The sequence below is a fragment of the Prionailurus viverrinus genome, chromosome B4, assembly GCF_022837055.1.
Source record: "Prionailurus viverrinus isolate Anna chromosome B4, UM_Priviv_1.0, whole genome shotgun sequence".
Classification (NCBI taxonomy): domain Eukaryota; kingdom Metazoa; phylum Chordata; class Mammalia; order Carnivora; family Felidae; genus Prionailurus; species Prionailurus viverrinus.
In genome coordinates, this window is record NC_062567.1 from 75,550,909 (window position 1) to 75,619,981 (window position 69,073).

At 50.2% G+C, this 69,073-nt stretch overlaps 2 protein-coding genes and 2 long non-coding RNA genes across 10 annotated transcripts; 2 read left to right on the forward strand and 2 right to left on the reverse strand.

Annotated features, from left to right (window-relative positions):
• Nucleotides 1–2,648: 2,648 nt before the first annotated feature.
• Nucleotides 2,649–37,553, forward strand: ACVR1B (activin A receptor type 1B). Of its 4 annotated transcripts, XM_047866241.1 has the most exons (11): nt 2,693–2,782; nt 3,648–3,721; nt 4,019–4,167; nt 19,274–19,513; nt 20,311–20,559; nt 23,760–23,990; nt 26,759–26,926; nt 27,979–28,135; nt 29,368–29,492; nt 32,703–32,833; nt 34,327–37,553. In XM_047866241.1, the coding sequence occupies exons 4-11, from the start codon at nt 19,339–19,341 to the stop codon at nt 34,450–34,452; spliced, it is 1,362 nt and encodes a 453-aa protein (XP_047722197.1). In that variant the 5' UTR covers nt 2,693–2,782; nt 3,648–3,721; nt 4,019–4,167; nt 19,274–19,338; the 3' UTR covers nt 34,453–37,553. The 4 variants fall into 4 exon arrangements, with proteins under 4 accessions (XP_047722198.1, XP_047722195.1, XP_047722197.1 ...); XM_047866242.1 differs by lacking the exons at nt 3,648–3,721; nt 4,019–4,167 and adding an exon at nt 25,216–25,335 and having other exon boundaries at nt 2,649–2,782; XM_047866240.1 differs by lacking the exon at nt 4,019–4,167.
• LOC125170082 (uncharacterized) lies at nt 37,547–46,395 on the reverse strand. Its single transcript, XR_007153890.1, has 4 exons — nt 43,241–46,395; nt 40,073–40,193; nt 39,376–39,877; nt 37,547–38,104 (listed from the first exon to the last, which is right to left on the reverse strand). It is a non-coding gene; the product is annotated as an uncharacterized LOC125170082 (long non-coding RNA).
• A 95-nt stretch (nt 46,396–46,490) lies between these two features.
• On the forward strand, nt 46,491–53,576 carry TAMALIN (trafficking regulator and scaffold protein tamalin). Of its 3 annotated transcripts, XM_047866244.1 has the most exons (9): nt 46,494–46,847; nt 48,982–49,031; nt 50,656–50,710; nt 50,815–50,917; nt 52,067–52,160; nt 52,264–52,330; nt 52,546–52,612; nt 53,052–53,238; nt 53,398–53,575. In XM_047866244.1, exons 1-9 carry the CDS (start codon nt 46,596–46,598, stop codon nt 53,552–53,554), a joined length of 1,032 nt encoding a protein of 343 aa, XP_047722200.1. In that variant the 5' UTR covers nt 46,494–46,595; the 3' UTR covers nt 53,555–53,575. The 3 variants fall into 3 exon arrangements, with proteins under 3 accessions (XP_047722199.1, XP_047722200.1, XP_047722201.1); XM_047866243.1 differs by having other exon boundaries at nt 46,491–46,847; nt 53,052–53,575; XM_047866245.1 differs by lacking the exons at nt 46,494–46,847; nt 48,982–49,031 and adding an exon at nt 50,340–50,532 and having other exon boundaries at nt 53,052–53,576.
• Nucleotides 53,577–58,023: 4,447 nt separating this feature from the next.
• Nucleotides 58,024–67,199, reverse strand: LOC125169540 (uncharacterized). Of its 2 annotated transcripts, none has more exons than XR_007153722.1 (4): nt 67,126–67,199; nt 66,716–66,833; nt 59,048–59,132; nt 58,024–58,063 (listed from the first exon to the last, which is right to left on the reverse strand). It is a non-coding gene; the product is annotated as an uncharacterized LOC125169540 (long non-coding RNA). The 2 variants fall into 2 exon arrangements; XR_007153721.1 differs by having other exon boundaries at nt 66,988–67,169.
• Nucleotides 67,200–69,073: the final 1,874 nt, after the last annotated feature.

Below are 69,073 nucleotides of genomic sequence, written 5' to 3' on the forward strand. Positions count from 1 at the left end.
TGGAGCTGGCTTTTGGGCTGTTGCCCCAGGGTTCTGGTTCTCCAGGCTGTATATTCAGGTATCTAGCCGACCATGCTGTCTGGGAGAAAAGCAGCTACTGGTTCCTCCCGGGTCTTGCAGCCACAGTGGCAGCACTCAGCAAGGTTTAGGGGAAGCACAGTTCCTTCTCCTTGGCCTCAGCAATGTGCTCCTGGGGGGTTATTTTTCTCTCCTCAACTGCAGGGTTTGGTGAAGGTAACTGTATTGAATAATGCCCCCCCACACACACACAATTCATGTCCACCCAGAACCTGTGATCGTATTTGGAAACAGGATCTTCGCAGATGTAATCAAGTTAAAATTAGTTGAACTCATACTGGATTCGGGTTGGCCCTGATCCAACGACTGGTGTCTTTATAGGAAGAGAGAAATTTGGACACAGACATACAGACACAGAGAGAAGATGGCCATGTGAAGGTGGAGGCAGAGAATGAAATAATGCTTCCACAAGCCAAGGAACACCAAGGATTCTGGGAACCACCAGAAGCCAGAAGAGACAAGGAAGGATTCTTCCCTAGAGGCTTCAGAGAGAGAGTATGGGCCTGCTGACACCCTGGTTTCAGATTTCTAGCCTCCAGAACTGTGAGAGAATAAATTTCTGTTATTTTAAGCCACCCAATTTGTGATACTTTGTTAAGGGAGCCTTAGGAAACTAACACAGTAACCCAGTGCTGTGCACATCACAGCTGGGTCCCCTAAGTATGGGTGGAGCAGGGTTTGAGAGACCAGTTAGATGGACTGGGGTGTGTGTGCCCATTTTAGGGTGGTGAGGGAGAGCAATATAAAAATAAGGTGTTTACTCATCCAGCCACTGATCCACTTGTAGACAGTGTCTCTGCGTAACTTTGCACGTGTGTGTTTGCATGTCAGTTGTGTCTGGGGGGTGTGGCTGCAGTCTTTTTTTTTTTTTTTTTTTTTTTTTGGAGGTGAGGAGGGGCATTCTCAGATTGGTGACAACTTAAAAGGTAAGGATTCCATTTGGGAAACTCTGCCCCCTACCTCCAGTCACCCTGTCCACCCCTAGATCTCACATGATGACATACTGTACTTAGATTAAGAAACTTGCCCGAGTGTTCATGCCAGTTAGTTAGAAAAGGAAAATTCAGATCCAGAAGTCTGGTTCCAAAGACCCTGCCTTCTTCATGAGTTCAAACTCTCAAGCTAAAGAAAGTAAACTCTTTTCAAAAAGATATGGGCGATTCAGTTTGCTTTCTATAAGCACTTCTTTCTAAATTTGTAAGTAACACTTGTTTTTTAATTTTTTTGTTTATTTTTAAGAGAGAGACAGAGCATGAGTGGGGGAGGGGCAGAGAGAGAGAGAGAGAGAGAGAGAGAGAGAGAGAGAATACCAAGCAGGTTCCAGGCTCTGAGCTGTCAGCACAGAGCCCAGCGAGGGCTCGAACTCACAAACCATGAGATCACGGCTTGAGCCGAAGTCAGACTCACAAACCGTGAGATCATGATGGCCTGAGCTGAAGTCGGATGCTCAATCAATTAAGTCACCCAGGTGCCCCAACACTTGTATATTTGTAAAATATTTAGAAAATATTGAAATGTTTCAAGAAAAAGTAAAAAAAAAAATATTCTGGCAATACTTACTGATAATATCGGGTAATTCCTTTCCAGTCTTTTTTCTGTACAGTTATACATTACCAACAAAACTAGAATAATGCTGTAAATAGTTTGGTATTTTGCTTGCTGATTTAACATTATCTCACAAATATCTCACCTTACTCGTTTCTGTAATTTTTTAGTTACTAAATAATGCTCCATCATATTGATGGGCCAGCATTTATTTGTCTTCTATTATTGCCTACTTAAGTTTCCAGCTTTTTACAATGATAAACATGCAACTGTTAACATTTTTCATACATATTTGTCCTCATCTCTATCATTTCTTGAAGCCAGATAAGGAATAATAGTCCACAGGTATAGATATTTTAAGGCGTTTGATATATAATGTCAAACCCAAAAGGGTTCTATCAAGTGAGGGTTCTACCTCCGGGCAGAATGGGAGTGCGTCCCGAAGTACCCTCACCAAAACTGAGCGGTAGCGTTAAAAACCTGGCTCTGTCCTGCAAAGGGGCCCCCCAGACTGCGATCACACAGGTTGCCTGCGTCCGGCGGATGGCAGGCGGCCGCGCGGGACAGGGAGCCCAGCCAGAGGCCGGTTGCGAGGACCCGGGCAGGACGCGGGACGCGATGGGGGCTTAAGGCTAGGCAGTGGGGATGGAGGGAACGGGAACACGCACGCGACTCGCCGACCATTCGATGCGGGGGAGGGGGTCGGTGCTGATAACTGCACGCTGGGCGGGGCGCAGGCCAGGGTGGAGGCCGCGTGTCAGGCGCGGGAGCGCTCCGCACCCACCCGTGAGGTGGCCGAGGCGCGGGCCCCTCCCACCCCTTTAACAGGGACACTCCCCTTTAAGGCGGGCGCCCGCGCGCACCCGGCCCCGCCCTTCGGGGGCGCGCGCGGCGGCCGCGGCGCCGGCTCGGCCGGGAGCGCACGTGCCGGCGCCGGGCGGAGGAGAGGGAGGCGGGAGCGGGGCTGAGGGAGGAGGGGAGGCGCCGGGGGCGCGCGCGCGCGCTGGGCGCTGCTGGGCTGCGGCGGCGGCGGCGGCGGCGGCGGCGGCGGCGGCGGCGGCGGTTACTATGGCGGAGTCGGCCGGAGCCTCCTCCTTTTTCCCCGTTGTCCTCCTCCTGCTCGCCGGCAGCGGCGGGTCCGGGCCCCGGGGGATCCAGGGTGAGTCCCGGGCCGGGGGGCGGGGGCCGGGATGGAGAAGGCCGGGCGAGGGCGAGGCCTCGCGCCGTGGCCCCTAGCTACAGCGCGCCCCCTCCCCACGCGCACAATATGGCCGGGTGGGGGGCGCGGAGGAGTCGGGGTGACCCTCGGTCGGCGTCCCCAGACCCCCGAGGCGTGGCTGCCCTGCCAGGACCGAGCTCACGCGGGGCCCCTGGGGACCCGAGCCCCCTTCCAGACGGAACTGGTTTCGGGGAGCTCTCGGGGTCGCGCTCCCAGCACCCCCTTGTTCCATAGAGGGGAGAGCGGGATCCCTTCCCTAAGATTTGGAGATCCGTGCTTCTGCCTCTCAGCGTGCCCAGGGGCGGGGGTCTTCCTTCCTTCCCACCAGATGCTCTTGGGGGGGCGTCTTTTCTCCCGCCAAGATTGAGGGGCTCGGGCGATGGGTCTTTGCTTCTCCGAGGTACCCTGATGGTGCGAGCCCTTGCGCACCTCAGATGACAGGGGAAGGGGTCTCTAACCTTTCCTTCAGGACCTGCACTTGGGGTGTCTCTTCCCCTCCCTCCCCTCCCTCTCCTTCCTCCCTAATGTTCTGGGAAAGGGAGTCACATTTACCCTGCGCACAACCCCTTTGAGTTCAGTGGGGCAAAACCCCCCACATACACATGCCCCGTGGAAGCTGTTGGGAGGAAGCGAGACCAACAGGCCCCTAAACGTTTTTGTAGCTTGGCTGTGGAATCTCTTTAACCCTAGGAAACCTAGTTCCCGAACGGTTAATCTGCATCTAGGTGTATTTGCTTTCCGCCTCGCCTCCCCCACCCCACCCCAGGGGGCCCATTCAGTTAATCACTTTGTGGATGCCTTTCAGGTGAAATCCTAGAACCTACCTCCAACCCCCAAGATTATTTAAAGATCCCACCACTGGACCGACTCCGGCCCTTGGTCAGTACTTATTTACCTTCCCACACAATCCCTTTTCCCAGCCCTGCCCCCCACGCACTCCCCCACCCTCACACGCCCCTTACCTTCCAACCCCCACCCTTCCCACTCTAGAGGTGGGCACCTTTTCTGTGGGACACCCGGCTGGGTGTGTTGTTTATGAGGCTTTGGGGGCAGAAAAGAGCAGATGAAACCCTAAAATATTTAACTTAAGAGACTCGTCTTAAATGTGTTTTGGCATTGGGGTAGCAGATGAAGGTTATATTTGGCAGTTATATTGAAGTGATTATTGACCCGCAGATGGATCTGGGAGAGACGATCAGGATTGTATTCGCTCCCGATGTACAAAGCCTGTGCTTTGACTTCTCAGCAGCCCCTAACCTTCCAGCTATGGGAGATCAAGTGTGTGCACTGTGGCTCTCCTCTCTACTAAAAATAATGATTCTCAGGTGGGTTCAGGCTTCTTTAATAAACCAGACAAACAAGAAAAGACATCATCCTACTTTGGAGTCTCAAAAACAAGTTCATTATCTCCAGCTTTGATATTTGCTCCCAGTGGTGTAGCCTGTGCAGTGGGGTCTTTGTTCACTGGCTAATGCTTCTGTTAAGCACCTCGTGTGTGTTCCTGGGTCTCGCTGCTCTGTGTATGGGTAACATGCTGTGGGATCTGATAAACATGGTGAAGGTGTATGAACACAGGCCGTCGGTTGTGGTAGGATCATGGTTTTCGTGAATAATGTTTGCCGGGCCTTCTTATGGGCCATGTTCTGGGAATGTGTAACATGATGTTATTTCTCTAGTAGGATAGTAAATAAGGAGGCTCAGCCTTCAGGTTTGTCATTTTGTATGTGTCTGAGTAAATCTTTTCAGTTCTGTCCATAGAATTTTTTTTATCCTGGCCCTAATATATGTAAGATTTTTTAACAGCCATTTCCCTGTTGATTTGGTGTAATATCTGTGGGGTTTTTCTTGTGGTGAGCCTAGTTAAGAATGTTTAATTGGTAATCCAACTGGTTCTGAATAGGGCAGAGTTCATTTTTTGTAACCTTCCTAAAATGGATGTTTGTTGGGATGAGGATGGGTGGGCATAATAGGGAGTTAGTTTCTTTTTTTGGTAAATTGGAAATTAGGTTGTGTGTCCAGCAAACATTCTCGAAGGCCTTTAAACTTCTTGGCCAGACACTACAGTTTTTTCCGGGACACATCTAGTTGCCAATAGTGCATGCTACAGAGACCACTGTTGCAAAAGGCTGAAAGTAAAACGTCAGTTCTGGGAAAATAGAGGCTGTGGGATAACAAGAAGTTGATTGCTTTCCTCCCCTGCATTTCCTCCGTGTGCTCCCCTAGGTGGGCTGGAGGAGTGGCAGAGCCAGGGAGCCTTGATGCCTGGTACTTGGACGTGGCATGAGGGCAGAAAGGGATAGGTGTTTCTGTTAGGGCATGAACTGCGACTTTGTAAAAGGCCAGTGACAAGGAGAATGAGTTCCAGGTTGTAAACAGCAACCACTTGATGGGTATAGCAGGTTTTAAGGCCTACTTTTGGAATTTCCACAACAGTCTTTAAAAATGTACAGTTGCATTTGTTAGTGGTGGGAGAACATGACATTCGTTTCTTAAGACCCAAGCAACGAGGGAGACATTTGAGGTTCTGATAGGAATATTTTGAATTTCTGTGAGCAGACTTCATCTAATTTCAGGCCAAGTCTTAGAATTTTGTTGAGGGGACATGGATTTGAAGTACAGTGAGAGCGAACTCTTGTAGAGAAAAAGAGAATCTCTGGTTACTTTTGTTAAAAGAGCTCCTGGAACAGATGTGATTAAAACATAATAAAATGGCTACTCTGGTTAAAGGTTGGAGTCAGATGGAGGGAGGAGGCCAGGTCTCAGCCCTAGAACTTTGCTCCCTTACAGGTTGTCCTTGAACAAGTCACTTGCTTAACCTTTCCGTGACTGCCTCAGTTTTCCCTCTGTAAAGTAAGGAAATGGTGTGTGTAGTTCTTCTTGGGACATTTGTGAGACTAACTTGCTGATAGCCAGTTGGCTGGGAGGTATTTTTAGACACAGTTTCTGACTTCAGTGAAGGAGCAATGTTGGGCTACTTTTTATCTTACGGGGCAGAATAACATACTCTTGGGACTGATAGGGGCACCACATGCCACCGCGTGGTTGATTTCTTCTGATTCGTGCATATTTTTGTGGACCGTTTCAGATTTCCTCAAGTTAATTTCTGTCTTTTGACAGGCTCTTACATCGTATCCCGGGCAGCGTACCTGTGCTAATCAAAGACAGTCTGGAGGGAGCGACCTGCTTTAGGTTTTATTGGTTTGGCAACGTTTTAATTCTTACGCAACTCTGGGTATGTTTATGGCACTATGTAAATGTTACATAAGAACATGGAGGCTGAGAGGTGGCTGGAATGGTGCCTGTGAACACAGGAAGGTTAGACTGAGGACTTCATCCGAAAGGACCTTGGGAATCTGCAGTCAGTACAGGAAGAAGCTGCACTTCATTTTCCTCTAAAAACCTTTTTAGATGATTGTGTCTTTCAGGTGGACTGCTGTGTTATAAATAGGTTTATTCTCCACCGGTGAGCTAATTGTAACCTTGCTACCAAAATATGAATCAGTAAACGAGGAGACGTGCTGCTGCTTTCGGCATGTCCTGTTGAAGCTGCTTGTTGCATTTTGGAACATGAGTTGAATTGTGTTGCAGTCTGTTCTCATAATAACTCAGGAGTACAGGGTGTTGAGGTGGAATGGAATTCTCAGTCCATGGTGCTTTAGATCTTCTTTATTTGTGAAGGTTAAATTAGAATACTGAAGTGGCTCTTTTGTTTTAATTTTGAAATCCTTATTGTTTACTGTTCAGTTTTTGCTCAGAGCAGCGGTGAACATGAATTCTGGAATCCCGCCTCTTGGTCTTGAATTCTTGTGTTACTGGTCTGTTATAGGAGGAGTTGATGTAAGGGGGTCTTATCTCATTTTCCTCTCTGTATTTATAAAAAGCAAATCCTGGAGTCCCCTTTCTCGCCGGTCCCTCCGACGCCGGAAGTGCTGCTGGCATTGGTAGCCCATCAGTTCGGCCCGGCCTGGGAATGCCAAAGCCTTGGTCGGAATCAGCCCCTCAGACCCGCAGTGTGACCCGCACTTCTCCCACTCTGTAGGCACTGCCTCATGGCCACGTTCAGATACCTACCTACCTGCCTGCTCCTGGGGTTCGCTCTCCTCAGTTTCTCTCACGCACTTGGTTTGACCTGCGCTTAGGCTTCCAGAGGCACCGTCCCTGCTCTTGCCTGTTCTCTCTGCCTGCCGGCTTCTCCGCCAAGTATAAATGTAACACCAAGCAAAAATGCTATTTCGGAGCGTATCTCTCTTTCCCTTACTCGGTAGAGCCGCCAGCATTTGGTTGAGCTGTGAAGTTTCCATCCCAGACCATTTTACCTGCTCTCTGGGTTTAGAGACAGTGCCTCCTCGGGCAGCTCTGGTGTTCTTTTCGGTTTTCTTCTCTCTCCACTTCATCCCAAGCCTGCGCTTGTCTTGTTGAATACCTTGAATTTAGCGTGATGAAAGTAACTGCTCTTCCCTTTAAAAGTATCAATCACCCCTGATGTTTACACAATTATGTATGGGAGATTTCTTTATTCATTAGGTTGGGTATGTGTGTGGAATGGTTCTTGGCTTAGGGAGATGATCCCAAGAGAACAAGAGAGATAAAAATCCCCGAATCCCTAACTGTCATGACAGTAGCAGTGGCTGAGACTGAAAATAAATAAGTAAACACAGTTCTCAGTCATGAGTGCTCCGGAGAAAATAAAACTGAATGATGTGCCAGATAGAGTGTGCTGTGAGCTACCATTTCACGTCTCTCTCAACTTCATGGTTTCATCTGTAAAACAAGGCTAATGTAGCCCAGTGTCTTTATTCATGGTACTTATGTTGTGTAAAGTTGACTGGAACACCGGATTAGCAAATACTGAACTGCTCCTAGGGGAAAGATGGTGTTGGGTTCCCGTGAGCCACTGGTCACCACATTTTCATCAGGCAGTCAGTGCATAACCTTGCTAATGTGTGTGTTTCTGTTTAAAGACATCTTATTCAATATATAGTGTTGGTTCATTAGCCTTGAACTTGAGGCCAACAGTACCACAATGCAAGCCTGAGCAATGCTTATCTGATACACATATTGTCTCCGTAAGGCACATCGCCGTCGTCTTGAACTTAGGAACGCTGGACAGCGTCTTAGCACTACCCTTGGGGGCCGTTTTAAGTGGTGAAATCACCAACAGAAAAAAGTGCAGAAAGGGGAAAAGTGTGGCACAGAGTATACTATGAAAAGGACGCATATATATTTACTGTATGAAAGCTGGAGCAAGAAGACAGAGCGTCGTCCCCTTGTTCACCGTCAGCCGAGAACACGTGTGTCGGACGACTCACGTTTTTTACCACTCTGCACATGTGTGTGAATGCCCGTGAGAACACTGAGAGTATTGATTTTGAGGTTACAGATAAATTTTAATGAGTATGGAACCTATGGATGACCTGTATTTCGTGAGAGCCATACAGATAATTGTGGCAGAGATAAAATTATATCGTGTGGAGTTCCAAGAATTCCTAAATGGTTTCACTGAACCAGAATTTGAATATAGACAGAAGTCCCATTTACAGCCTGTAAATAAGCTAAATAAATATAGAGAGAGTACTACTCTAGTGATCTGAAGATGCCTTTAACACATATTTATTGAGCACCTACCATATGCCAGGCACTATCATAGGTGCTAGAGGTACAACAGTAGACTAAGGAAATAAAAATGCCTTCCTTCATGAAGCTTACCTTCTGGCAGGTCACGTGGATGTATAACGTGATTCTGCCTACCATGCTCCACCCTCTGCCCCCTCCCCCCAAGATTTCCTGCCTTTGGAATATACCACCTTCCAGTTATTAATCATGAATCTAGGCACTGCTTTGAAAGGATTTTGTAGATGTAATTAAGGTCCCAAATCAGTTGATCTTCAACTAGGGAGACTGTCGTGGTAGACCTGACCTAACCACGCTGGCCCTTTGGAAGCACTTTTCTCAGCTGATTGCAGAAGAGGAAGTCGGAAGTGATCTGGCTGGTTTGGAAGAAAGTAAACATCCATGTGTGAACTGCCCATGGGGGCCACGTGGCCAGGAACTGCGGGCCAACTCCCAGAACTGAGAGTGGTCCCTGGCTGTCAGCGAGGAGGGAAATAGGGACTTCAGGCTTCCATCCACAGGGCAATGGAGTTTGCCAACAACCAGTGAGCTTGAAAGAGGTCCCAGCCCTGAATGAGAAGGCAGCCCTGGCCAACACCAGTCACGCTGTGTCTGGACTTGTGACCTACAGAATCTGTGAGATAGTAAATAAGTGGCGTTTGCAAAAATGTGTGCGTGTGGTGGCTTAGATGGATATGTGAGGGGAAGGAAAGCAGGAAGGGAACTAGCTAGCTAGGATGGGTTCGAGGGGACTTGAGACCTCGTGCCCAGCCATGCTGGTGATGGACCTCGCGTGTGAAAAATTCTTTGACCGCATGTGGCTTTCGTCTACTGCCAGTTACCTTTTCCTAGATATTTGTGAGTGAGTGAGTGAGTGGAGGAGAGAGGAGATTATGGGTGCTTTGGAGATAAGTTTTTTAGATGGTTGCAATGTTTGAGTTGAGGAATCTGAACTGAAGCATGTCTTTTTTTATTAAGTAGTTGTGGTGAACCTGCCTTGCCCTAGATCATCATGTGTTGCCTTGGTGTACATTTGTATATCACATTTTATATTTGTGGCCGATAAAATTGAATTGTAATAAGCATTCATTTCTAATATCCAGGATGAAGCTGAATGGTGAGAGGGGTACTGAAGAGTCTGTGCTTGCCCTTTAGAGGTTGACACACAAATTGACTTTCCTTCTTCTTCTTGTTGGAACAACCACAAAACTAGGAAGAGTTTAGACCCTTGTCACGCACCGGGACGGCAGAAGTGATAAGGGCATCTGGTTTACCGAACATTTACCATATACTCAAGGGTTACGCTAAGGACTTGTACACTTACTCTGTACAGCTGCTCTCTGAGCACTCTTATCCCTGTTCTGCAGATGAAGGGACTGGGGCATGGAGAGGTTCAGTGCTGAGCTTGAGGTCTGTCAGACTCCAAAGCGTATGCTCTGCATCCTGTACTCTACCATATACTACGAGGACTATGAAAGTAATTGGCTAACCAGTCTCTGCCTCCAGTCTCCCACTTGTCCTCCATGCTATTGCTGGGTTTAACTTTGGAGAGCATGCCCTCTGTATCTCATGGTTCTACTGCTTGTATGTGGCCTCCAGGATAACCCCCAGACCCTTAGCCGGGCATCACAGTGCATCTGATCTGGCCTGGTCTCCCTTACCATCCTTGTCTCTGGCTGGAACCTTGCGCCGGTCTGTTCGCTGTGGACCTAATATGCCTTGTGCTTTTCTTGGCCTTGGCCTTCTCTTCTAAGCCAAATCGACCCATCCTCCAGTGTGGGATCTTTGTCCTCTTGCCTTCCCGTGGTCGATGAGTCCATCCTCCTCTTTTGTCCATCCTGCTCCTCCCAACCTCCCAGACTCTGCCCCCTAAAAATTGATGCTAGGAACTGGCTTATTCTTGAAAGAAAATTTTTTTAATGTTTATTTTTGAGACAGAGCATGAGCAGGGGAAGGGCAGAGAGAGAGGGAGACACAGAATCTGAAGCAGACTCTAAGCTGTGAGCTGTCAGCACAGAGCCTGATGTGGGGCTTGAACTCACAAAGCGCGAGATCATGACCTGAGCCAAAGTCGGATGCTTAACCGACTGAGTCACCCAGGTGCCCCAGAACTGGCTTATTCTTTATGTGGCTTTATCCTGTCACAGAGCCTTGCACATTTTAAGTAGTTAATAAGTTTGTTTAAGTGAATCCATTCGGTTCTTTTCCATCCTCTCAGCAATATCCTAGGTAAAATATTCCAGTTCTTCCCTTCTGTACTTCTAGTATCTCCTATATGTACAGTTTTTATCCTAGTCACTTAAAAATGCTACAGACATTTGTGAGTTACTTGGAACATGATAAGCTCTCTTCCTACCTCACCTCTTTCATCTTTGTTTTATTCTACCACCTACCCGTTTTATGCCAGCCAAATGCACTTGATCTCAGCCTCATTAGTTTTATTCTCAGCTCTGGCTGATTTTTTTCTCCTTCATTGTCCCAGTTGCCTGAAACCATTCCTATCCCTCTTCTCGCTCAGAACTGTGACGTGCACTGTCTCCTCTCCACTCATCCATAGTATAGGAAATAGGTCAGGGAGCAAATACAAAACACTCATAAATATCCTCCCCTGCCCTAATGAGCCACATGTACGTCTATTTCAGTACAACAAAGAAAGAAAACAGAATGATTTTATATGTTTGTTATAAACTGTAGGTGAAGGAGAAGTATCCAGTTACTAGTAGATATTCTGAACATGACAGCTGAGTCCATACGCTTCGCTCCTAGGAACACCGGGCACGCTCTGTAGTAACGATGCCACTCAATCCAGTTTTACCTTGACATTTTCCTGGGCAGCAGGTGGGCCCTTGTAGATACTCAGGTATTTACAGTCAGCCATAAATTAAGCTGCAATGACAGGTCTCCTTAGCATAAACATCAAACGTCTCTTTTGAGTGAGAACAAAGCTTTCATTCTCTAGACCTGAGGCTTAGGGGTGAACTTGTTTAAACAGCTCTCTAAGGTTGGGTTTGTCTCCAAGTAGAATGTCAGCAAGGCAGTTGGTAGAATAGATATAGTGTGGAGCTGGCTTTTCAAACACCTTTCTCTTATGCAAACCCCATTCCGAGACCTTTCCCAGATTGGAATTAAATACCAAGCTTATCAAGTGTCTTATTGTTAAATCTCTGGGTTTTTTCCCTCCTCCTACAAATAACTTCCTTTATTAAGTCAGTTACATTTTTTTCATAAGTGCTTTTTACCAGTATATGTTTTGTTTTTTTTAGGTACTACCCAACTACACATGTAAAACTTGACTTTGTTTTGGCTCTTGGATACTTGAGAGTTTTTGTTTTGCTTTAATGTGTTTTTAAATCTAATTTTGATGATGGTGAAGGGTGAAAGTGTAACTTGGGTCTTTTTTACCAACCAGTAGCAGCAGCTGATTGCTTTACTTCAACACTGCAAGATTTTTCTACTTAGGTTAGAGTTGTGGCTGCTGGTATGTTGTCAGTTCCCAGTTGTTGTTCCCCATCACTCCCTGCCAGGAGAACCAAACGTTACCTCGATTTTGTGACAGTTTAGTGCCAGACACCTCCATTTTTTTAACCTGATTCAGGATTTTCCCAAACATTTGGGCAGTTGACTAGATCAGAAGTTACTAAACACCGGTTTTCTTCTTTCTTTGTCTTTTTCCTTTGTTTTTTTCAAGCAGTAGAGTTCTTTTAAGAGTACACACGTAGAAACGTATGTATGTGGATGGTAGAATCCACTGTGGCAGAGCCCCCCCTTCCCTCTCAGATTATTAGGCTGAGATTTATTAAGCCCAGTGCTATTTGCTAGATGCCAGTGAGAAAAGGCGAAGCAAAGCAGGACAGTGCTTCCTCCCTTGTGGAGCTCAGAGGTTGCTGGTACATCTTGGAGAGCATGGGGGTTCAGGAAGGATACAATCTGAAGAACACTATACCTCCAGTTTTCTTTTTCTTTTCTTTTTTTTAAATTTGTTTAAGTAATCTTTGCACCAAATATGGGGCTCAAACTCATGACTCCAAGATCAGCCATTGCATGCTCTACTGACTGAGCCAGCCAGGCGCCCCCACTTTTAACCATTTTAATATATATGTTTTTAACATTTATTTATTCTTGAGAGAAAGAGACAGAGTACGACCATCATCAGTGCTGTTAAGTAACCTCATAACCTTCTGCAAGCCGTGACCACTATCTGGTTCTGGAACTTTTTACCCCAAAGGAAACCCGGTAACCCATTAAGCAGTAACTTCCCTTTCTCCTTTCCATACTACCCCCAGCCCCTGTCAACCACTAATGTGCTTTCTGGATATTTAATATCAATGGAACCATACGGTATGGGGCTGCTTTCACTTAACGTAGTGTTTTCAAGGTTCATTCATATTGGGGCACTTGGGTGTCTGAGTTGGTTAAGCATCCGACTCTTGATTTCAGCTCAGGTCATGACCTCGCTGTTCCTGAATTCGGGCCCACATTGGTCTCTGGGGTAACACTGTGGAGCCCACTTGGGGTTCTGTCTCCCTTTCTCTTGCCCCTCCCCCTCTTGGACGTGCGCCTGTGCGTGCCCTCTCAAAAACAAACAAGTAAATAACTAAAGAAAGAAAGAAAGAAAAGAAATAAAATAAAATAAAAATAAAAGAAATAAAATTTAAAAAATAAAAAAAGAAAGTTCATATTGTAGTGTATATCAATAGTTTATGCATTTTTATGGCTGGATGATACACCACATTTTGTTTTTTCGCTCATTGACAGACATCTGGGTTGTTTCCACCTTTTGACTATATGCACAGTGCTATTATGAACATTCATGTATAAGTTTTTATTTGAACACTTGTTTTCAGTCTTTTGGTGATATACCTAGGGTTGGAATTGCTGGGTTATATGGTAATTGAGTGTTTAATTGACGGAGGAACCATCAAACTTTTCCGCAGTGACTACACCATTTTATGATCCTACTGGCAAAGTACGATATGAGGGTTCTGGTTTCTCGGAATCTTCACCAACACTTGTTATTTTTCCTTTTCTTAACGGCCTTCCTAGTGGGCGTGCAGTGGTGTCTCACTGTGGTTTTGATTTTCATTTTCATTTAAAATTCATTTGCGTCTGAGATGATGTTGAACATCTTTTCATGTGCTTTTTGGCTATTTGTGTATCTTTTTTGGAGAATTGTCTATTTGAGTCCTTTGCCCATTTTTTATTTGTTCTGTGTTGTTATGAGTTCTTTTTGTAATCATTCTGAATACTAGACCATTATTAGATATGTGATTTACAAATATTTTCTCCCATTCCATAGCTGTCTTTACATTCTCTTGATAGTTTCCTTTGATTTACAGTTTTTAATTTAAAAAAAAAATTTTTTTTTTCAACGTTTTTTATTTATTTTTGGGACAGAGAGAGGCAGAGCATGAACAGGGGAGGGGCAGAGAGAGAGGGAGACACAGAATCGGAAACAGGCTCCAGGCTCCGAGCCATCAGCCCAGAGCCTGACACGGGGCTCGAACTCACGGACCACGAGATCATGACCTGGCTGAAGTCGGACGCTTAACCGACTGCGCCACCCAGGTGCCCCTACAGTTTTTAATTTTGATGAAGGCCAGTTTATCTGGTTTTCTTTTGTTGCTTGTGCAGTTGGTGTCCTATCAAAGGTACCGTTGCTAAATCCAAAGTCGTGACGTTTACCCCTGTTTTCCTTTATAAAGTTTTAGAAGTTTTAGAATATAAGTTATAGTTTGTATATTTAAGTTGTTGATCCATTTGGAGTTAATTTTTGTGTCCAGTGTGAAGAAAGGGCCGACATCATTCTTCTGCATGTGGGTATCCAGTTGTCCAGCACCAAGTGTTGAAGACTAGTTTTTCCTCTTAAATGTTCCAGACATTCTTATCAAAAATCAGCCGATCACAGATGTGTAGGTTTGTTTCTGGACTCTTAGTTCTATTTCTTTGATTTGTATCTATATCTTTTTTTTTTTTTAAGTGTATTTATTTTGTGAGAGAGTGCATGGTTGCGTGCAGCATGCAAGTGGGGGAGGGGCAGAGAGAGGAAGAGAGAGAATCCCAAGCAGGCTCCGTGCCGTCAGTGTGGAGCTGGACCTGCGGCCCGATCTCATGAACCGTGAGATCGTGATGTGAACTGAAGAGTCAGAGTCTCTTGCTTACCTGACTGAGGTAAGATGCTTACCTGACTGAGCCCCTCAGGCGCCCCTTGCGTGTCTATACTTAATGACAGTACCACACTGTTTTGGTTGCTGTGGCTTTGTAGTAAGCTTGGAAATCAGGAAGTGTGAGTCCTCCAACTTTGTTCTTTTTATTCCCCCCAAGATCATTTTGGCTATTTAGGATCACAGAGTTGTAGTCTTTGTTCTATCCTAAGGAGGCTGTTGGAGGATTTGGATAATGTCCAGAGAAGATTAATTAAAATAATCATGGGTTGTAATAGGCTATTCTTATCAGTTTGGTCTGTCTGACGGATGCTGTCATCTGGAAGGAGGAGGGCCAAGAGGCAGTTTATGATCAAGTCGCAAGATCATGAAGAGAAAGGGCTACGCCAGCTGATTTCAGCACTATGTTGGCTACTATAAAAGTAGAAGGTGAGCCCAGTGAGGTTTGAAAGAGGCAAGCTTAGTGTGCCCAAACAGGGCAGTGCTCCATTCTAGTACAAAATTGATGAAGCTTATTATAATTCCCCAAGGAGCAGTTGATATAAGCTAAAAATCATAAATCCTGTCGCTTTAAAGCATTTTAGAACATTTGTGGACCTTTATCTACCCAGACAAATGTGGCCGTTTTGTGGTTCACTTCTTACCTTTTGAGGTTGGTGCTACCACCCTGCACACCCCCCTACCCTGTCCCCTGGAGATGCGGTCTAGGGCAGAATAGCGGGCTGAGTGGCGGTGAGTCCATGCCTGTATGGTGGCGCTTGGGAATTCCCATGAGCCACACCCTTGCTGCGTGTCCTCCCCGTGTAGGCCAGCGGGTCAGAGAGAGAAGACCCAACCCCAGTGTCCTGCCTGCGGTGGGATTGTCTTTGCTGAGAGCTGGCCATGTCAGTGTCTCCATAACATGCACCTAGACAGAGGCTGCTCAAGTTGGGACTTGTTGGTCTTCCGCCAAACACAGCCTCTCTCATGAATCAAATTTGCATCTACATCCTCCCACATACCACCTTCTCATCATATTTTAGAGCCACGTTCAAATCTCGCTTAGGTGGTTTTGTCTTTAGTTCCGGTTTGACTGACTTGTTTATAACAAAATGCTGGGCTAGTGAGACTGTCGTTCTGACCACTTTTTAACTTGGTTGTGTCTAGAGTGATTTTGATACTCCTCTATGATTGGTTTTCCAAATTGTGTCATTTCTACTACATAACTCTTTGGTTATGGAATATGGAAGAGTTTTAGGTATGTATGTATTGTTTATATGCGCGCGTGTAGACTGATTTAACCTGATGAGTCACTGTGAAGTAGGTTATAAAGGGCTATTAGCATTCATTAGTCCAGATTTAGCTTTTCAAAGAAATCATGATTAGGTTTGTGATTTAGTATACTGTACGTTTACAGTAAATTCAGGTATTTTTATAATTTTATTATCACTTATTTTGAAAAACGAACATTAACGCAAGACTAGCCCTAATGTCTGTCTTTAAAGTTCAGGAAAAAGTATATAACATTTAAAGCACCACTTCCCATTGTTGAATCAGTGATTCAGACAGTGTGAATTTAAAAACAAACTGGATTCAGATTTCAGCTGGAGGATGTAGAGGTCATCTAGTTCACTCCCTTCTTTCTGGTCAGTCATGAGGAAAGTGAGGTTCAGGGAGGTTAAATGACTTGCCCAATGCCACACGACTAGTTACTGGCAGAGCTGAGACCAGAACAGCAGTTTCTTGCTGTGCCTGCTGTGGTCTTACTGTAACTTGCCACTTCCTAATTAGTGGTTAAAGAGACACGTTTGTGCGTGTGTGTGTGTGTGTGTGTGTGTGTGTGTGTTTGAGTTTTACATTGAGAGGAGAGATTAAAATTTACTGAACACCTATTTGCTAAGCACTTTTGAAGTGTATTATTTCATATAGTTCTACATAGTCCTGTAAAATAATTATTAACAGCCCCACTTTACAGATTAGGAAACCAGGGTGCTCCAGGTCATGTGATTAATGTTAGTGCTGGTATTTGAGCTTGGCTCTTTCTGACCTGTGCCTGCCATGATACCCTGCTGTGGCTCTACTGGTAGTAACTGAAACCTTTTCAGGGGTGTGGGCAGTAGTGATGGTTATCTTAAAATCCATCTTTTTCAGACTTCTCCCTCACTCTGTAAAACGTATAGATGTACACAGATGTGTGCAGGGAGAGTCTTTCTCAGAATACTCACAGCACTTAGCGGATGTTTGGCTAATCTTCATACCATCTCTGTAAGATAAATGGTATTTTCTGGTTAGGCGGCTGAGGCTCAGATAGATTCAGGGACTTGCCTAAGTCCTTATCACGAACCCGCATGGCCCCGCTCCCAGTTCCGTTCTTCGTCCCGTCTCACATAGATTTCACCACTTTTGTTCTTTCCTGTCTTACACCAAGATTGTTTAAGTACTTCCCAAAAATAATGAGCCACGTGTGGGTGTGTTCGTTCTCCAGAATGAATCACTGTGAAAGAGGCCGTGAACCAACGAAGGGAGAATAAATATCTGGAATCAGAGACTCTTGGCTCTCCTGTCTAATTGACAGACTCAGAAGTGAGCTTTTTTTCAAAAGGCGGCTACGGGTCTGGCCTGTGTGTCCCACTGTGCTCAGAATAGCCCTCTTGGAGTTGTTCGTTTTCCCTTCTTCCTTCCCAAAATAGCCCAATGCTGTTCTCTGTGCTGGATGTCACGGCACATGTATTGAGAGGTGTGCGCTCCACGGGGAACCCCGTTGTGCCTGAATGTCCACACCAAGGGGAGGGGCAGTAGCTTTCTTGGATTACCGGTCAGGACTCCGGTGTGAGTAGAAGAGGTTTGGCTCGAGTATTCAGAGAGTTGCGGAAGTAAATTTCAGCTGGCAAGAATAAAAGGGGAAGCAAATAGAGGCATTTGGGGGAAAACGAGGAGAGTTCTTCGTCTTTCCTGTGTCTAAAAAGGGTTGGAATCGAAGTTTAGGAAGAACTTACTTTTAAAATTCCTTTTATGATTTGGATCCTAGTCTAAAGGGTACCTGCTTTAAACTTCCTGCCCTTAAAATAGAACGCTACTCTTACCCTTCAGCAGGTAGCTGCGTGCTTTGGAATTCCTCCCAGAAGAAAGGGCTTTGATCGAAGGCCTTACGGTAGAGGATCCACAGCGGCCATTTACCTGTCAGTGTGCGGGTGCGCTCTGCTTTGTTTCCTTGGGTGGGAATGGCGAGGGATCGCGTCATTTATAGAAAGCCTGGGGAAGGGGGCTTGGACACTGAGATATTTAGAATCGGTCTTTGGAACTGAAAAGCCGAGAGATGCCTTCTAGTGTATTGCAGGAAGAGACAAAGATAGACTGTTTACAGCCTGAAGGGGTAAGTTACAACAGGCTAGTTTTTCATGGGATTGGTCGTAAATGTCTCTTCTCTGGGGGCTTCGGTTTGAATATATTCCCACCTGGTAGCCAGATATTATTCACTGAGTGTCCAGTCCGAGACTTGGGTGGGCTCTGCCACCTCCATTCCCTGATGGGTGGGCGCTTCATTCGGCGCTAAGTCCCAACCTAAGTGTCCTAGTGGCCACAGCCGCACTCCCGCTGGTTCCAAGAGGTCAGGGCTAGGTTAGGCCCATGAGAGACAGTGTTGGGGAGAACCAACTGCTGCTGTCTGTGCTATTCTTGTTAGATGGATAAATAAAGGATTTCAGATTCCAGGGCTGCTGAACTGGCTTTCAGAGGCGCCAAATTCATTTACGGTAATTTCCTGTCAACAGGGCACACTTATGTATAAAACACACCCAGCAGAACTCATTAGTCCCAGAGATGATTGCATACACTGCCTATTTGGAAAGATGGATGGATGGATGGATGGATGGATGGATGGATATTATATTTTAAATGTGATATCCAGGGGCCTTCCAGAGTAGGTTGAATTTATTGAACACATTTTATATATTAGCTCATTTCATCCTCACAATAACTTGATGAGGAGGGCATTAATATCGTCTTTGGAGGTTATTCTTTTTGTCCCTCATGAGAGGTGCACCTGCCATGGACTAAAGGGAGGAGGAGGATGTTGGACTAGTGGGTGGGAAGCGTTTCAAAGGAAGTGATGGTTAAGCTGAATTTTAGAGGATTTGTGAGAAGTAGCCAGGAAAAAAAGCATTGCAGCAAAAGAATGTGTGAGAGCATGCATACTGCATTCAGAAAACGGTGGGCATGCCTAATGCTGGAGAAAGGAGATGGGGTCGGTGAGCCATTGTCAAGTGAGGAAGCCTGGATGGTTTGGGGTGGGGCAGGAGGTGGTGGCCTGTGTCTTCCAAGGGGAAGGTACCTTCCTCTAGTCCTCAGGCGTCTATTTAAAGGAAAGCTTCTTTCCCAGCCACAAAATAATGTGTGATAAGTCTAAGGCAAAGTTCAAAGGTCCTTTCTCTGTTTCTCACAGGCATAAGATAGGGAGGACACTTAGAAGAAAATGGTAGGGCTTGCAAGCCTGCTTTCTGCACTGAATAAACAGGTGAAAAGTTTGTGCTCCCGTTGACGGTGTCCTCTTTCTGGCCCTCTCTCTATAAAAGCTCCTTATTTGGGAACATCCAGTATGCTAAAGGATTATGTTCTAAGTCTGGAAAGGGACCTAGGATAGGATCTCACCGTTAATGTCACCGTATTCCCAAATTTCCTGCAGCTCTGCAGTGTGCATGTACCAGCTGCCTCCAGGCCAACTACACGTGTGAAACAGATGGGGCCTGCATGGTTTCCATTTTCAACCTGGATGGGATGGAGCACCACGTGCGCACCTGCATCCCCAAAGTGGAGCTGGTCCCCGCCGGGAAACCCTTCTACTGCCTCAGCTCTGAGGACCTCCGCAACACCCACTGCTGCTATACTGACTTCTGCAACAGGATCGACCTTAGGGTGCCCAGTGGTGAGTGGACACCCTTGTTGGACTATTGGCTCATCCTGGAGGTAGGGCACCCCTGTCATTTCGTCCTTCTCTACTCTTCCCTAATCCCTTTGTTTGGTGATAGGTAAAGGTACCTTTTTGATGTTCCCTAAGGTGACAAGGGGATAGGATTCTTCCCAGGTCAGATTTGTAGACAAGAGGTTGAGGGAGGCAGGCTGTCAAGGTTGTCCCAGAGGTGGAAGCTGCGCTTTGGAGACTGGCTGAGCAGCCATGGGCAGCTGGTGAGGGGTGGGAGAGCCAGGCAGGGATCCCCATGGAAAGGTATGTGAAGGCAGCTGCTGGGTGAGGGTGATGGCGGCACGGGAAGAGAGGCTGGAGTTGGAAGAGAAGGACAGTGATCCAGGCTGGGAAGTTTTAGGTGGCACCCCTTTGCAAATGTGCCATTTAGAAGGCATTACTGGGGAGATCGGAGGAGGGGATACTTAAGGCTGCAGAGCTTAGCACAGCTGTCACGAGTGGAGGCACAGAACCTGGTGTCTGTCTGGGACACTGAGGCGGGATAGGCCCGTGAAAGGCAGGCGGTGACACAGTGCCTTGTGAGCGTGATTGCTGAAAAGGGCCCCTTCACTGGAGAGGTTTGCATTTGAGAACATCAGGCAGACACATAGCCCAATGAGACCTGGGAGATCGAGGGCACCTTGAATGCAGGGAGAGGGAAAGGGTATTCGCACGTGGAGGGAGGTGTCGGGGACAAATAAGGCCAGAGCTTTCCTATGTTTTTACTGTGTTCTTTCCCTCTCCTCTCTCACTTGACCCAGGTCACCTCAAGGAGTCTGAGCACCCTTCCATGTGGGGCCCCGTGGAGCTGGTAGGCATTATTGCTGGCCCAGTGTTCCTCCTGTTTCTCATCATCATCATTGTTTTCCTTGTCATTAACTATCATCAGCGTGTCTATCACAACCGCCAGAGACTGGATATGGAAGATCCCTCGTGTGAGATGTGTCTCTCCAAAGACAAGACGCTCCAGGATCTTGTCTACGATCTCTCCACATCAGGGTCTGGTTCAGGTACTGAGTTCTCCAGCGGTTGTGTGTGTTGTTGGTTTTCGTCACTGTTCCCCAGCAGGATAGAGCATTTCTGAAGACTGGGCCTTGCCCTTGTTTCTGCCAGCACTGAGGCGTTTGGTTTCATAATTCCCCTTCTTTTAGAGTCTGATATGTAATAAGATAAAGGGTTCACAGAAAATCTTTCATTCCCTGGGATTCCAAAGGTCAAGTGCAAAACTCTCCACTCCAGAAACCCTGCCTCTTTTCAAGTCTTGTAACTGTATGTCTATTAAAATTCACCTGGTTCCACCTGAGCAGTGGAGTGCTCAATTTAAGGGCCCCTTTTGAGAAACAGGAGTGTGCCGGGTTTCTCTTGGTGTGGTGACAGCTAATCATTGATCTCCGAGCAACCACAAGGGGAGTTTAAGGACATTGAGTAAAGCTGAGAGCTGGGATTTGGTGAATCATTGACTTGTACCAGTTGCCCAAGGGTTTTTGGGGGAGGTTAAATAAAGGCAACTTGGGCTTGCAGCAGGCTATCAGCACCATTTCCTGTACTGCCTGTTGGTAACCGAGTCTTTGTCAGATGAGAGAATTGAACCGAACCCTGGACCTTGATGTGAGCCCAGAATTCAGGATAAAGGGGCTGGGGTCGCTCAGGTCTCAGGGTATACCTCAGCTGGTGGTCTCAGGGTATACCTCAGCTGGCTATTAGATGTGAAATGACTACAAAAGGGTCTTTTTATGAAAATAAACAATTATTTTAGTGATGGTGGTATTCTGTTCTTGTAAAAAAAAAAAAAGTCATTTGCAAAGGTCACTATCGCCATTCTAGCTAAAACACACAGAATTATATTGTGAGAATTTTGTACGTGTTTATGTAGGTTTCCTTGCCATGTGACAAGACTATTGTTCTGTAGGGAAATTATGCCATCAGTCATGGGCAGACATTCCTCCTTGAACACAAGGAATACTTTGAGCTGTGACATCTCCTGAATTTCAGTGGTTTTGCCTTTATTAAGCTCTGCAGTAGAGAGTGCCAAAATGATGGATATATTTAAAAGCTGCATATTTTTAGGAAGAGAGAAAATATATGTCTTGTTCTTTGCTGAAAGAGGTAGGGCAGTGGTTAGAACTGCCTGACTGACTCTGTGACTTGATTTGCTGTCACAGGAGGGTAGCTCAGGTTTTCTGGGGTCTTTTTTAAGATCAGAACTAGCTGAAGCTAGCGAAGGTTCATGGTGGTTACTTAGTCATCCGGAGTAAAATGATTAATAACTATTTCTCCCTGGATGGTCTAGTCCGTTATCAATCCCAAATATGCAGAGTTTCCAAGGTGCTGGAGTTTTAATACTGTGGTTTTTAAAGCAATAAATCCATGCTGCTTATGTGACTTTCGATTCCCTTTAACAAATATATGCTGAATACCCTCCAGGTGATACAGGGTAAACAAAGATGAAAAAAGCTGACCCAGAATTGGGTAGAAGAGATAGGGATTGCTGGGAAGGGCCTCATGGGGGAGGATGCACTTAAAGGGGTCTTGAAGACTGAGTTGGAGGTTTAAGGAAGTAAGAGGACAGGGAACGTTCCAGACCAAGGAAAACCCCTTGAGCAAAAGGACAGAAAGGCACGAAAGTTCACTGTGTGTTTAGGCATGGCCTGTCCAACTGGAGGATGGGGACTGGCAGGCCAGGCCAGGTGGGAAGGACCTTGGGTGCTGTGCTTTATCCAGTAAGGTGAGAGGCATCCACTGGAAGTTTTCATGTGGCAAAGTAAATGTTCGTATTTTCCTGTGGAAGGAATTCTGGCAGTGGTGTGGAGGGTGAATTCACTCATTTACCAACCTCCTGTTAGGGAGGGTAGGGTGAGGCAGGGCTGTCTGTGGGTATGCAGGGCAGGAGCAGGGTGACGAGGGAGGTGGAGAGACCAGTTGGGAGTCTTTTAAAGAAGGGTCAGAACTTGGACGGGCACAGCGGGGATGGAGAGGAGGGGTCTGATGGGAGACATTTTGGTGATTCTATACTGTTGTAGTTAAAAGCATCAACTTTGGAGTCAGACAGTTCTGTAGGTCTAGGTTTTAATCCCTTCTTTGCCTCTTGCAGCTTGTGTGAATTCAAATGAGTTACTTAACTCCCCCCCCCTTTTTTTTTTTAATGTTTGTTTATTTTTGAGGGGGAGAGAGAGAGCAAGTAGGGGAGGGGTAGAGAGAGAAGGGGTCAAAGGATCCGAAGGAGGCTCCAGGCTCTGTGCTGACAGCAGAGAGCCTGATGCGAGGCTCAAACTTACGAACCATGAGATCATGACCTGAGCTGAAATCAGACATTCAACCGACTGAGCCACCCAGGTACCCCTTAACTTTCCCTTTCGAGCCTTAGTTTTCTCATCTGTAAAATGGGGATAATAACACCATCTAACTTATATAGGTGGTTGTGAGGAAAGGAGATAATTTATCTAAAGCTTTTATCATAGTGCCTAGTGTCTAGTAAGCATCCACATCCACAGGACTTAGGGATTAATAACATGTTTATTTGGTCTGGGAGAGGAAGTGAGAATTCAGAGTCAGTCATGATAGTAAGTGTGATTGGATAGATTGCATGAAGCAATAAATGAGCCCTACAAAGACAGTAAAATTAATCTTAGGATAAGTATGGGTAGTCTTGAATTCTGTGTCTGGAGCTTGACCTGTGAGCAGAGCTTTGATCTCTTAGGAAAGAGGTGGGAGCCTTGTAGGCCCAGTTTGGTTCTCATGGGCCACATGGCACCGCCCTCTAGTGGCCACTGAGCAGAATGGCCGGAGGCACCCCTGGGCCTCAAGCCCCGTCTCTCTCATCCTCTCTGCCCTCTTTCCTCTTCAGTCTGCATAAAGCAGATGTGGGTGGACTGGCCCACAAGAGGCCAGCTGCAGAGTTGATAAATCTGATCAGGGGTTGTGTGCAAGTCTGTCGTCCGTACTAACTGAAAGGAGAAATTGTTTAAATGAGGCACAGCTGATCGCATGTGTTTCCCTTTCTGTGTTCATTCACCCCCAGTCTCTGCCTGGTTTCGCCCCTGCTGGCTTACCTGGACGTGGTGTGGGGCACCCTCAGCTCTCCACGGTCAGCGGGCCAGGGTAGAGCGGGGGCACTGTGTGGTACCGGCCTTTCCAGTGGGCAGTGAGGGTGGGGGTTGCAGAGTTTAGCGAATTTACGGCATCTGCTTTCTTTCCATTCTTTGGTCCCCAGGGTTGCCCCTTTTTGTCCAGCGCACAGTGGCCCGAACCATCGTTTTACAGGAGATTATTGGCAAGGGCCGGTTTGGGGAAGTGTGGCGTGGCCGCTGGAGGGGTGGCGATGTCGCGGTGAAGATTTTCTCTTCTCGTGAAGAACGGTCTTGGTTCCGGGAAGCAGAGATCTACCAGACAGTCATGCTGCGCCATGAAAACATCCTTGGATTTATTGCTGCTGACAATAAAGGTAAAGAGCTGGGCTGGGAGCGTGTCCCAAAGCCAACAGTAGTCCCAGATGCAGGGGGTGACTGGGGAAGTTGAACAGCTGTGGGACTGCACTGCTCTGTTTGCCTTCGTGGTTGTTACCAGTAGAAAGAAAATCTGAATAAGCTGCGAGTCCTTCCAACTTTTCTTCTATGCAAAGCTTATACAGAAAGCCAGGCTATTAAGCAAGCAGTTACTAAGCAGATAAACAAGATGAACCCCTTAGCCCGCCTTCGCCCTTCCCCTCCCCCCTAGTGGAGTTCCTGTAGGGGTTCCAGTTAATTTACCTTGAAAACCGCTAGAATGAAGAACCGTGGTCTCTGCCCCGCCAGGGAGGGATAGCCCGGAAAAGCATGCGGTCCATGTTCTGTGACATAATCAGCATCGTCCACCCTTGCAGTGGAGCAAGCACGGCAGGGATGACCTGGCTACCCAGAATGTGGCTCCCCGATGGTCTTTCCAGCTCAGTGTTTGGTCTGCTTGTACCTGAGTCCCTGAGCTCCTCCTTCCTCTCCCTTCTGATTTTTTACTTTTTGAGTCTCTTGTATGGCCAGGAGCATCCTCGTTTTGGAGGACCTCACTGACTAGCAAAGCGAGAAGCAAACTAACAGTTGATTATAGGAAGTAGTCAAACAGCACACTGTTCTGGTGAGCACAAATTGGGGCTGAGATGGGCGTCAGGGAGGTCATACCTGAACGTCATTGAGGCATCAGGAAGTATCAGGAGTTGGTCAGGAAGAAAAATCAGCGGGAAGGGCACTTGAGACACACGTGTAGAGGGAAGGTGTGTTTGGGACCCTACAAGTAACGTGGGTTGGCTGTGTGGGTGGAGAGGTAGACACCAGATTATGAAGGACCTTTTTGAGAGGATTACATCTTATTCTGAGGTAGTGGGTAGTAATTGGCATTTCGTTCTTTGATTCACTAACGTTTATTGACTACTTCCCGCTGCTCCGATCACCACACACGAGAACCGGACACAGTCCTTGCCCTCGCAGCTTCCAGATAGAGGGGACGGCAGACACATGGGCAGGTGGTGCGTGTGGAGTCAGAAAGACCCTGAGATGTTTGTGTTTACATTTTAGAAGAGTCTCTCTCGCCCTTGTGACACAGTCTGCTCCCGTGACATGGCAATTTTTAGAAGTTAGTGTCTACAAAGCCTATGGAAGATGCTAAGTATTTATTTTTCTTTCCAAAAACGACATCAGACTGCTGGTTCCTCATATTGCTGTGGGGGTTTGTAACGGCCTCAGCTGCCCCCAGGCTGAAGAGGCTCAGACTCAAACACAAGGGAAGAAGGGGAAGAGAGAATTATATACTCCCTCTGCGTAAGCTGTGCTTTTTAAAAACAGCAGCACCTTTGATAACATTTCAATTTTACATGTAGCTTCAAGGATCAGAAGACGTCTTCCCTTAACTTTAACTTAACTGCCAGGGTCCTCACGACTTCAGGGCTGATTGGAGTGCAGGAATGGTGTGTTGGGTGGACCCCTTGCTTGTAATCAGAGAAACCAAGGTTGGTGCTCTTCCAAGAGCCACTCCTTTTATTGATTCTGGCAGCTTGTGTGAGTAGGGATCTGGCCGTAAAAACTCACATCAGGGCCAAGGGAGAAGAAAAATCGGACTCCTTCGTTTCTGCCTTTTTAGCATGATATATATAGTATAGTGTCCTGGAACTAGCACCAGCCTGGAATTGGGAGATCTCAATCCAATTTCCAATCTTCCTGTTGACAGAAGTATAACCTAATTAGATTACCAGTTTTGGGTTTTTCTTTTTCTCCTTCCTCCTTCCCACCACACGCCGCCTCCTACCTGTCACCTCATATAAAAGTGCAGGCTGTCCACCTTCCATTGCTCTTCTGAGGATAAGATGACCTCTCTGGAATACTTGGAAGTGTGCCCTTCCTGCATTGAAAATCATTTTGGGGGGCACTTGGGTGGCTCAGTCACTTGAGCATCTGACTCTTGATTTCCGCTCAGGTCGTGATCTCATGGTTTGTGAGATCGAGCTCCATGTTGGACTCTGTGCTGACTGCTCAGAGTCTGCTTGGGATTTTCTTTCTTTCTTTCTTTCTTTCTTTCTTTCTTTCTTTCTCTCTCTCTCTCTCTCTCTCTCTTTCCTTCCCTCCCTCTTTCTCCCTCCCTCCCTCCCTCCCTCCCTCTCTCCCTCTCTCTCTCTCTCTCTCTCTGCCCCTCTCCTGCATATATGCGTGTGCATGCACATGCTATCTGTCAAAATAAATAAATTAAGCATTTTGTTGTTGTTGTTTGGAATACAGTAACTCATAAAGGAGCTCTTTGCTCTTCTCCCAGAGAGCTCATTGCCTACTGGGAGCAGTGGACTGAAAGCAGACATTACAGATGAGACAGCTGCTGGGGCTAGGTTGTGCTCACAGGGTCCCGGAGCACACTGCGAGGGTCTGTGAAGCCCTCCTCCTTGGCAGCGGTGGGTGCAGCCAGTCATGGTCTAACGTGTAGATGAGTAGATCTTTTTCAGACTGAGACAGCCACCTGCAAGAAATAAGGGAGCAGGTCTAAGAATGTTGCTCTTCTGTCTTTCCTGTAGCCCCACGTTGGTGGACAAGTGTAGATGAAACGGGTATAGAGGGGGGCCTTAGGAAGTGTGGAGACTGGAAGCGTGAATTCAGGATCTAGTTGGAGTTTGTGTCGTTTACATATTCTTTCTTTCCTGCTTTAACCTTTTTGCTGGTAGTTGTGCCTGTTCCAGAACTCCTCTGTGGTTCTCTGCAGATAATGGCACCTGGACACAGCTGTGGCTCGTCTCAGACTACCATGAGCATGGCTCCCTGTTCGATTATCTTAACCGGTACACGGTGACAATCGAGGGGATGATTAAGCTGGCCTTGTCTGCGGCTAGTGGGTTAGCCCACCTGCACATGGAGATTGTGGGTACCCAAGGTGAGTGAACCCTGGTGAGTGAAGTTGGGTAGACTTTAAAAGCCTGTACCATCCTGATTTAGTTCCCAGAACTCGTCTTTACTGAGGAAGTTGGAGGTGAGCCTCAGGAACTGTGGCCTAATCTAAGGGAGAGAGGTCTGAGTTCTACATGAGAACAAGAGGTATTTCCATTGGGGTCTCTTCACCTCTGTTTTTAGAATGCCCTCAGGGGCTCTAGAACATAAAGATTCCGTTGTCTGTCATTTGATGGCCTGGCACGGGTGTTGGTTGGTGAGCTTGGTTCTGCGTTGCCCTCTCAGGAGCTCACGGTACACGGGTAAAAGCACGGAACCCAGAAGATGAAACAAGCTAGTGCAAAGGAGCACCGGTTTGGTAATTTCAGCGTTCACCATTGGAAGCAGCTGGCTTATGGACTGCATGATGGATTAGACACTGGTCTTTACTGACCTGGGAGGGTTCTCCTGGAGGAAGAAGACCTCAGGCTTCCTCGTTTGTTGACTGTAGCATCAGTTCTCTGGGGGATCATGGTTCTCGTCAAGGTAGCAGGTGTGGTGTGCTCCCTGATTCCTGGTTGACCAGGGCAACAGCGTGTGCTGGCCCTGACAGAAAGCCAACCATTGATGTTTGATCCTGTTCCTAGCTCCCGTGAATGTAGTAATAGTAGTCCTGATCTTCACCTGTTTGACGGTGAGAACCTAGCCAGTGCAGCAGCTTTCCTTGGAATTCCTTAGCAGTTCTATCCTGGAGCATATCCGTTCAGGGAAAGCGGGGGCGGGGGTAGTGATAGTGGTAACAGCTAATACGCATGCCCTTCTAAGCTCTTCACTTACCTACACTAATGCGTTTAATCCTCACATTACCATGAAGTAAGGACTGGGGTAGCCTTATGGATGAGAAGGCAGAGGTGCAGACGGGTTAAGTCGCTTTTTTAGGGTTACTGGATTAGTGGGAGGAAAAGCCAGGACTCGAACCCACATAATCTGGCTGCAGAGACTATGCTTTTAACATTTATACTATCACTCTGTAAAGATCCCTATGTTTTTCTCTGTCAGGGAAGCCTGGAATTGCTCATCGAGACTTAAAATCAAAGAACATCCTGGTGAAGAAAAATGGCATGTGCGCCATTGCAGACCTGGGCCTGGCTGTCCGCCATGATGCGGTCACTGACACCATTGACATTGCCCCAAATCAGAGGGTGGGAACCAAACGGTAGGAAGGCCCTGGGCCTCTGCCATTGTCCTACCCTTGTACCGAGTAGCATCTGTGTGCCCTTTCCCATGTGCACGGGAGAAAGAAGCATAGAAAAGAAGGTGTGGCCCTTGCTCTCAGACAACTGAAAGCTGAACTGAAGCCCCACTCCCCACAGTGGAAAGCTGAACTGGTGGCATCTAACAGATACGAGTGCCATGAGCACAGTTTCGTAGAACTATATACACATAGCTGTTCCTGGGCAGGGAGAGGCAGCAGAGAAAGAGAATCTAGAAAAAGATTTGGAGGGGGGACAGGCACCCGGCTTGGCTAGGACAAGAGGAAACATGTGCAGTCCAAAGGGGTACTTGTGCGGAGACCCCGAGGAGGCAGGGATTGTGTCTTGCTTGGGGGTTAGAGAGCAAGTCTGCCAAGCCAGAGCAGAGGTGATCTTAGGGTGGAGATTGGGGGCACCTTTAGGATGATGGGCCTACTTCCCACTTCATACAGAAGTGAAGTAAGAAGTAAGGAATTGTGATTGCAGACTGACTTTGTGAGTTGAAAATGGAACTGTCTTGTAATGGGACAGAAGAGGAGATCTGTTTACCTGTCAAATCTCCATGAACTTCACTAAATTGTGCTGCTGGTTTTCCCCTTTTGACATGAATGAGTGCAGCTACCCAGGCCCCAAAGTGTGAGGCCTGAGGTGATCCCCTGATTTGCCTTACTCTGTATGTGTGTTGGGGAGGGTGGGGGGGAGGGGAGTGGCTTGAGTAGTACTAATTAACTGAGGGAGACTTTGATGATCAGCTAGAATTAATTTTCATATATGTGTAATTAGGTAAGATAACAAAAGAGGTTCAAAATGAAATTTAAACTCAACCCATCACTGGCTACATTTAATAAAGTCCAGGACCCTAGTGGCAACCAGATACTGGGCACTGTTATTGCCCTGTGACCTGCAGTACAGATCCCTCTGCCAAGAAATCAAGACATGATTAAAATAAATCCCGGTGGCTAAAAAATAGAGGTACAAATAAGAGCAGCCTGGTATCACCTAACCTGTGCTGAAGTATTTAGATTCTAATCCAAAACATGGGAGTTTGCAATAAAGAAATTCGATCACTTACTGCTCCCCAAGGGCCATTCTCGGGGGGATGCATTCCCACGTTCAGAGGGCCCCTGAATCACGACTTTGATTTAAGTAACGAAATCCTTTTCTGTGCATGATCTTGTTTCCTTTGCTATTGCAGATACATGGCCCCCGAAGTACTCGATGAGACCATTAATATGAAGCACTTTGACTCCTTCAAATGCGCCGATATCTATGCGCTCGGCCTTGTGTATTGGGAGATTGCTCGAAGATGCAATTCTGGAGGTACCTTTCTTTTTGGCCTTCTCTTGCTCCTACCTCCCAGTCTAGAATGCCAGATCACCTGAGGGTGCTGGTGCCTTACTGCCTCCTTTCTTTTTACAATCTGTTGGATGCCTAGTGCCAGAGCCTGTCACAACTCAGCATTCTCTCAAAGATGAGGGAACGTTGGAGGGGGTTGTACAAGGGTGTGTTGACTCCGTTGGATAGTGTTTTGCATAGAAGTAACCATTCCGGAGGCTTGTCTGGCTTTTTTTTTTTTTTTTTTTTTTTTTTTTTTTTTTAAAACACATCATCCTTATTGATCCTTAAGAGGTTGGGAAAGCCCTGGGCAGGAATAGTTCCAGACTAATTCAGGGGGTCTCCTTTACACAAGAGGCACTAAGTGTGTTCTGATATGGCTCTCTAGCCACAGTGCTGGGAAATGTGGGGGTTCGTTGATAAAATAATAGTGGTAATTTCTGAATCTGGAGCAGAAAGTTTCTTATACGTAGAATTTTCTCAAAATGAGATTTTTTCTTCCTGTAATTTTTTCTTACATTTTTGGCATTTGCCCCTGTTAACCCATGCCAGAATCTAGTAAAAGGTAGTATCAGACCTAGCAGGAAACCGTTTTTATCATTAACTTAGCACATCAGTACTTTACAGCGACTTCCAAGTATTCTGCCATGTGAATGTGTTCAGGAACCACTAGAACCTTTCCCTCAGCTATTTATCTTTGATGTAAGAGATTCCAGGTCATTGGAAATGAAATAAATTAAATTTAAATTAAATGAATTAAAACTGACAAGTCTTCCAGCAGAACCCTCTTCTGTATTACTGCCCTTTTCCATCTCTGATGTGTTTGGGAAGATCCAAATTATGGAGTAGCCACACAGGTATTACTCATGGAATTGTACATTTAAAATTTTTTTTAATTTATTTTCTGGGGCACCTGGGTGGCTCAGTTGGTTGGGCGTCCAACTTTGACTCAGGTCATGGTCTTACGGTTCATGGGTTCGAGCCCCTCATTGGGCTCTGTGCTGACAGTTCAGAGCCTGCAGCCAGCTTCAGATTCTGTGTCTCCCTCTCTCTCTGCCCCTCCCCTGCTCACACTCTGTCTCTCTCTTGAAAATAAACATTAAAAATTTTTAAAAATAAAATAAAAAATAAGATTTATTTTCTTAGGTGAGCTTTACCCCAAACGTGGGGATCGAACTCAAGACTCTGAGATTAAGAGTCACATCCTCTACTGACTAAGCCAGCCAGGCCACCCTAAAACTTTGATCATTTTATGCAGATAAAACAGATTAAGAAAAATCTGGTCATACAGGTCTTAAACTGTCAATAAGTTAATTTTTTTCCTTCTTACACCATTCAGAAATTGGGGCTAAGTATTATAATAATAGATTAAAAATTTTTTTTAATATTTATTTATTTTTGAGATAGAGTGTGAGCAGGGAGGGGGGCAGAGAGAGGGAGACACAGAATCGGAAGCAGGCTCCAGGCCCTGAGCTGTCAGCACAGAGCCCGACACGGGGCTCAAACTCACGAACTGTGAGATCATGACCTGAGCTGAAGTCGGATGCTTAACCGACTGAGCCACCCAGGCACCCCTAAATAATACTAACATTTATTCACCATTCACTGTGTATAAGCTCACTTAATCTGTACTACAAACCTAAGAGGTGGTGACTATTACTGTCATAATTTTTCAGATGAAGAAAATGAGTCACAGAGATAGGTAATTTGTCCAAGGTCACACGGCTAGTAAACTCGGATTCAAACGCCGGCAGACTGAGGCCAGAGCATAGGTTCTAAAGCATCCCTTAGATGTTTACCAAGACTCTATTTAAAAATCTGCCCTACTGCAGGACACTTGGGTGGCTCCATTGGTTAAGCGTCTGACTCTTGGTTTTGGCTCAGGTCATGAGATTGAGCCCCTTGCTTGGGATTGTCTCTCTCTCTCTCTCTCGCTCGCTCACTCTCGCTCTCTGTCTCTGCCCCTCCCCTGCTCGTGCTCTGTCTCTGTCTCTCAAAATAAATAAATAAGCATTTTTAAAAAATATCTGTCCTAGTAGCTCAGAACAGCAGAATTTTTCCTGGAAAAAGGCATGGGAAAGTTACATTGGATTTTTCAGATTAGCTTATTATGGAAACTGTTTCAGTTTGTAGCTCTAAAAGATAAGGACTTAAATACAATACAGTTATCACACTTTAAAAAGTGAACATTAATATCATTTAACATCAGTAGTGTTGGGATTTCCCCAGCTGTCTCATAATTTTTTTAAAACGGTTTCTTCAAATCAGGGTTCAAATCATGTCCATCCACTGCAGTTGATTGATACACATCTTAAGTTTCTTGTAATGTATAGTTTCCCCCTCCACTGTTTTTCTTCTGCAGTTTAGTTGAGAAGCCAGGTCATTTGTCCTGTAAAGTTTTCCTGTCTAGATTTTGGCAACTACATTTTTATGGCATTCACGTGTTCTTCTATTCCTGTGACTTTCCTATGATAGTTGCATCTAATGACTAGAATCATATATATTTTTCCCCCAGAGTTCTGTTACAAGGCACATAATACCAGTCATTTCTCTTTTTGTGATGTTAACAGCCACCAGTGATCATTGTTCATGAGCATATTCATTAGAGGTTGAAAAATGCCAATATTCTAATACTGTCAATCGTCATGTATTAGTTAGATTTCTTCTCTAAAGAGAAACTTTCCGTAATTGTCCCATTTGGTTACCAAGATATGTAGTTTGAATAGGGAAACCAGGAAAAATACTTGATTCTTCCCATTTATTTACCATTTTTCAAAACAGTGAACTTGTTACCTCTCGTCTTACAAAGGTGACTAAGGATTTGGGTGTCCTTTTTTTTTTTTTAAAGTATAATGAACTGGTGGACTTAAAATATTTGCTTCCATTGAAGTGATTAGTCTTACTTCTGCTTACATATTCTCATCTTTGGCCAGTGGGAGCTTTTCAAGTTGGTGCCTTTTAACATGACCTCAGTAGTCTTTGATAGTTTGCTTGCTTTTGGTATAACAGAGATGTTCCTTACTAATCTCGTGTGTCTCTTAATCCCATTCCTGGAACCCACCAACCTTTCCAAGAGCCCTAGCTCTTCTTAGTGGGAAGTGGTATTTACAGATCATGGTGTGAGTGTTGTTACAGGTTTTTGAGTAATGCCCTCCTTCTGTTGATAACTCAGGTGGGTATTTTCTTTTCTCCCAGGAGTCCATGAAGAGTATCAGCTACCATATTATGACTTAGTGCCCTCTGACCCTTCCATTGAGGAAATGCGAAAGGTCGTATGTGATCAGAAGCTACGTCCCAACATCCCCAACTGGTGGCAGAGTTACGAGGTAGGAAGCTTCCCTGCCTCCTGTGGCTTTTCCATCTGCCTGATTTTTCTACTTTAGAAAAAGGGTTTCCCAAGTAAAAAAAAAAGAGAGAAAGAGCTTGCCAATGAGGCCATGCCCAGAGGTACCCCCTGTGTCACTTATATACTGTTATGTGCTGTTGTATACGAATCCCAGAGAGGCCACAGTGCCTTGTCCTGGGCACTGTAGGGTCCTCTTGGGAATGGACAGCCTAGTAGAAGAAAAGGCTTGGTCCCCAAGACACAGATAAGAGGTGGTCAGCAAAAGACAGAAATAAAAACTGGGTGGGAACCGTTAGACCGGTCTAGCTAGAAAGATGGCTCTGGAACCACAGGGACGAGCTGAGCTCTGTGGAAGAATCAAATAGAGGCATCCAGAAAAGAAGCGAAGCTCAGACTGGGCATAGAAGAATGGCAGGACAGGACTTAGAAGGCATGTCTGTGAGGGAGGTGGCCTTTCTAAAAACTCAGAAGGGAGGAGGGTGTGGAGGATTGGAACTTGGGGGAGATACAGATGGAGTGGGTCAGGGACAGCATTTGGGGGAAATAATTGAAATGAGGACAAATTCATGATACAGGTTTCAAATAAACATGGCATTCTGGGGTCTTAGAGTCTTCAGGGCCCTCGTGGCTCTGCTTTTAGAAAGGACTCTAACCACTAGAGGGCATTTCTGCATTTTAGAACAGAATCGCTGAGCTCACATTTTAGGTGGTGTCTTCTCGTCGCATAATAGAGCAGCATTTTCCAAAATGTTCCTTGGAGCCCTCAGGTCAGGGTTTCAGAGGAGGAGTTGTGAAGCTGAGAGAACTGGTCTTCAGCTTCCCCCATCCCACAACCTCTTCAGTCAGTTTTTGAAATTTTGAAAACCACTGGCCTAGGACAGCAATCAGGGACCTTTGTCGCCCTCGGTCACTGGTAGAGGTCCATAGGTGGCCTTCCAAATCCATCTCTTGGCCTGACCACAGTGGTCGCCCGTGTGGTCCAGGCGGTGGCCGTGTGGCTTTCCGCCTCTGACTGGATTGCTTTTTAGGGGCTCCTGTCCTGCTTCTTCCCCACCCCCATCCCGTCCGTGCACATGAGCCCCGGGATTCCGGCCGTGTGCTTGCTTGCACCCAGGCGCATTCCTGGTGTGCCTGCTTCACGCGCTCCTTCAAAGAACACAGTTAGTACGGAAGCGTACAAACGGATTCTCAGACCTGAGAGAAGTGAGCACAGGCTACTTCGGGTACCCCCGTCCGGAGTACCCCGATGGTGGGCCGGCTGGCTGCACTCGCGGGCCAGTCCTCCCCTTTCTCCTGGTCCCCGAGGAAGGGAGGGCCGAGGGGAGACAGAGGCTCGCAGAGCGCTCCCCGGGCTCAGAGGGGAGGGGAGATGGTGCCAGGCTCTGCTGAGAGGCGAGGTGGAGCGAGGCCAGGAGGGCCTCCCGGGGCGGGGTCCGGCTGACGCGGCCTCCGGGTCTCCGGGTCTCCGTGCAGGCACTGCGGGTCATGGGGAAGATGATGCGAGAGTGCTGGTACGCCAACGGCGCGGCCCGCCTGACTGCCCTGCGCATTAAGAAGACCCTCTCACAGCTCAGCGTGCAGGAAGACGTGAAGATCTAAACCTCTCCCTCCCCACACGCAGCCCTGGCAGCGGGAACTACACATAGCTGCCGCGTTGAGCGTACGACGGAGGCCTACCTCTCGTTTCTGCCCAGCCCTCGGTGGCCAGGAGCCCTGGTCCCAAAGAGGGACAGAGCCCGGGAGACTCCCTCACTCCCATGTTGGGTTTGAGACACAGACACCTTTTATATTTACCTCCTAACGGCACGGAGACTCTGAGAGCGGATGGTGTGGAGAACTCGATGCCACAACTCGAACTGGCTGTAGTGGGAAGTCCCACAAAACCCGGTGCGTCTGGCGGATAGCCAGGGTGGCGACGGGCCCCCCCCCCCCCCCCCCCCCCCCCCCCCGAGAGGACCCTGGGGGGAGCCGCGTGTCGCCATTGCTGAACAGCACCGACGGTGTCCTCCAGGGACCAGCTCCGCCGGGGCGGGCGGCGCTTTGCGGTGGCCCAGAGGAGCCACGAGTACAGCCCCTGACACGGGCAGCTCTGGGCCCCGGGCTCCCCTCCTGTCTCACGCGGGCCTCCGGAGGGACCGCCAGTGGAGGCGGGGCCTGCCGCCTGTCTGTCCAGCCGTGTGTGCATGTGCCGAGGTGCGTCCCCTGTTGTGCCTGGTCCGTGCCACGCCCTTACACGTGTGTGTGTATGTGTGTGTCTGTAGGTGCGCACTTACCTGCTTGAGCTTTCTGTGCATGTGCAGGTCGGGGGTGTGGTTGTCATGCCGTCTCTGCGTGCTGGTGCCTCTGTTTGGTAGTGAGCAGCGTCTAGTCTCCCTGGTGCCCTTCCTGAAGGTCTCTCTCCTGGCCCCTTCCCCCCAGAACCCCCACGCCACGGCGGGACCCCCTTCCCAGCAGGCTGCTCCGCCCGCCCATGTGTCGGCACCTCCATTTCAGACCGTGGAACCAAAGCTGGCCCGGTTGTCCGTGGCAGGCGGGGGAGATTTTTGGGTCCAAATGTGAGGCAGGGACGGGCGGGGGTGGGCAGGGAAAGAATCTCAGTGGAAGTCTCGGGTGTTGTGGTCAGCGGCAACCGTGGGAAATGAGCCAGCCCAAGGGCATCATCCTCAACAGCATCAAGAAGGGCCAAGGGACTTGAGGCCCTGATCCTGGGACTCACATTGGAATGTCACATCTGTCTTTCATATCCCAGATTCTGGAAACAGCAGTGTATATTTTTGGTGGTGATGGGTTTAGGGTGGGGAAGGGGAAGGGGGGGCAAGCAGTGGGGGGGGGGGAGTCGGGGTGGGAGGGAGGCATCTGCATGGGTCTTTTACTGGATTATCTGATCGCGGTGGAGGGGAGATGGGAGACACGTACCCACTTCAGGGGCCTGTGAAAGGGAAAAGCCCGAGCCAAACCTGTTATTTTAACCTGAGTATAGTATTTAATGATGTCTAGAAGCACGGTTATGGGTGGTGGTTTGGTCAGCGTATCTTAGGTATATAATAACTTTGAAGCCATAACTTTTAACTGGAGTGGTTTGTTTTTTCTTTTCTTTTCTTTTCTTTTCTTTTCTTTTCTTTTCTTTTCTTTTTTCTTTTTCCTTTCCTTTTCTCTTCTTTTTTCTTTTTTTTTAATTTTATTGGAAAGGTCTGAATTTTAACTTTTTTTAATATTGTTAAGTTTTTATAAAAGGAAAACCATCTCTATGTGATGATTACCTCTTTGTTTTTAAAGAAATTGCTACAAAACAACCACAAAAAAAAAAAAATGCTCCAATCAAGCGCACATAGCTCAGTCACACTGGAAATGTTTGTCCTTGCACCTGAGCCTGTTCCCACCGAGCAGCGAGAGTTTTCCCTCTTTGCCCTGGAGGTTAGTCTCTCTTGCACTGTGCCCCCCACCCCTCAATTCTGTGAGTGGTTTTTGCTTCAGGGCCCTGGCCTTTTGTGCATTGTCCAGCCAGTTGCGCCTTCTCCTCCAGGCATTTACTCAACAGATGTTTGCTGCGTACCTGTTGTGTGTCAGGCACTGTGCTGGGCACTTGGAATACGTATGTGAGCAAGACAGGCTTGGGTCCTACTCTTGGAACACTGAAGAAGTTGCCGATTCAAGTTAGTGGGTGCCTGTTTCAAGACCAGAAGTTTGTACCGTTGGTTCTGAGAGCCTTTTGAGCCTGGAATGATTGCTCTTAGAAAAGACCACCAAGGACCAGGATCCCTCCATACCCCCAAAGAGCCCTGCAGTGGGCAGTGAGACCCTAAATTACTGCATTCATTCTGAGCCCCCTTCCTGCCCCCAGGGGAGGCATATGATGTCTGCAGCCTGAGAGCATGCCTGCCTCCAGCCCAGTGATTCTCTGCCAAAGCTTGTGGAGGAGGGGCACGCCTCTCCCTGCTTACACGGGTCTCCCAGATGCTCCCGGTCTTCCTATTTATTTTCCTGATGTGTTGCTTCTTCCCTTGCGTTAAAGGAGATCTTCGCCTCACCCTTTGGGCCAGTTTGCTGGCTACTGACTAATTTCCCTTGAATACCAATGGTGTCATTAGGGGGACCTTCTTTCCCCAGCCCTGCTGACCCCCACCTACCTGCTCTGCAGCAGACCCAGGCAGGGTGTGGGTGGTAATGGAACTTAGACTCCTGTGCCCCGGTCACAACCAGCCTCTGGGATCTGCCAACACTCCTCGACCCAGGGACTCCCAAGCCTCTAGCCCTCTCCCCAGGGGGACCTCCTGGCCTCACCACACCTCGGGGAAGACTGAGCAGTTTTTTGGGAAGCTCCCACCCCTGTCCCCATCGCTCTTAACACCAAGGGTTAGGAGTTAGAGAGTTGGGGAGAAACTAAAGCCTAAAGCCGTGGTGTTTGGCCCCTGGGGCTAACTAACCCTGATCCGTAGGGCTACCTACACCTCTGGATTCTGGATTCACAGACCAAGTCAAAGCCCGTTCTTACGTCGCCATCAAGGCCCCCGAACGGCATTCTCGGTACTTCTGTTTGTTTTTGTACATTTTATTAGAAAGGACTGTAAAATAGCCACTTAGACACTTTACCTCTTCAGTATGCAAATGTAAATAAGTTGTAATATAGGAAATCTTTTGTTTTAATATAAGAATGAGCCTGTCCAATTTCTGCTGTACATTATTAAAGTTTTATTCACAGAGCTTTTTGGTGCCCTCTGTCTTCCATGTGTGTAGACTGACCGCCCAGCTCTTGTCAGGGGAGCGGGGAAGGGAGCAGACATGTGCTGAGGTGGCCTTGCTGCCTTCCTCGTTGGCCGGAATGACGACAGCATGTCGAAGCAGGTCGCATCAGAAGAGGAGCCAGTCTGAGTGCAGGGTCTCCCCTCCCTGAAACACCGGGAGCGGCCTGGCCTGGAGTGTGCAGGGCAGGGGGGTGGGGGTGGGGGGTGGCGCAAACCACACACGTTTTCTTGGGCTTTGTCTGTGTCTGCCTTTGTCTTTCAGCATTTTTTTCTCTGTACAAAAGAGGATCTCGATCCTGGTGTGTCAGCAGCCACCTAGCCTTGAAGGCTGCCTAAGAGTCCTGCTCAGATTCCTGCTTCTCCCCTTGTAGATTGGAGAATAAATGAGAATCTCGGGGGACTCGGGTGATTTGAGGTGGGAGTCTTCCGTGCTTCGTCGTCTTTTCAGTGTGTGGGTGGCGGGGCAGATCTTTCCTCCTCTCGGCCGCGGGAACCCAGGATAGCGAGTCCTAGAGGCGCAGAAGCTCAAGTTTAGCCGGGACCCTAGAGGCCGCCTAGTCCCTCGGCATCGGGCACTGGACTCCCCTGCAGCATCCTCCCCATGCTGGCAGGCCCACGCCTTCACCCGCAGGCCATCTGCTCGGTAGCAGGCCCCTCCTCTGTGGAACCGGAAGCCTCCAGGTGACTTCTCCACAGGTGGTTGAGAGAGGTCCCTTTCTCTTCCATATAAGGTCCCTTCAGTTAACATTAGTTAGCATTATTGAAAACTTACTGTGTGGCTAAGCAATGAACCCAGAGTTGATCTGTGTATATTAACTGCTCCAATCCTCAAACAGCATTATTATCCTGTCTTTACAGATTAGGAACGGAGGAGGGTCGGAGAAGTTGATAAATTGTCAGTGTAGCTCACAGGGTGGAAAAGACCTTGGGTCCAGGGTGTCTCGTCCCAGGCTGCAGTCCCTAAGCCGTCTGCACCTTCCCGCCTGCACGGTCCCATGTCCCACCGCCCCCCCCCCCCCCCCCCCCCCCCCCCCCCCGGGCCAGCTGCTTCCCCACTTTCCCCACTGAACCCAGCTAGAGCCTGGGGCCGGGAGGGCACACGACATTCCATCCAGGCAGTAACTGAAAGCACAGGCTGGGATACGAATCCCAGACTGTGCCTGACTCCTGCGGGTCATATCCGAGGACCCCAGGACTGCATCTCATGGGCTGAGGAAAGCCCAGCCGCCTTGTCCTTCAGCCCATGTATGGGAAGTTGGTATTTTGAACTCAAGTGCAAGACCTTATATGTTTACCCTGTTAAATTTATCAGAGAGTGTGCTCGTTGCTCCCAGCCTGTCAGTATTTAAAAATTCTGACTGTTGGGGCACCTGGCTGGTTCAGTCGGTAGAGCATGTGACTCCTGGGGTTACAAGGTCGAGCTCCCCACTGAGTGTAGAGATTACTTAAAATCTAGGGGCACCTGGGTGGCTCAGTTAAGCGTCCGACTCTTGATTTCGGCTCAGGTCACAATCTCAGTTCGTGGGTTCAAGTCCTGTGTCGGGCTCTGCACTGACAGTGTAGAGCCTGCTTGGGCTTCTCTCTCTCTCTCTCTCTCTCTCTCTCTCTCTCTGTCTCTCTCTCCCCCTCTCTGCCTCTCACTGCCCCTCCCCACCTCTCTCTCTCAATAAATAAATTAATTAATTTAATAATAAATAATCTAAAAAAAATTCTGACGGTTATCCACAGTTTTCCATTGTTCTCTCATCTGAGACTGTCGGGCTGGAGAAAAGTAACTCACCTCTAAGAAGTTGGCTTGAAGTTTGGCACATAGCCCAATAACCCGGATCAGCTGCTAATTAAATTGTCCTTGTGCCCTAGCCATAATTCATTTATGGACAAAGATAGCTGCAGAAATCCAGGTGTCTCTGAAGTGACAAGGTATTGTGGCTGTTGAAGCTCTCTGTTGAAAAAGATGTGGTGGCTCGTAGTGAATCTCAACCCCGTTAAAAAGCCATCCTGTGACGGATCAGTCATCTTGCCAGGCGTGGATCGAAAATCCACCAGGCTATGGATTGCAGCTTCACCTGCACCATTCTGAACATCAGAAGGGCAACTTTGCTGGTACCTCTTTGTGTGCCTTGAAGGTTACCAACACTGTTTCACCTTTGCAAGGCCCCTGTGACACAGGAGACCTGAATTCTTTGGAATAATGTCTCACTTGGGTTTTTTTTCACACCTCTTAAATTTTTGTCCCTGGCAGGTCATGTCCTCTGAGGTTTACAGTCCGGAGAACGTGCTTGCTAAATAGGACCAAAACAGAATGAAGGGTAAAGTAGAATTGAGGAGGCACTCAGGAACTTAGGGGGGATGCATAATGAAGGTGGCCTGAAGGGGGGAGGCTTTGGATCAAGCCTGGAATGGTGTACTGGGGTTCTCCCGAGGAGCAGAACCAATAGGGTGGACGGATGGAGGGATCGTTCAAGGAATTGACTCACTTGACTGTGGAGGCTGGCAAGTTTCAAATCAAGCCGACAGCTAGAGATGCAGGGAAGAGTTGATGGTGCAGTCTTGAGTCCAAAGGCAGTCTGGAGGCAGAATTCCTTCTTCCTCAGGGAACTGCAGGGTTGTTTTTTTTTTTTTTTTTAATTTTTTTTTCAACGTTTATTTATTTTTGGGACAGAGAGAGACAGAGCTTGAACGGGGGAGGGGCAGAGAGAGAGGGAGACACAGAATCGGAAACAGGCTCCTGGCTCTGAGCCATCAGCCCAGAGCCCGACGCGGGGCTCGAACTCCCGGACCGCGAGATCGTGACCTGGCTGAAGTCGGACGCTTAACCGACTGCGCCACCCAGGCGCCCCAACTGCAGGGTTTTTTAGGGCCTTCAACTGATTGGATGAGGCCCATCCGTGTTACCGAGGGTAATCTGCTTTCCTCAGAATCTGCGGATTGAAATGTTAATCACATCTAAAACATACCTTCATAGCAACATCTAGACGTGTTTACTCAAACAGCACCATGCGCCGGAAGTCGTTGAGCATCCCCTGGTCCGACAGGATGGGACTTAAGGAATATGGCAGAGAGCCGTGGGTCCCTCTAGGAATGCTCCTTGGGAACCAAGGATGGGTGCTAATGGGGTGGGAAGGTTTAAGGAACAATTGGATGGCCTAGGCTCTCTTTAATTTGTTGAGCAACCCTAAATGTATAAAGCAGGCGGAATGCAGTCTGTGGTCCTTGCCCTTCAAGACAGAGAGAGGGTTTGTACAGAGAGGACAATAAGGCAGATTCTGGCAAGTCCCGTTATAGAATTATACGTAACGTATCATGGAAGCCTACACCAGGTGCCTGGGGAAAGAAAGGAGGCACCCCTGCCCTCCAGGGGCTCCCAAACTAGCAGAACGGACTGGCATGTAGATAACCACAATGGGGTGAAGTACATGCTAGGATAGGGACAGATACAGGACGTCCTGCGAGCATAGGACCGCCAGTGGGTTGGGGTCAAGGGAGGTGACATCTCTATTTTGTTGTAGGTGTTGGCCTGCTGGCAGAGGAGAGGAGGAGAGGGTTTTAATCAAAACGTGTGTCACCCTTCAAGAACCACAGATGTCCTCAGCTAAGGCTAGAGGCAAGGGAGCCAGAGCCGCAATGAGGGAGTCCGTGGGGGCTGTCACGTACTGAGGAAATAAGACTTCATCCTGGGGGCCACCAGTGCCATCACTTGTCCTGTGACAGCTGCCTCAGCCTGTGCAAATCAGCACTTTTTCCTCTTGAGTCTGGACTTGATCTCCAAATTGTCCTCTATAGCATGAGTATGTGGAACCGCCCTTAAGTTAAAACCTCTGTGGGGTTCCTGATTCCTGATGGAGGGAATAGGCCATTGGTGGGTTTTAGCAGGGGCGGGGCGGGGGTGGGTGGGGGGGAAGCGATCCTGTTTGTGTTTGGGATGATCACAGTGCAGACTTCGGGAGGCAACCGCTGTGGTGGTGGCACAGGGACAGCTGGAGGGCAGGGAGAGACCATGGGAGAACGCACAAATTTGGGGCATGATCACCTGTGAACAGGCAGGGAAAGAGGGGAGCCAGCTTCAGTTTGGAGTCAATGGGAGAACCATAGTTGGGTGCACAACCCTGTCTCCTGGGGAGGGAACCAGGGACGAGCCACCAGAGCAACTGTGTTTGCCAAGAGGGCGGAGGACTGGGGTATCTGGGGCCCTAAGAACTGTTGTGCATGTGTTTTTTTCTTCCCTTAAAAAAAATTTTTTTTAATGTTTATTTTTGAGAGAAAGCATGCCCGTGCGCGCTGGTGCGGGCGGGGCAGAGAGAGAGGGAGACACAGAATCGGAAGCAGGCTCCAGGCTCTGAGCTGTCAGCGCAGAGCCGGATGCGGGGCTCGAACCCATGAGCTGTGAGATCATGACCTGAGCCGAGTCCGACGCTCAACCCACTGAGCCACCCAGGCTCCCCAAGAACAGTTGTTTTCTGTTTCTCACTGTACGTGCTCTGAAACGAGCAAGGCAGGTAAAATAACACGTGCCCTGTGTCCTAGGAGTAAGTAGCACATGGGTGCTGTGAGGCAGGCTGGGGGGCTAACCCTCCCTTCTTCTGTCAATCTCTCCTGTTTACATAGCTGGGGACACCCCGTCCTCCCCACCCAAGAGGCAAGGTGGTCCCAGGCCTCTGGGCCACACTAGGCCCAGAGGCCACCCGTCTCCAACATAAACAAACTACCATATCTGCTTTGCCCTTACTCCCAGACCCCCTAGAATCGGCTCTTTGGGCTGTGCCAGATCCTGCTGCCGGGCTCCCCTGGGCCCCAGCACCACACACAGACACTATCCAGTGGAAACTGTTGGGCAATAGGCGCCATTAGGAAAAACAACCACTCCCTGCCCAGTCAGCTGCCCACCGGCTGTCTGTGCCTCCCTCTGTGTCATGCAACTGGGGGCCCAGCCCCTCATTCCTGACCAGAGCGCCAGCTGAGTCCCAGGCCCTCTCTCTCCCAGTTCCCCAGCTTAGGAGCAGCAGCAGTACCCAGAGGGGAATCCCAGCGCGCTATTTATTATTCATTCTCCCCGTTCTGGAAGCAAACGATGATGCTGGAGCGGACATCGAGCTAGACTGCAGAGGGGCCTGAGCTGCCGGAGCTCTCGCCCTAAGTGCCCCGGCTTCCTGATGGCACCCTAGAGCTCTAGCACACGGAGCACAACGGTGGGGACAAGACTCGGCTCTCCCCACTTCCTCCACCGGGCACTGTTGACTGTTAGGTATCCAGGCCGGGGCTCGTCCCAAAGGGGAGGGGTCTTCCGCAGACCTTGTCCATTAGGCAAGCCCACGCCACAGCGAGCCCTATCCCAAGAGCTAAGAGCCAGGGCAACTGGAGCGAACGGAGGAAAAGCTGGGGAGCTCTTCTCAAACACAGACTGGCTCGGGATGAGCCACAGATTGAGTGCAGATGTCTGAGGGGCCAGAGTCATGGGGCTTTTGCAAGGAGGCCTCCCAGAGAGAGGTGTCCCAGCAGGCAGGCAGCGTGTGCAGCACGCTCCTCCCCACCCTCCCCTCCACCCCCGAGCTTTAAGGAGCCGCGGAAGATAGGATGGGGGGAGCAGATGCCATGCAAGAGCTTAGGAGGAAGTCGCGGAGGGTGGGAAAAGGCAAAGCGCCAGCGACCTCGTGTGTCTGGCGTGTGGAGACTCTTGCACAGAGGAGGCCCCTCCAGCTGTCCGCCCTCTCCTTGTTGAACTTCACCTGCAGTCCGGCAGCCCTGGTGGAGATCAAAAACACAACTTCCTAACTGGGCCAGCGGTGAGACTCCGGAACTCTGTGACCGAAGGGGAGCTTGGCATCTCAGTGGGACACGGACCCTCCTGCGCAGGAGAGGAGATGTGGGGGATTCCCTAAACCCCACTCAGATCCCGAGTGGAGCCAGGCACGAGCCAGACAGCCCTTCACTCTGGTTTGAAGATTTTCCACCCAGAGACCCACGGCCACCAGAGGGCATCACCACCCCATAGTGTGGCATCCTGGGCCCCCCATCCCCTCCTTGGAGACTGTGAGGAGATTGGGAGAAGGAAGCAGGCACACATACATATCTCTGAACTCTCTGAACTCTCAGGGGAGCAACTAGCAGCTGAATTAAATAGTCTCTGGAGGCCGGAGACCTTGGGTCTAGTGGGTACTAGGGCCTGTCCTGCCTCAATCCTTACCCCCCCACGGGTCTCGGTTTGCCTCCTGTGTTCAATGAGTGCTTGGACCACGTCGTATTGTTGCCAGGCCACAGGGCAGGCCCTTCCTTTCCAGCTCTTGGATTCCAGGACTGGAGGAAATCATGCCACGTGCCTCCCAGAAATTGCATTTCCTGGGCCCACACTTACTCTGGTTCTCCGGAGCTCTGCTTGGAAGAGGGGGAAACCTGAAGGAGGAATGTCTATTTTTTTTTTTAATGTTTATTTATTTCGAGAGAGAGACCACACATGCCAGCAGGTGGAGGGGCAGAGAGGTGGGGGGAGAAAGAGAATCCCAAGCAGCCGCCGCGCTGACGGCAGAGCCTGACACGCGGCTCAATCACATGAACTGTGAGATCGTGACTTGAGCTGAAATCAAGAGCTGGACGCTAAACCGACGGAGCCACGCAGGCGCCCCTGAAGGAGGAATGTCTCAACAGGGCTGTTAGACGCGGGTGCCGTGACACCCGTGGTGTTCACTTGTCCAGCTTTCAGGCAAGGAGGTGTCCTTTAGGTCATCCCTGGGATAGGTAAGGTGGTGGTCCTTCGCACAAGGGATCCTACAGGGTGCCCTTTTGCTGGTCTCTTCAGGGATACGCACAGGAGTGAAGAGAAAAGAAACCAAACCACTGCCTCCCCTGCCTTTGCTCTCCTCCCCATCCCCACCCCCACCCCCACCCCCACCCCAGATGCCGTCTGTCAGGAGCAGGCAGCAGACGGTCCAGGGGTCCATCTGTGCTGATGCTTCACAATAGAGTCCCATGTTTCCCCACCAACACCCCCTCGGCCCCTCAGCCGGTGGCCACTTGGTGGTGCCCAGGGGGAGGTGGCAGGAGGGAGAGGAAGGGACTCAGCTCTTGGCTCCCAGCAGCCCCCAGTCTACCCTCTGCCCCCCACCCAACAAGCATCCTGCCATCTGGACTTGTGTAATTACTGAGGGGTGGCACAGACCCCTCCCACCCATAGCTCCTGCAGGAGCTGGGGCCCCAGGGATGGGGGGCTGAGGGAAAGACAGAGTCAAGGAGACAAGGAAGAACAGCGACTGAGACAGACCAGGGCACCGAGACAGGAGACAGCCTTTCCTTCCTGTCAGATGTGGCCACTTGCCTCTCTGGACTGTTCATGCCACCCGTCTAACACAGCACATGTATATATAACCAGACCATAGACTCTGTAGCCCCAGTGCCCAGCCGGTACCCGGCATGGATCAGGGCATAAATGTAGGGGGAAGGAGAAACTGAAGCAGACAGCATCACATAGGGGTTAGGATGGCAGGCTCTGGTGCCGGGCTGCCTGGCTTTGAGCCTCCGTTCTGGCACTCAGTGGCCTAGAGCACGTTACTTAACCTCCCTGGGCCTCAGTTTCCTCATCCATGAGGTACCGATTTCCTAGGGTTGTTACGAAGGCCAAATGAGTTAATACATGTATGTAACAGCACCCACAGAACGGTGTGCACGGCCCATGGTAAATGCTCAATAAATGTCAGCTGTAAAGGCATAACACAGATTTGGGAAGACTGGAGGAGAAGGGGACAGATGGGGACTGTACCTCCCCAGCCTCTGTTTAGTGGCCAATGGTGGGATGCGGAGGCCCCCAGCTTGTGATGCTGACGCCTTGTGGTGGCTAGCTGCTCTTTAGACGCCAAGACTGGCCTTCCACTTCCTCCTCTCACTTCTTATTTGGGCACCACTGACGACAGAGACTTCAGCTGGGCTGTTCCAGTCTCTCCCACTGCCTGGCAGCCACGGTAACACAGGGCGGGGGTGGGGGGGTGGGGGGGATGGTCCCGAAGACAGGGTCAGAGAATGGTTGAGCACATCCCCCAACCCTGAGCACCCACTCAGCTCAGGCACATTCCCCTCTCCATGAGTCAACACACAGTTAAGATCTTTCTGCTGGGAAAAGGGGTATCTGAGCTCCAACATCAGGAGCTGGGGGAAAGTTTATCTAGGAGGGCCACTCTCCAGACTCTCCCAGGGGACACACCAGAACTACGCCCACGGGATCCCCGGTTTCCACCGCTTCCCTCTCCCCTTGACAGAGAAGGGGAGGCAGCCTTTCACCTCTTTTGGGGCAGCGGTGTAGAGGGGAGATCCCGGGCCCTCACTTCCTGGGGGGGTTCTGCACAGTCAGCTCAGGGTTATCTCTAGCCTCCTTCAGGGATCTCACCCTTCTCCCTGTACATCCTTTTCCCCCTGCACAGCGCAGCCACCACTCTTCCCTTGCCTAAAGCCTCCTGCAGATCCCTGGATCTCTTAGAATCTTTCCCTGAGCCTCCCAACCTCCTTACAGTGATCCCTTTCTGTACCCTCACCACCAGATTCTCCATGAATCTCCAAAGCCATCCATCTCTACATTTCAAATCTCGTGCACAAGCCCCTTCACAGATACACACACACACACACACACACACACACACACACACTCATCCCCTCTTCAGGTATCCGGGAGACCCCTGGCCCCGCCCCAGGATGCCCTGCCCCACTCCTCCTGGGCTAGGTTTTCCCCTAGCGGGTATTCGGGTCAAGACTTTCCCCAGCCTGGCCGGGTGTCGGACGCTGTGGGCGGGGCTCCAGGGCAGCGGCCCCCCCTGGGGGCGGGGCCTGCCGCTCCAGGGGCGAGGCCACCCGAGGCCGCTCCCCGCCCGCCCCCCAGCCCGCCCCCCAGCCCGCCCAGCTCGCCGATCCTATAAAGGGAAGCGACCTGCCGCCCGCCCGGCTGGCATCTCCGAGCCGCTGGTATTCCCGCCGCGCCGAGCGAGCGCCTTCACCGAGGGTCGCCGGTCGCCGGGCGCCGGAGCCATGACCCTACGCCGACTCAGGAAGCTGCAGCAGAAGGAGGAGGCGGCGGCCGCCCCGGACCCCGCCGCCAGGGCTCCCGACTCGGAAGTCGCTCCCGCCGCTCCAGCCCCGACCCCGGCCTCCGGTCCCCGTGCTGCAGCCGCCAGCCCCGGAGCCCCCGGGGACGAGCTGTACGCGGCGCTGGAGGACTATCACCCGGCCGAGCTGTATCGCGCGCTCGCCGTGTCCGGGGGCACCCTGCCCCGCCGAAAGGTGCGTCCCCACCCCCCAATTCCCGTGGCCCCCAGCTCTAGGTACCCTCCGCTGTCCCTCCCTGCCCCGAGACCTGCTCAGCCCCTCAACATCCCGCATCTATGCCCGCTGACCCCACAATATATTCCTCAGGGGCCACCGGGTCCCCACTTTCCCCGCCCCCCCCCCAGCCCTCTCTTCCCCACAGACACGTTTCAGAACCTGCTGTCCTTCGGCCAGTCTCCCGGGCCCCCTCCTCCGAAGGCGCAAGCCTCCCCGCGCCGCGGCCCCCGCCTCCACGCCGCCCCCAATCTCGGCGGCTCCCCACTCCCCACGCGCCGCCGTCGCGTCTCGCTCCTCTCCTTCCCGACTCCTCCCCAGCACCCCCTTCTCCTACTCGCTCCAGCTGCCCTCAACACCCCTGTGCCCCGCCCCCTACTCCCCCCCCCCCGCCCCCCGCTCAGGTGTCTCTAGGCCCCCAGGCCCCCAGCCTGGGCTTCTCCATTTGGAACGTGAAGGCCTAGAGCTGGGGTCCCGCCGCTCTCCCGGACGAGTTGAGGGTCCGAGAGCCCCCGGGGGGGAGAGGCGGGTGGACGAGAAAGTGTGTAGCGCCGCGGACAACCGAGAGCTCACCCTTCCGAGGGGACGCTCGGATTGCTAGGCTCCGGGCCTGCCGCCTGGCCCTGCGTCGGAGGTGCGGGGCGCGAGGCTACCGCTCCGGGGACTTCTCTGGGACCGGACGCAGTGGGAGGGGTCGCAGGGCGCCCGCGGGGCAGGAAGGATGCGAGCCGCGCCCGCCCTCTGAGTCTCCCCCTCCGCGAGGCTCTTCCTCTGGCCTGGGGGGACCTGAGCGCTCAGAAAGGGGGACAGAAGACCCAGGTTAAGGAGGGGGGGTGGCCTTCCCCGCTCAGTTCCCCCCTCCCCTGGCCCTTGGCTTCCCCCCACCACACACAATGAACAGCTTGTTGAGAATTTGCATTTTATGAAAATCGGGTTGAAAGACAAAGGGGTCTCTCTATGCTGCCCAGTCCTTCCACCCTGGCCCATTTGGGAACTCCCCTCACCCCTGAGGCTGGTCTTTGGTTCTGGAGAAAAGAGGGCTCACTTCACTTCCTAGCCTTGGAGCAGCCTGGGGGGAGGGTTAACTAGGGCACAGACCAGGAAGGCCCTGGGCTGTTGAGGGCACACAGGACAAGGGCTGGCCTGGGATGGCTTCTCCCAAAGACCAATAATTTAGGGAGGGAGAGAGACTAGTTTCTCAAGGGCCCTAGGGAGGCAGGAACCCTCAGCTCTGACATTCCCTGTCACCACCCCCCCACCCACCCCCAGCCAACCAAACAAAACCTCCTAATCTCTCTCCTAAGTATAGTGAGACTTAAGGACAAGTTTGAGATCTGTGTTTTTTGCTTTTGTCCCAGAGAGCAACAAAATATATGGCAATGTTGAGAGACACAGGTGGAGGTGGGTGTAGCTGGCCACCTACAGCTGGGATCCACAGTTGCTCCCTGAAACAGCCTGTACTTTGGGGGAGGAGACTTGGCCCCACTGTCCCCTGCCTTTCCATGTTCAGGCTGGGATTGCCTGCCCCTCCACGCTTGGGCCTCTGACCGCAGCTCCCCCAAGTCACTGTCTGTGGCTGAGAAATTAGGAGGACATGCCCGACTGGCACGGGTCTCTGGAGTACCTTGACAGGCAAGCCCAGGAGACCCCAGCCCTTCTTGGGGAACCTCTGGAAAGAGCCCCTGCCTCAGCTTGCCGGGTTTGGGAGGTCTGAGCCCTGCAGACATACGCCCTGAGGACAGAGACTATTCTATCCAGATTAATGAGTCCCCCTTGCCTCCCAACCTGGGAGCTAGCACAGAACCATTAAAGTTCATGCATCTGGAAACTGGTAGGACTGTTGTGTCCCCACAGTCTCAGTTATGGGGTAGAGCCTTAGGGAGAACTGTGGAGTGATGCTGGAGTGGTACTGGGCAAACAGTTACACTGGCAGCAAAGCAGGTGTGGAACTGGGACCCGACAGGCAGGCAGCAGGAAGTGAGGTGCACGGTCCAGGGCTGGAGCCCAGGGGAGGGACCTCCCAGAACAGGATTCTCAGTACCTGCTCAAGAACAGTTCCCCTCTCACCTGCTCCTTCCTCTGTCTTCCCCCGCAGGGCTCAGGATTCCGCTGGAAGAATCTCAGCCAGAGTCCCGAACAGCAGAGGTGAGTCACCAGCACCCCAGCCCCTGCCCTGGTCCAAAAGTGTGAGGTGCTGGGGTGGGGATGGGGGTGGGGGGGCAGCACGACACCGCTGTCAGCCCAGGGGGCGTCACTCTCCCACCCTTTCTGCACGGCTCCCTTGCTAGGAGTGAGGGGCAGGTGGGGGTGTGGGCTGTGCTAAGGGGGTGGCAGAGAAAGGAGGTAGGGACTTTTGAGTCATCAGGTGTTCCTCATGCCACCGGCAGTCCCTGCCAGTTAGCCCTCCCTGGGGAGATCTGGATCTGGGAAGTGGAGGAAGCAGAAGCCTTCGGGTTCCCCTGAGTTCTCCCAGCCCCAGCGAGCTCCGGGGGCCCAGATCACAGCCCAGCTGGGTCCAGCTGCTTGAGTCTGGCAGCCCTGCCTGCAGAAGTCCAGTCCTATGCTGGTCCCAGCCTGTGGCGGCCCTCTTAGGAAGCATCGGAGGTGAGGGGAAGAAGTAGGCCCTGACCCCGGGCCTCGTGCTGGCCCTGGCCCTGGCCCATGCAGACTTGGGCCTGGCTTCTAAAATAGATCAGCTGACTGCGGCCTGCCAGCCGGATTGGCCTGTTTGGCCCTTGAGCTAAGAGTTGTTTTTATATTTCTAAAGGGTTGTAAAAATAAAAACAGAACAATGTATGACAGAGGCTGAATGGAGCCCACAAAGAAAGCCCAAAATATTTACTCTCTGGCCCTTTACAGAAAAAGTTCGCCAACACTTGCAGAAAACCCCGAGAGCGCGCTGGGGTAACACAGCACTTGGGTCACCTTATTCCCCGCCCCAGCTCACACAGAGGGGGGAAAGGCCTGCGTTTACAGTGGGGAGGAGTCAGGGCCCGGAGTTGCTGTGCGGCATTTGAGGGGCATCTGGGTCAGGCTGGGCGCTGCGGGCCTGGGTCTCCAGGGCCTTTCAGCGGCTGAGACTTGAAGGGGCCTTTGGAGGCTGCTTTCACTCTGCCCCTGGCCGGGCGGGAAGGAAGGGGGTGGGGGTGGGCAGAGGAAACTCTGGGCTCCCCCAGCAGGCGGGGATCTGGAGGCGCTCCAGACCATTGTGTCCAGTGGGCAGGCCTTCAGTGCGGGAAGGGGCGGCCTCGAGGCTCCCCTCCCCCCCCCCCCCAGCCTCACATCTGGTGGGCTGGCCCGTCGCAGCTGGGAGGAGCAGCTGTGGTCGAGCCTCGTGACTGGCCTCTGGGGGTGGGGCCAGCCCTCTCCCCCAGGCTGTGGAGCCGAGAGGCTCAGGGCTGGGGCCGAATGTGGGGCCTCGGCTAGTCGGCTAGTCTCTCGGCTAGTCTCTCGGGCTCACTAGAAAGCTGGAGGTGTGGCTGAAAAACTCGGGAAGCCCATTCCCTCCGGGGGCCAGCCATTTCCAGAGCCTGCCTCCACTGGAGGCGAGATTGAGTCTCCGCGGCTCCGTGGGGCGGAGGTCAGCCGGGGATCAGGACGGGCATTCCGACAACCCGCGAGGAGAGTTGAATTGGCGCTGGAGACGGTGAGCCCTGCCTGGATGTTCTGGAGCAGACCTCCGGCATCAGCGGAAGACCACGCTGTGGGACCGCCAAGCTCCTCTTAGTCCTGACAGTCTTGATGAGATGGCCCCTGTGTCCCTTTGCAGGAAAGTGCTGACTTTGGAGAAGGAGGAGAACCAGACCTTCGGCTTTGAGATCCAGGTGGGAGAAGTTGGGCACAGAGGGAGCGCAGGGTTGGAAGGCCACTCTGACAGATGGCCGGGCCCTGCCACACCCCTGGCTGATGGGCCCCTTGTCTGTTACAGACTTACGGCCTTCACCACCGAGAGGAGCAGCGGGTGGAGATGGTGACCTTTGTCTGCCGGGTTCATGACTCCAGCCCTGCCCAGCTGGCTGGGCTCACACCAGGTGAGGCCCGAGCCTGGGACACAGGGCCCTGGGGAGAGGGTAGGACCTTGCTCCCAAGCAGAGTGGGTGAGAAATCGCTTCTGAAACCCATTTCCTTTCCTCCTCCTGTTTTGAGAAGGCCAAGAAGAATGGATAGAGTGCGGGCTTGGGATCCAGGCAAACTTGCCATTGACTGTGTGACATGGAGCAGTCCCATCTGCAAAATGGGGGCACTAACATGCCTAGGGGTTCCCTAGGCACAGAGCCAGGACCTGGTAAATGGCAGATGTCGCTGCTGCTGTTTCGTCTCCTGGCCGTCTGGCAACCCAGCCCGTGCAGGAGCCGGGGAGGGGGCGACATTCCCTTAGATCTGCTCGGATACTGGACATCAGGGCCTCTCCTGTGCCGACCCGGCCCAACTCTGGGGTACCTGCGTGACGTCCTCTAACAAGGAAATGATGCCCCCACTGGGGGCCCTTGGGATTAGCCAAATCTAGAGTCCCCAGGCCCCAGGAAGGGGATTGAGACTGCAAGAGCTAAGCCCCCTTCTAGCACCACTTTCTTCCCTAAGCCCTCACCTCCTTGCCCACTTACCAGCAGCCCCCGGTAGCCAAGTGGTATGTTGCAACTTTGCAAAATAGTTTCGTATTCACTCTCCCTCCTGATCCCTGAAGTAGCCACAGTAGGGATCACACGCCCTTTTTATAGATGGGAAATGGACCCGTAGAGAATGTGGCTTGCCCTGTCTGAAGTCAGAAGGTTCCGCAGCGGCACAGGGTGTCAGAAGCTGAGGCCTCTCATGACTGCGGCCACTGTTAGCTCTCAGCGTGGTGCTACTCACCCTGACCCCTTCCTGTCTCGGCTGGGTCTCATGATAGCCTGTGGGCCAGACAGAAACAACCAACTCTGGGGGCAGGCAACCCAGGGTTGCTGAGAGGGCTCAGCCTTTGGGGACAGTTTCCTGAGGGGGGAGTGGAGGTGTTGGGTCTATGAGGGCCCTATGCTGGGGCGCTGGGCCAGGACAAGGTTTCCACACAGCCATCAGGAGTGGCAGGAGGGAATTCAGGAGCGTTCTGTGTATTACCCCTACCCTTCCTGGCTAGGGTAGGGGGCTGCAATTCTTCCATCCTGCCCCGTGGAACACAAGCTCACCCCCTCTCTGCCTGGCAGGGGACACCATCGCCAGCGTTAATGGCCTGAACGTGGAAGGTATCCGGCATCGAGAGATTGTTGACATCATTAAGGCGTCTGGCAATGTTCTCAGGTATGTCTGGACGCTGCCGTCCTGAGGGTTCCTGAGCCCAGCTTCTCTCAGTGTGTCCGCACCCTGTGGGCTCACTTAGCCTTTAATTCCCCAACCTCCTCAGGCTGGAAACTCTGTATGGGACGTCAATCCGGAAGGCTGAATTGGAGGCACGTCTGCAGTACCTAAAGGTAGGGCAGCCCAGTTAACGTCCAGCCTCCACCCTCTTCTTCCAAGCTCCTGCCCCTCTGGCCCTCACTCTTTTTTTAGGGGCTCATTTACCTGTCCGAATATGCTTTTAACCTTCAGATTTCTTCTGTGCACTGCCTGATCCCTCCGTCTATACCCACCTCCTGCTTGTTTCTTGCTTAGCTCCTGACAGTGAGGCGGGGGGTGTCTCTTGCAGCAAACCCTGTATGAGAAGTGGGGAGAATACAGGTCCCTAATGGTCCAAGAGCAGCGGCTGGTGCACGGTGAGTAGATTGGGGGTGCAAAGGGTCCCTTTCACCCCTACTGATGTCCCTATGCATGCTCCCCCCTCAGCACTCGTGGGTTACTTCCCTCTCCCAAGTGAAGAAAAGTTTGTTGAGCTACTGCTGTGGGTACAATATTGCCCTGGGCCGCTGCACACACATTTTTAGTTCCTTCTCCCAACAGCTTTCTGAAGGCGAGCGTTAGTATCGTCTCCATTTTACCGATAGGAATAGCGAGGCTCAGTGAGCTCGTTTCAAATGCCTTCCGGGGCTCTTGTGTCACAGTGGTCCTCATAAGGACTCGAGTGTATAATTCCTGTTTTACAGAGGAGGGAAGCGGGGCTTAGGCCAGGGGCCACACGGATGCTCAGCAGGAAGGAGCTGAGGTCCCCTCTCCATGCCCTCTGACAACGCTTCCTCGTGTCTTCTGCCCCTGCAGGCCTGGTGGTGAAGGACCCGAGCATTTATGACACATTGGAGTCGGTGCGCTCCTGCCTGTATGGCGCGGGCCTGCTCCCGGGCTCGCTGCCCTTCGGCCCCCTGCTGGCCGCGCCCGGGGGTCCCCGCGGGGGCGCGCGGCGGGCGGGGCGCGACGCGGACGACGCCGTCTACCACACGTGCTTCTTCGGGGGCGCCGAGCCGCCCGCCCCGCCGCCGCCGCCCCCCACCCGCGCGCCGGGCCGGGGCCCCGCCGAGGCTCTGGCGTCCGCGCCCCGGGCCGCGCTGAGCCGCAGCGCCAGCGTGCGGTGCGCGGGCCCCGGGGGCGGCGGGGGCGGCGGCGGCGGCGGCGGGGCGCCGGGCGCGCTCTGGACTGAGGCCCGCGAGCAGGCCCTGTGCGGCCCCGGCCTGCGCAAAGCCAAGTACCGCAGCTTCCGCCGGCGGCTGCTCAAGTTCATCCCCGGACTCAATCGCTCCCTGGAGGAGGAGGAGAGCCAGCTGTAGGGGCGGGGCGGGCGGGGGAGGTATTTATTTATTTATTCGTTCCAGCCAGTGCAAAAAGGGGGCGGGGGGAAGGGGCGGGGGGCCGGGTCCGAGGGGACCCCAGGAGCCCAGCGCAGCAGCGGGAGAGGGTCCTTGCCGGCCCCATCTGGCCTGCCGGTGCCTGGCTGCCTCTGCGGACCGCTGACCCCAGGCCCCAGTACCCTTTACTCCTCCTCCCCTAAACCACAGTGGGAGGCGGGGCAGGGAGAAGGAGGCGAGCTTGGGTTGGGAGAGGTTTGGGGGCATTCATCCTACATCTGGGTCAGTAGTGCCTTGTGGGGTGTCCAGGGAAACAACTCCCCTGGAGGGGAGGAACCCTGTCCCACGAAGCCCTCTCCTCAGCTTTACTTGCTCCTCACCCTTGGCCTGGGGCGGCAATGGCCGATGGCCGGTCGCTCGCCCACCCTCCACACACATACAGAGTTCCAGTTAACCAGCCAAAGGTGCTGGTCCCCCTCCTTCCCGGCCTTGACCCCTAAGGGCTTGGCCCCCTCCCAGGGGCCTATAACTAAGTTGGGTCCTGCCGGGCAGGGGTCCTGGGTTCTCTAACCCTTGGGGGACAGGAATGGGCATGTCCAGCTGGGTGGGGGCAGCACAGACTGTTCCAGCATTTTGCATATTGTTGCTTCTGAACCACAAACTGTATAAAATTGATGGTTTTTTGCATCTGTGTCAGCGTGGTGACTGCCTGGTGGGGGGCAGGATTGGGGTCCCGCATGCTCTGACTCAAACACACACCCTGCCCCCCAACACCTCCCCCAACACACACACACACACACACACACACACTATATTTTACATCTTATTTGCTTGGAGCCTGCAGCCAGGGAAACAGTCTGGTGGATTTTAACTTACATGTATGAACCTGAACTAGAGGCCCCACACCCTCTTCAGAACTTGGGCCTCTTGTTTAAATGTATCTGGAGCCTCCCTTCCCAAATACCCACAACAGGTGGTGCCCAAGGCTTGTCTAAAGTCCTTAACTATCCCTGTGCAAATAAATAACCGGTGCCTGGAACCCTCAGGGCCTGGGTCTCCCACAGAGACCTTAGCAACCAGCCACCCAACCTGTGACAGGCCTAACCAGGGACTACTCCATTGTTCTAGGACTCCTCAGCGGTTCCCCAGCATTCCTACAAGAAGATTCTAACTCCTATGCTGGGTTCTCTGACCCTTGCCTGCCTCATTTTTTTTTTTTTTTTTTTAACGTTTATTTATTTATTTATTTTTTTGAGACAGGGAGAGACAGAGCATGAATGGGGGAGGGTCAGAGAGAGAGGGAGACACAGAATCGGAAACAGGCTCCAGGCTCTGAGCTGTCAGCACAGAGCCAGACGCGGGGCTCGAACTCACGGACTGCGAGATCATGACCTGAGCCGAAGTCGGACGCTTAACCGACTGAGCCACCCAGGCGCCCCCCTTGCCTGCCTCATTTTGTCTCCCTTCTCGCTTTCTGCTCTGGCTCCCTTGCTGTACCTGGTATGTTTCAGACCCCATCCACTGGAGGCCTCTGCATTCACTCTTCTCCTAGTCGGCCCCTTCAGTACTCCGCTCTGCCTCCCAAAGGCCTCCTCACCCAGTCCAAAATGCAGTCACACCTTCCACTGGCTTTTTCTGTCATACTACTCCTGACCAGCCACAACTGTCTCGACTTTGGGGGATTTTGGTGTTTGCCTGGCTCCTCTCTCTATTACGACATACACTCCTTGTAGCAGAGCCCAGGGACCTTTCCTGTCTCCTCTGCTGCTTTATTTCATGCCTGATACCAGCTCATAGTAGATGCTAGCTCAAGAACTATAATGTGTGCTCACAGCATGTCCAAGAGGTGGACGCCACCTTTCTTTGAAGTGACCCAGGGCAAGTGACCTGTCTAGGGTCAGACAGAGAGTAAGTAGCAGAGCTAGGCCTGAGACTTGAGGCTCCATGCCACTGTTACTCCCTGGCAGTAACCAGCACGCAAGGGGTGGCTTTAAGAGGTCTAAGTGGCACCCTCCCCCCCCCCCCCCCCCCCCCCCGGCCAGGCCACCTCCTACCCTCCCCCTCCTGCCCCACTGCACTTGAATGTGCCCCCTGCTTCCTCTCTTGCCCCTGGACCATCCCTTCACCTAGTATGAGGGTGATCTTTCCAAAAAGGAAATCAGATCACAACCCTCCTCGCTTAAAATCCATCATGGCTTCCCCTGGAATAAAAGAATAAATTCCAAACTACTTCCTATGCTTATCCATAACATGTCGTCCCTCCGGGCAGACAAATTACAACAAGGCATCCCTTCCTCTGAGTTGACAGCAGCCGTGCAGGTCCCAGAATTTGGCAACTGGGAGCCTTTGTGCAGTGCACAACCTCTGCAATTGTATTGGGATGCCTTGTAGGAGGCCCTCGGGGGTCAGGTCCCTATCTCTCTCTCTTCAAGCTCAAATTGTTTCTCCTTCCATGTCACTTCTCATGCTTAAGCCACACTGTCCTAATCCTCAAATATGCCCAACTCTTTCCTGTCTCTGCCCTTTGCCTATGCTGTGCTCTCTGCCTGGACACTCTTCTTTACAAGACTGATTCCTCCATAGTGACTTCAGCTTAAACACTTCCTCAGCTTTCCCAGATCAGATCAGTAGTTCCTCATTATTCTTTATCCTCATTATTCTTTATCTTGAGCCCTCTAGTTATTTACTAATTTATTTAATTTTCTTTTCTTTACCACACTTAACTCCCCGTTGGTGATTATACTGACTTCCTTTGTATAGATCTTTTGCCTTCCTAAGGCAGGAAGCTCAGCCCTGTGGACAGTGTGCCTCCAGGGCCTAACACTGGTGTGGTACACAGCAGGTGCTCAATAAACAGGAATGCTTCCTTGGGGCCAGGCCAGCAGAGGGTTGACTGGCCACCTCCCCAGCTCTCAGCCCTGGGGTAGGGGTGGTGAGGAGGCCCCACCTCTGCTCCAGCTGATGCTGGCAACTGTGAGCCCCTCTCCTGCTGTCCCTTTGGGGCTGGGTGTCAGTTCCAGCCAGGGTCCCTGCACCTGGCCGCGCTGCCCTCCCTCGTTCCGGGGAAGGGAAGACATTTGATTAAGCAAATGGAGCCTCCCTAAGCTCCCTGTTTGAACAGCTGCTCTGCAGCCATGACAAACAGCAGCTCTTAGAGGCTCAGGTCTAAGGGAGGGGCCCTCTCATACCTTTGTTCCCAGAGCCTGGGACTGCCAGGAGACCAGCTGCCTGGGCAGAGCCTAGCACCTTACTGGGGGCGGGGTCTGCAGGGGCCTCCCCGGCTTTTGCCTCCTAGCAGGGACACCCAGCCTCTCTCTGACCAGCCTGTTCCTCCCCTCCTCCCCTGCGGCTAGGGGGTGGATGTCTTGGGGGTGATGTCGGTACCCCTCACCCAGGCTGAAGGGGCTCCTGGAGGAGGCTGAGGGGGTGCCCAGAGCGGGGCTGGATCCCACCTCACAGATGATGGGATGACGGCACCAGCACAGCAGCCTCCTGCCGTGTAGGTGGGTGACAGGGAGTGACTAATGTACGAGCTGCGATGCTAAAAATTAACCCAGGGATCGTGTTTGGTGGAGGATGGGGGTGGATGGGAAGGGAGCAGGGACGGGGAATAGTGTGTGGTTGGTATTCCCCTGCCCTGCCTCCCCTCCTTCATCTCCCACCAGTCTCCTGGTCCTTTCGGTGCCTCGGGGGACTCTGTGGGAGCCCTTCCCCATCCCCAGGCCAGAAGAGCGGTCCCCAATAACCCCAGGGACAAGAGTGGATGCCATTCTAGGTCGTGACCCAGCCCTGCAGATGGGAGTTCTGGTCTGAGGTCCCTGCAGAGCTCTCTGCGTCTGCCCCCATCTCCTCAGCATGGTGGCGGCGTGCCCCGGAGTCCCCTGGTTCTCCTCCCACTCTGCCCGGGGCCACCGCTCTGCTCAGAAGTGGGGGATGGGGCAGGAGTAGCCAGTGCACAGAGACAAGGGAAGGTTTCCACTGGCAGATGGAGGGGGGGGGGTGGCAGTGGAGGCAGGAGCTGTACCTGAAGGAAAGGATGAGGGACCCTATCCCAGAGCACCTCTACGTACTGGTACTGTACTGAACACTTCCAGAGCCATCGGCCGCTTAGGCCTCACCGCATATCCGAGAGCCATTCGCCACTGTCCCTGTTTCACAGATGAAGAAACGAAGAAGTGGAGAGGTTAAGGGAACATAGGTGGTACCTGGACGAGACAGCATTCCCTCATCTATGTTTGTCTGAAGGGCCCGGACTGGGCAGAGGGAAGGCGTCCCGAGGGAGTATGAGGACAGGATGTCAAGACGGTAAGGAACCAGGGAGCCTGGGTGGTTCAGTCGGTTAAGCGTCCAACGTCGGCTCAGGTCATGATCTCACGGTTCAGTTCATGAGTTCAAGCCCTGCATCAGGCTTTCTGCTATCAGCACAGTGCTTGCTTCAGATCCTCTGTACCCCTCTCTCTGCGCTCTCTCTCTCTCAAAAATAAGTAAACACTAAAAACAAACAAACAAAAAAAGATGGTAAGAAACAGTTTAGAGGAGCTAAACCTCTAAGGCAGTGCAACTCATGTGTGGGGAGGGAAAGTGGGAGCATGGAGGGTGGATGAAAGGGGGGACCTGAGGGAGCAGGGTCTGATATGTGCCAGACAGCAGAAGGAGATCAGGTCGAGAGGGATCAAGGCTCCATGGATGTGGGTGCTGTGCTGGAGTGAGGTGAGAACATTCCCATCAAAACATGGAGGGGCTCTTGACACTGGATTCTGGGGGCCACAAAAGGGGCTTGGGCTTGGAGAAGAGCTTTGTTGACACACATAAGAAAACTTATTAGGAGTAATCCATAAACACTCCCATTTTGCTCGGGGACAAAACCAGAGAACTTGAGCTGAATGGCGGCAGGACAAGAAGAGATAAGATAGTAGAAGACACTCTCTGCTCACTGGTCAGTCAGTCACTCCTAAAATTGGGGAAGTGAGAGGCTGTGGGACTCCCCAAGGGTCAGGAGAAATGCCAGGCTGTCTACTTGGGAGGCTGCTTGGCCCTGCAGTGACGGCGGGATGGGATGGCCTAGAGGAAGGAGGAATGGGCTGAGGGAAGTGAGAGAGAAAAGACCTTGAGGTTGAGAAGGCAGGGGCCCAAGGAGGGCTCCTCCATGCAATGAAATGGCCAGAGTAGAGGTGTGCCTGACCCCTGGTGGTGGCCTCAGAACACTGCATCTCTCTTGGCCCTGACCTTAACTTAACAGGCACCAGATCTGGAAGAAGGGGGGTGTCCCATCAGCCTAGTGCCCTGCCCCACACTCTAATAAAGCGGAGTCTCCTCTGAATCACACAACCCATCTGAAGCTCTCTGCCATCTGAATTTGCCCAGCACTGAGTAGGCATTCAAACAACTTCGATTGAAGGCACGTGTGTCTGAATGAATGAATAATGCATTCGGAACTTATAAATGATCAAACTTAATTTATTTCAACCAACATACCTTCTCTGAGTGGAACCCCACTTAGTCTGAAGGCTTAGAGACTGGGCTGGAGTGGGGGAAGTGGGGAGGAATCACATCTGCTAACCTGCAAGACACAGAATTTTTACCATAAGGGAGACCTCCTAAACTTCAGTGACTGTTTCGTTCCTGGAATTTATAGAACACACACATTTATGCAAAAAGTAAAAATTATGGAAAAGAAGGGGTGCTAATTAGTAACAAGAAGACACGTAAGAATAAATCTCATTGGAAAAGTAAATATATACTACAGATAGCAGGTTAATTATAAAGCTAGTGTGAAGGGTAAAAGACAACAGTAGTAACAATAACTATGATTACAATAATCAGGTAAGGGACACAAAGGTAAAAAGACATAAAACAAGGCATCAAAAACAAAGTGTAGGTGGGGGGAGCATAAACATTTTGGGCATTAGAATGGGATCCAGCTTAAGTTATCTCTTTAAAATGTTGTGATACGTAAGCCTCATGGTAACCACAAAGCAAAAAACTATAGTAAATACACAAAAAATAAAGAGAAGGGAACATAAGCATACCATAAAGAAAGTCATTAAACCACAAAGGATAAGATCAAGAGAAGAAGAAAGGAACAGAGAGGAATTACAAAAACAGCCAGAAAACAATTAACAAAATGGCAAGAAGCACATACCTATCCATAATGACTTTAAATGTAAATGGACTAAATTCTCCAATCAAAAGACATACAGTGGCTGAATGAATTAAAAAAAAACAAGACCCATCTATATTCTGCCCACAAAAGACACACTTTATTTATTTATTTATTTTAAAATTTTTGAGAGAGAGCATGCATGTCCCTGCAAGTGGGGGAAAGGCACAGGGAGAGGGACGCTCAACTGACTGAGGCACCCAAGCACCCCAAGAGACATACTTTAAAAAAATTTTTTAACGTTTATTTACTATTGAGAGAGAGACAGAGAGACAGAGCATGAGCAGGGGAGGGAGAGAGAGGGGGAGACACAGAATCTGAAGCAGGCTCCAGGCTCTGAGGTGTCAGCACAGAGCCGGATGTGGGGCTCGAATTCACAAACCACGAGATCATGACCTGAGCTGAAGTCGGTTGCTCAACCAACTGAGCCACCCAGGTGACCTATCAAGAGATATACTTTAGATATAAGAGCAACACAGGCTGAAAGTGAAGGAATGGAAAAAGATATTTCAGGCAAATGGAAACCAAAAGAAAGCTGGAGTAGCTATGCTTATATAAGGCAAAATAGACTTTATTTTTTTATTAAAAAATTTTTAATGTTTTATTTATTTTTGAGAGAAAGAGAGAGATACAGAGTATGAGCAGGGGAGGGGCAGAGAGAGAGGGAGGCACAGAATCTGAAACAGACTCCTGGCTCTGAGCTGTCAGAGCCTGACACAGGGCTTGAACTTGTGCACTGCGAGATCATGACCTGAGCCGAAGTCAGATGCTTAAATGACTGAGCCAACCAGGCGCCCCCAAAATAGACTTTAAAACAAAGACTGTAATAAGACATAAAGAAGGCTGTTACACCATGATAAAGGTGTCAGTCCAACAAGAGGATATAACAATTGTAAATATTAATGCACCCAACACAGAAGCACCTAAAAGTATAAAGCAAATATTAATAGACCTAAAGGGAGAAATTGACAGCAATATAATAATAGTAGGGGTTTTTTTTTCTTTAACGTTTATTTATTTTTGAGACAGAGAGAGACAGAGCATGAACAGGGGAGGGGCAGAGAGAGAGGGAGACACAGAATCTGAAACAGGCTCCAGGCTCTGAGCTGTCAGCACAGAGCCCGACGCGGGGCTCGAACTCACGGACCGTGAGATCATGACCTGAGCCGAAGTCAGACGCCCAACCGACCGAGCCACCCAGGCACCCCTAGTAGGGGGTTTTAATACCTCATTTACATCAATGGGTAGATAATCCAGATATAAAATCAATAAGGAAACAATGGCCTTAAATGATACGTTAGACCAGATGAACTTAATGGATATTTACAGAACATTCCACCCAAAAGCAACAGCATACACATCTTCTCAAACGCACAAGGAACATTCTCTAGGACAGATATGTTAGACCACAAAACAAATCTTAATAAGTTGAAGAGAACTAAAATCATATCAAGCGTCTTTTGTGACCATGATGGTATGAAATTAAAAATTAATTACATGAAGAAAGCTTAAAGATTCACAGCTATGTGGAGATCAAACAACATGCTACTGAACAACCAGCGGGCCAAAGAAAAAGTCAAAGGAGAAATAGGGGTGCCTGACTGGCTCAGTTGGAAGAGCGTGCAACTCTTGATCTTGGGGTTGTGGGTTTGAGCCCCATGTTGGGTCCAGAGATTACTAAATAAATAAATAAATAAACTGAAAAAGGAGAAATTAAAAAAAAGTACCTTGAGGGGCAGCTGGCTGGCTCCTTTGGTAGAGCTTGTGACTCTTGATCTCGGTCATGCGTTCAAGCCTCACGCTGGGTGTGGAGCTTACTTAACAAAAAATACCTTGGGGCGCCTGGGTGGCGCAGTCGGTTAAGCGTCCGACTTCAGCCAGGTCACGATCTTGCGGTCCGTGAGTTCGAGCCCCGCGTCGGGCTCTGGGCCGATAGCTCAGAGCCTGGAGCCTGTTTCCGATTCTGTGTCTCCCTCTCTCTCTGCCCCTCCCCCGTTCATGCTCTGTCTCTCTCTGTCCCAAAAATAAATAAACGTTGAAAAAAAAAAAAAATTAAAACAAAAAATACCTTGAGACAAATGAAAATGGAAATAGTATATACCAAAATTTATGGGATACAGCCAAAGCAATTCTAAGAGGGAAGTTCATAGTCATAAATGCCTACCTCAAGAAACAAGAAAAGCCTCAAATAAATAACCTACCTTGATACCTCAAGGACCTTAAAAAAGAACAAATGAAGCCCAAATTTAGTGAAGAAAGGAAATAACAAAGACTAGAGAAGAAATAAAGGAAAGAGAGACAAAAAAACCCATAGAAAAGATCAAGAGCTGGTTCTTTGAAAAGATAAACAATATTGACGGGCGCCCGGGGGATTCAGTTCCTTAAGTCTCTGACTTTGGCTCAGGTCATGATTTCATGGTTTGTGGGTCTGAGCCCGACACTGGGCTCTCTGCTGTCATCGCAGAGCCTGCTTCAGGTCCTCTGTCTCCTTATCTCTGTGCCCCTCCCCCACTTGCTCATGCTCCCTCTCTCAAAAATAAGTAAACGTTAAAAAAAAACAACATTGGGGCCCCTGGGTGGCTCAGTCGGTTAAGCGTCCAACTCTAGCTCTTGACTCGGGTCATGATCTCCTGGTTCATGAATTCGAGCCCCCTGGCAGGCTCTGTGCTGACAGTGTGGAGCCTGCTTAGGATTTTTTCTCTCTTCCTCTCTCTCTGCCCCTCCCCTGCTCATGCTTTCTCTCCCTCTCTCTCTCTCTTTCTCTTTTTTTTTTTTTTAATTTTTTCAACGTTTTTTATTTATTTTTGGGACAGAGAGAGACAGAGCATGAACGGGGGAGGGGCAGAGAGAGAGGGAGACACAGAATCGGAAACAGGCTCCAGGCTCCGAGCCATCAGCCCAGAGCCTGACGCGGGGCTCGAACTCACGGACCGCGAGATCGTGACCTGGCTGAAGTCGGACGCTTAACCGACTGCGCCACCCAGGCGCCCCTCTCTCTTTCTCTTGAAAATAAACAAACATTAAAAACATAATACGGACAAACCTTTAGCTAGACTCACCAAGACAGTAAAAAGAGAGGAGTCCAATAAATGGAAGCAGAAATGAAAGAAGAGATGTTACAAGTGACCCCACAGAAATGCCAAGGCTCAGAAGGGACTACTATGAACAATTCTATGCAATGAACTAGACAACCTAGAAGAAGTGGTCACATTCCTAGAAACTCACAACCTACCCAGACTGAGTCATGGTGAAACAGAAAATCTGAACACACTGATTACCAGCAAAGGGATTAAACCAGTCATCCAAAACCTCCCAACAAACAAAAGTCCGGGACCAGAAACCCTCACTGGTGAAAACTACCCAGCATTCAAAGAATTAATATCAATCTTTCTCAAATTCTTCCAGAAAATACAAGAGGGGAATTCTGAGCACAGTTTACAAGGCCAGCCTTACCCTGATGCCAAACCAGACATAAATGCCACAAAACAAGGAGATTCCAGGCCAATATCCCTGATGAATACAGAGGCAAAAATCCTCAACCAAATATTAGCAAATTGAATGCAACAGTACGTTAAAAAGAGTCATACACACTGGGGCGCCTGGGTGGCGCAGTCGGTTAAGCGTCCGACTTCAGCCAGGTCACGATCTCGCGGTCCGTGAGTTCGAGCCCCGCGTCAGGCTCTGGGCTGATGGCTCGGAGCCTGGAGCCTGTTTCCAATTCTGTGTCTCCCTCTCTCTCTGCCCCTCCCCCGTTCATGCTCTGTCTCTCTCTGTCCCCCCCCCCCCCCCAAAAAAAGAGTCATACACCATGATTACGTGGGATTTATTCCAGGGATGCAAGGATGGTTCAACATCCACAAATTAGTTAACGCAATACACCACATAAACAAAATGGGGGACAGAAATCACCTGATTGTCTCAACAGATAGATGCAGAAAGAACATTTGACAAAGCTCAACATCCATTTATGATAAAAACTGTGAACACGATCAGTACCTCAACACAGTAAAGGCCACATATGAAAAAACCCCACAGGTAACATCATACTCAACAGTGAAAAGCTGAAAGCTTTTCCCCTGAGATCAGGAATATGACAAAGATATCTACCCTTGCCCCTTTGACTTAACATATTATTGGAAGTCCTAGTCAAGAGCAATTCAGCAAAATAAAGAAAAATGTATCCAATTGGAAAGGAAGGGATAAAAACTGTCAGTACCTGTGGATGACACGGCATTACACACAGAAACCCAAAAGACTCCATCCCCAAACTGTCAGAACTAATAAATAGATTCAGTGAGGTTGCAGGATACAAAACGAAGACACAAAAATCTGTTGTGCTTCTAAACACTAATGAACTGTCAGAAAGAGAAATTACGAAAATAATCCCGTTTGCAATTTCATCAAAAAGAATAAAGTGCCTGAGAATAAATCTAACCAAGGAAGTGAAAGATCTGTATGTTGAAACCCACGAGACATGAATGAAAGAAACTGAAAAAGACGAGTAAATGGAAAGATATTCCACACTCATGGATTGGGAGAAGTATATTGGTAAAAGGTCTGTACGGCCCCAAACAACGTACAGATTCAGTGAATCCGTTATCAAAATTCCAACAGTGTTTTTCACAGAAATGGAACACTCCTAAAATCTGTACGGAATCACAAAAGCCCCAAATAGCTAAAGCAATCTTGAGAAAGAACAAAGTTGGAGGCATCACTCTCCCTGATTTCAAACTATATTACAAAGCAATAGGAACCCAAACAGTGCGGTACTGGCATAAAAACAGACACATGGATCAACAGAACAGAATGGAGAGCTCGAGGCATAAGTCCACGCATAGGTGGTTAATTAGTTTACTACAAAGGAGCCAAGAATGTTTTTCAGCGGAGAAAGGACAGCTGTTTCAAAAATGGTGCTGGGAAAACTGGAAAGTCACATGTAAAAAACTAAAAATGGACCTCTCTCTTACACTGTACACAAACATTAACTCAGAATGGACTAAGATATGAACATAAGACCTGAAACCACAACACTCCTAGAAGAAAACTTAGGCGCTAAGCTCCCTGACATAGCTCTTGGCGAGGATCTGACACCGAAAACAAAAGCGACAAAAGCAAAAATAAATACGTGGGGCTGGCCACATCAAACTGAGAAGCTTCTGCCCACGAAGGAAACCATTAACAACATGAAAAGACAACCTACGAAATGGGAGAAAATAGTTACAAATCATGTATCTAGCGACGGGCTAATATCCAAACTATATACAGAACTCATATAATCCAATAGCAAAAAAAACCCCCGAAATCCAGTTTAAAAACGGGTAGAGGATCTGAACAGACATTTTTCCAAAAAAGACACGCAGATGGCCTACAGACACATGAAGAGATGCGCAACAGCACGACTCCTCAGGGAAATGCAAATCAAAACCACAGTGAGGTATCACCTCACACCTGTCAGAATGGTCAGTATCAGAAAAAAACAAGAAATAACAAGTGTTGGCGAGGGTGTGCAGAAAAGGGAACTCTCACGCACTGTCGGTGGGAATGTAACCTGGCGCAGTCACAGTGGAAAACAGTATGAGGTTCCTCAAAGAAATTAAAAGTAGAAATACCATATGACCCAGTAATTCTACTGCTGGGTATTTATCCAAAGAAAATGAAAACGGCCATTTGAAAAGCTATTTGCACCCCCGCGTTCCCTGCAGCGTTATTTACAACAGCCAAGATAGGGAAACACTCTTAAGTATCCATCAGTGGCTGAATGGATAAAGAAATTGTGGTACACATATGTATTACTCAGCTGTAAAAAAGAACGAAACCTTGCCATTTGTGACAACATGGATGAAGGTCAAGGGCATTATGCTAAATGAAGTAAGTCATACAGGGAGAGACAAATGTGGTAGGATCTCGCTTAGATATGGAATCCCAAGCAAAAACAAAAACAACCCAAGCTCACAGGTACAGATAACTGGTGGTTGCAAGAGGCAGGAGATGGGAGGTGGGAGAAATGGGTGAACTGTTTTGATTTTCTTTTTTTTTTTTTTTTTAGTTTAAATAAGTTAAACAAAACTCTTCCTACAAAGTAAAAATTAGGCAAATTCTGGCCCTCTGGGCCTCTTTCCCCTATGCTCCCCTGCAGAGTCACTTGAAAGCCGCCCCCCTCACAGCTGGTGAAGTCCTTGCAGCACCCCCCCCCCCCCCAGAGTGACAGGCCACCTAGGTCCCAGCACACTAGCATATTCAGCTCTCTCCAAATCTCACTCTGACTGAAAGCCTGGCGCTAACCCCACTTTCTGGGAAACTCGTCTCTGGTTAAGTGAATGTAAGGCCAGTGATTACCAACTACAGCAACAAATCACCCTCGAGACATTTAAAAGTAGCCAGGACCCTGCTCCTTCCCTTAAGGTTCTGATTCAGGCGTTCTGCGGCAGGCTGGAGCTTCCATATTTTAAAAACAATCTTTATGTTCAATAAAGAATTACTGAACACAAGTTGACTGAAGTCGACTCTAGAGACCTCTGAGCTCCCTCCCAGCTAGAACCTTGGCACTCCAATCACGGACAGAACTCTGGTTCCCCTGAGGTCCTATCATCCACAGGGAGCTGATGACCTGTGCCTCCCACTGGCACTTTCTGGCCCGTGGTGTGGTGGCGGCTCCCCCATTGACTCGGAGCTCTTGGAGGGCAGGGAGATCCCGTTGGAGACCCGTGTGTCCCCATCTTGGCTGGAGCGGCCGTTGGCACACAACAGAGGTATCTGGGACCTGCTGGCTGTGTGTGGCCAGAGCTCAATGGGGAAGGGGAGGGGAGCGGAGACCCCAGCCTGAGAAGCTGGCAGGCTGGGTCTTCCCTGCAGCTGCTCCTCAAAGGTTCTGGTCTAGACCAATAGTTGGGGGTTGGCAGGGGGAAGATCAGACCGTGAGCTGGGTGCCACTTCAGTGCACCAACTGGAATCAGCGGGGCGCCCCCCTCCCCACCCTCGCCTACCCTGAAGCTGAGAGGCTGAGGGCTGATTTTGCAGAGGCAGGTTCCAGCTTGGGGGTGCAGCCATCATTAGCTGGGGTGGGGGTGGAGACGGGGACTCTGGGTTGTGTTTGGCTGGAAGCTGGAAGGGAAGCAGGTGGCAAAGCTTGAGTGAGTAACCGCCTCCCCAGAGCAGCAAATCTTGCCGCCCCAGGAAGTCCCACAGACATTCTGCACCCCCTCCCCCCGCCCACGCCGGGACCTTCTCCTGGCAAACGCCCACCCGAGCTCCGCACCTCCAGCTCGCTTTACGCGCTCGCTCTTCCGGCGCAGACGTGCGGCGCCCCAGCACACTTGACCCCGTTGCAGACACCCACACCGTGCCCGGGCAACCTCTCCGGCGGATCCTCCCTTATTCTCTTGCCACAACTCACCCGCCGCCCATCCTCTCGCCCTTCAGACCCTTTAGAAACCCGGGAAGGGTGTCTGTGGCTCCCGGGTCCCGGGAGGGGCCGGGCCGGGCCGGACAGGGGGCGTGGCCTGGGCAGGTTTGCGGAGCTCTGGGGTACTATCGCCCTCTGCTGGGAAGACTTGGGAATTGCTTCACCTCTCTGTCGTACGGTATTTTTCCTGCCCCCCTTGGCCACCTGGTTTCGGACCTTCCTTGACCTCTCTGCCATCTCTCTTCTTTCCTTGACCTGACCCCTGGAGAACTTCGAATATGTAGGTGTCGGTCCTAGTCCCGGGTCTGTCACAGGCTAGGCTCGGGTTTCTTCCCGGTGATAGCAGTCATGAAGACCAAACGCAGGACAGTGAAAGAAGACACTTTGTAAACCGAAAGGGAGCATTTGGGTAAGAGGTGTGGCTGTTGTTAATGCTAAGGGCAGTCTCTCATACTTTCTGGGGTGTGGATCCGGGGGGGGGGGGTATTTCCCCCCCTGTCCTTGGCCCACAGTGGAACTAGAGGCACAAATCTCTAGGGATCATCACATTTTGATATATTGCCTTCCCGTCTTTTCCCCCCATATAGAGAAGCAAATATATATATATATATATATATATTTTTTTTTTTTTTTTTATACAAATGTGACCATACTCTACATGCAGTTTTATGTCTGGTTCCCCCCCCCCCCTTCAAGTGCACAAGTCATGGTTAAAAGCCTGGATTCTGAAGTCAGACAAACCTGGATTCAAGTCCCCCTGTCCTTAGGCAAACCACATAACCTCTACCTTTCTCAGCCTCAGTCTCCTCATCTACAGAGTGGTGCTGGGGCACCTGGGTGGCTCAGTCGGTTGAGCGTCCGACTTCGGCTCAGATCATGATTTCACAGTTTGGGGTTCGAGCCCCACGTCAGGCTCTGTGCTGACAGCTCGGAGCCTGGAGCCTGCTTCCGATTCTGTGTCTCCCTCTCTTGCTGCTATTCCCCTGCTCACATGCTGTCTCTCTCTCAACAATAAATAAAGGTTAAAAAAAATTTTTTTTAATAAATAAAAACACAAAATGGTGCTAATGTGGGCAATACACACTTCACAGCCCCTGGGCATTTCCAGCTCAGCATGTGTTAGCAGGTGTTATCTCATGCTTGGATTTTGTTTTGTTTTCAATGTTTATTTATTTATTTTGAAAGAGAGTGAGTGCATGGGTCCATGAGTGCACAGTGGGGGAGGGGCAGAGGGAGAGGGAAACAGAGAATCCCAAGCAGGGTCTGCACTATCAGCACAGAGCCTGACACGGGGCTGGATCCCACAAGCCGTGACATCATGACCTGAGCAGAAATCAAGAGTCAGACGCTTAACCGACTGAGCCACCCAGGCGTCCGTCATGGCTTGTATTTTGAGCAAGACTCTTCTCCAGCCCCGTGGTTCTCAGTGTGCAAGATGTTCTCCCTTCTACAGGTGCCATCACGGTAAGAAAGGGAGAGCTCCATCTCTGAGCTTGCCCCCACCCCAGCACTGCTCTTGGACACATGGGTCTCGCTATCCTTCAAGCACACTCAGAATTCCCCTTCTTAGTGAACTGCAACTGCCCTCTGCCTCGCTGGCCTTTTCCCCAGGTTAGGGCTCCTTCCCTCCCTTCCCTGGGGTTCCTACTACCTGTTGCCTCCGCAGAGAAGCCTCTCTGACTGTTCCTTTAAAATCGACAGCCTTAGTCATTTTCTAGCCACTTACCTGCCCTGTCTGTCTTCATAACACTTCTCAGTATGAGGCATTATGTTATATATGTTTTTATCAGTATCTCCCCTTTCCCCGCCGATATATGTCCAAGGAAAGTAGAGACTTTCTGAGTTTATTTCTCGCCCATCTCTGCGGTTCCTACAAGAGTGCCTGGCACGTAGTAGGCCCTGGATAGATTGTTGTGTGAATATGAATAAATCCACCACT

Coding starts and splice junctions, on each gene's coding strand:
- TAMALIN (XM_047866243.1), top strand. CDS start 46,596: ATGACCCTACGCCGACTCAGGAAGCTGCAGCAGAAGGAGGAGGCGGCG. Junction 50,711..50,814: donor CCTTCGGCTTTGAGATCCAG/GTGGGAGAAGTT, acceptor TGTCTGTTACAG/ACTTACGGCCTTCACCACCG. Junction 52,161..52,263: donor GCGTCTGGCAATGTTCTCAG/GTATGTCTGGAC, acceptor CAACCTCCTCAG/GCTGGAAACTCTGTATGGGA.
- ACVR1B (XM_047866242.1), top strand. CDS start 2,692: ATGGCGGAGTCGGCCGGAGCCTCCTCCTTTTTCCCCGTTGTCCTCCTC. Junction 20,560..23,759: donor CACATCAGGGTCTGGTTCAG/GTACTGAGTTCT, acceptor TTTGGTCCCCAG/GGTTGCCCCTTTTTGTCCAG. Junction 25,336..26,758: donor GAATTATATACTCCCTCTGC/GTAAGCTGTGCT, acceptor GGTTCTCTGCAG/ATAATGGCACCTGGACACAG.